The sequence below is a fragment of the Aedes aegypti genome, chromosome 3 (genome assembly GCF_002204515.2).
Source record: "Aedes aegypti strain LVP_AGWG chromosome 3, AaegL5.0 Primary Assembly, whole genome shotgun sequence".
Classification (NCBI taxonomy): domain Eukaryota; kingdom Metazoa; phylum Arthropoda; class Insecta; order Diptera; family Culicidae; genus Aedes; species Aedes aegypti.
In genome coordinates, this window is record NC_035109.1 from 345,412,856 (window position 1) to 345,467,378 (window position 54,523).

Here is a 54,523-nt window from a genome sequence, read left to right on the forward strand (position 1 = left end):
GATTTTCAGTTGTTGCTTTCGCTCTCTGGTTCCGTTCGCTACTCGCACACTGCTGTGGCTTTCACGCACACTTCTTTGCTGCTCCGCTGCTTGATCCGTTCGTTATGCCGTTCGATTTGTGAATGAGCTGGGAGCAGAACAACCAGTGGTTTTATTTGCTCGAGCTCCGTTCACCGATGGCGAGTGGTGGGGTTCTCGCTTGGTTGTTTCGTCACTCCGTTCGCTACTCGCACGCGATTGGTTATTGCTTTCGCGCTATTTTCGTTGATGATGTGATTCTTCGCTGAGAAATAAAAACTGAAACTCTTTTGATTTTTCATGCAAAATGACCAACTTTGATAAACTATATCTCAGTTATTTATGGACAGATTTTAATGAAATTTGACAGAATATCAGACATAACTTAAATTTTAACATATGTTTTTGAGTGATTTTTCCAATCACACGTTGAAAAGCAGTAACGGTTTGACTAAAGTGATTTTTTTGACGATTTTTTATGATTGACATAACTAAACATATTGAAGGAATAGCTTCATGGTAGCTTCAGAAAAGTTGTAGATTTTGACGAGATGAATAAGTTTGCTGAAGACAGTTTTTGTGTAAGGCTATCAGATTTTAAGATAAAAAGTTTTGAATTTTTCGTCGAAAATTACAGTTTAGTCAAACCGTTATTACTTATAAACTTGTGATTGGAAAAATTTTCAAAAATATATGTTAAAATTCGAGTAACATCTGATGTTCTGTGAATGTTTCATTCGAAAATATTTCCATAAATAACTGAGATCTAACTTACCATAGTTGGTCATTTTATATGGAAAATCGAAAAAGTTGCAAATGCATGCGAATAAGTTGGGGCCTTCCTTAGCCGAGTGGTTAGAGTCCGCGGCTACAAAGCAAAGCCATGCTGAAGGTGTCTGGGTTCGATTCCCGGTCGGTCCAGGATCTTTTCGTAATGGAAATTTTCTTGACTTCCCTGGGCATAGAGTATAATCGTACCTGCCACACGATATACGAATGCAAAAATGGAAACTTTGGCAACAAAAGCTCTCACTTAATAACTGTGGAAGTGTCATAAGAACACTAAGCTGAGAAGCAGGCTCTGTCCCAGTGAGGACGTTAATGCCAAGAAGAAGAAGAATAAGAAGATGTGAATAAGTTCTCTGTTTATTCGACAAACAAGCTTAATATTGGGTACACAACAGCAACAGAGTAGCGTACACAGGGATTTAGTTGAAATCTGGAAACGTAGCTCAATCTTGAAATCTTGAGCGATTTCACAAACCAGATTCTGGATTAACAGCTCAGCAGGCTCCTAGCAGCGAGGTACTTCTCGCTAAGCAATTTCGGAGGAGCTCTTACCAGCTCGAAAGCGGAAATGGAATGAAACTGAATCCAACGAAGGCAGCATGTTTTATAACATTGGAATAGCAGATGATGCTCCTCCCTTTTGTGCTCTTCGCTTTCTGATCGACCAATCTGGGAAATGGGTATGTGCCAATAATGTGTTTTGCTTGGAATTACTTGAAAATTGCGGAGAATACTAATACGTGAGAAATTGGTCGAACATGAATTGTTGGAATGATTGGCATTCCCTAAATATTCAATACGAGCTATTGATAATTAATAGTTTTCTTTATTATGACGGTAAATTTCTGATCCATGGGTGCCAAAATTATTACAATTGTTCAATGAGAATGTCTTTTCAAAAGCATTCTAAATATGTCGCAATTTTGTCACATGGGATAATTTTCCTAATCAAAGTGTTCCCATAAAATATGGAACACAAAAGGCGCTGTTGGAAAAGCCACTCTATTTTGCAATCGTTGTGAAATGTTGAGCACTCACCCGACGGCACTGCAGCAGCGTCCGCGAGTACAATCCCAAATGGTTGAGTCATAAATTATTCACGACAAATGAAATTTTGTATGAGGCCGTGAAATTGATTTAGGAATACTAAAAGTTATAAATAAAGTCGGAAATATTTCTCTTTTAACTCTTTTCCACAAATTTGATGGCTCTGAAAAGAACCGATGGCTTTGTTAATTTCGATGTTGTTACGGATAAATAACACTGCTCGGACCAGCAAAACTCAGGGTATTTGCTCCTAACGGGATTGCTTCTTGACCACCAATGATGATTTCATCACGAGTCGAAATTTTGAAGCGCGGGTCAACAGCTCCTTGGCCGATGAAATTTGCGGCGGCGATGACGATGGCTGGGTGAACGCAAACAAGCGGTGAACCACAAAGCGAGAAAGACTCGCCCGACTGTGTTCACAGTTCGACCGCAATTTCTCCTGTGGACTGCTTCTCTTCTTCTTCTATGCGGCGGCAGCGGCGATGGCTTTAGCTTCGGACGGCATCTTCTCTCGCTCGCTCGACAGTTTGATTTGAGCGAAGCAAGACAAACGGGGGCGTCCTTCACTATCGATGTCTGTGCCTGAGAAGCACGCCCGGTCAGAACAAGCCGATCTGTCGCCTGCTGAGATGCGAGCCAATCGGAGAGTGAAAAGCAAATGACGTCAAATTTTCTCTAGTCACCCCTATTTATAGATTTGCTTGAAATCAACGTTCTCTTTTAAAACAGTTATTAAACTATTTGGACAGGTATGTGGGATTCAGTAAGTAAACGACATGAAGCTTTGATGTCTTGGCTTTCGATTGAGATGCTAATCAAGAAATTTCGTTAAGCCAGCGAAAAGTTATAAACGTTTAAAATATTTCATGCCAACGTAACGCTCTTGGTTTTGAAATTCCAATTTCACTCCTGTATAGAGAAGAGAGACGTACTTCTACGTCAAAAAAAAGTCTTATAATTACTAAAATTTATGCATTAATGACTATTTTCTATCTGCCTCTCCTTCTTTCTGTTGTGAATTTTTACACTAACTGTTATTTCGACCGGGTCGAAGCTTAGCGATGCTTCAACCCAGGCGAATTGACAAATAGGATTATAATTCTCTGCAGAATGAAAGAGAGGCGGATGGAAAATAATCATAAATTTCTAAAATTCAATAATTCTGTGACTACTCGTGTTTCTCAGTGTATATGATGCACAATGGTTTAGTTTTTCAAAAAGCTGGCAAAATTCCAATTTCAAAAATTAGTTTTATGTTCAAAAACAAAGTGAAACAGCCATCTATAATGTCAGATAGTTAAGATTTGTGATCCTTTATAAAAGAGATACGCGGAAGCTGACATTTCTGTCAAAGTGTGAGCCAATCGAGCAGCGAGAGCTGTCGAAGCGTTAGCCAGACGAACCTGCGTTGTGTTTGTTTTAAACTTCTCTTGAGGAGTTATGTGATCCGCTTGAAATTGTTTCGGTGAATGTTTTTTTTTTCATAGAGCAAAATATATGAAATATTTACCTTTTTTGAATGTTTGTCATTGGAATATTTATTTGGTGATTTTTTTCTGCTGGTTTTTTAGTTTGGAAATGTACCTCAAAGATCTATAACGAAACAAAATACACTTTTTAGCAATGAGAAAGTCATGTCAGTGTTACAATATTATTCTCGACGCCGAGCAAACTCAGCACTGCAACACTGGTCTGTTGCCAACTCATTCTATTTTACTTCCGCTTATCTCTCATATAAAGGATCACTAGTTACGACAATTTATAAAGGAAAAATATTTTTCAACATGCTTGGACGCAAAACAGCTGCACATGCCTAAGAACCTAAATTTTTGCTTCAAAATCCGACTAATTCATGTTCACGCTTCAGACGCTATCCAGATCTACATTCCCTATTGGAGGACAGAACAGGTAGGACGGCGCAGACAATACCTGACTCTGCTGCCTCCTCTACAAATGCTGGACGAACCGATCTTAAATCAGAATCGACAGCCGGTATTGGATCCGAATTGCACGCCTCCGAAAACAGTACTGAAAAGTGCTACTTTTCAGCACTGAAAAGAGTGCTGAAAAGTAGCACTTCGCAGCTCTGATTTTTTGGTAGGAAAATCATGCCGTTAAGTTGTTCATCTTCTCGATGAAAAGTGGATTGATTTGCAACGGAATTGTAATGAAACCTTTTTGCAACTCCGTTACATATCAGCCTACTTCTTACTAACAGAATGGACCACATATAGGCCTACTTTTCCTACAACATAAAACAATGCTGAAAAGTGCTACTTTTCAGCACTGAAAACGGTGCTAAAAAGTAGCACTTTTTAGTTTTGTTTTCGGAATTGCCAAAATAATATCTGAGTGCGTCCATACACCATTCGTCAGATTACTTTGAGTTTCTCAATGACTTAATCTACTCAAACTAGCTTCTGATTCATAATCCTCCGAAAGATTAGTAATTAGGTTTGTAGATCTGAAGGCATGTACTCAAAAAAGTTCTGGTATAACCTTAAACGGTCGTTGAATTCAAAATTGGATGAAATATACTTTAATGAGCCTGTTTGAGTGTAAATGTTGTTCATAAACCTTCTAGATCTTCTGTGCTTAAATGTTGTAGCCAGGATTCTACGGAGTTCATGGCTGAACTAGCGGACTGAACTGAACATCAAGACAAATTAGCATATAGCTGACATAGTTTAGTCTTGTATGTAGAATATTTCATATTATTTCACATAATATCATACAAACTTAATTTCGAGAGCAAAAGTTCCATTTACGAACAGAAATTCCATTAACGTAATGAGTCCATATGGGTTAAGGAGTTTTTTTCCTGGAAATTATTCAGATATTCTTATATTTTTAATTGTGCATTCTTGTAGGATTTTTCGAAGCATTAATTGATGAATTCTCGCGAAAAAAATCTGATTTTCATGTAAAATTTTGTGCAGGAATCATCCAGTGTTTCCAAAGGCAATATCATTGGATATATCTTCATAAGTTTTTGACGTTAACTACGTCTTACGGCAATATACTGGGTGTCAATTGAAAATCTAAAATTTTGCGACCGTCACGAAATTATGAAAGATTTTGAACGCTAATAACTCAGTCATTTATCTATAGATTTTAAAAATTTTCCCATCAATCGGTCGGAAATGTATACAGCAATTTTCTCGAATGGAGAAAACTATTGAATATCGACAATAAACTATTGAAAATTTGGAAAATGTCGCCCCCTTTCTTACGCAACCAATCACGTGCAAGCAGTTTTCCACGCTTCTTTTGCGTTCCGCTTCGCACTATAAAAGCAGACCGATTCCTGCTTCTTCGCTCATTCTTCTTTTTGCCGTCAGACTGTGAACATGGTCAGCGAGCAAGTCTCGAGTGCCTTTCGCATTCTCAGCTCAGTTTTCAATGGAACGCGAATGGAACAACAACACGCCGCCACGACTGAAGCCGCTTGTTGAAGCGCACATCGTCATCGCCACCGCAAACCTCATCGGGCGAGGATGATTGCTACCAGTGCGCCGTCAAAATGTGTCCGTGTTACGCAAATTCAACAATTCAATCGGCACTTTTCAGAGCCAACAAATGTGTTTTAAAGAGTTGATTGTGTAATATTCTTTAATTTGTTCGAGATGGCTGAAGAAAATCGACCAAAGCCGCCGAAATGTGTCCGTGTTACGCAAATTCAACAATTCAATCGGCTCTTTCCGGAGCCAACAAATGTGTTTTAAAGAGTTAATTGTGTAATATTCCCTAATGTGTTTACCACATACTTGCTATAATTTCTTAATTCATCTCATAGCAGCATACAATAATTGATTTATTACGAATAATTGACAATACGGCAATTTGTGGATGTTTCCGAGGACGCTGCTGCAGTGCCGTCGGGATGCAATAATAGCATAATGCTAATCTTGTAATTCCCTTACCCAGACATCAGTTTCATATAGCCTATTTCCCAGATAAGAAAACGAAGAATTTGAAAGGAGGAGCATCATCTGCTATTCTAAGGGTATAAAGCATCCCTTCTTCATTGAATTCGGTTTCATTCTGTTTTCGCTTTCGAGCTGGTAAGAGCTCCTTCAAACCTGCTCAGCTCCTCGCTACCAGAGGCAAGCTGTTTGTACGAGATGGCTGAAGAAAATCGACCAAAGCCGCTTGTTGAAGCGCACATCGCCATCCGCACCGCAAATCTCATCGGGCGAGGAGGATTGCTACCAGTGTTCCGTCAAAGTGTGTCCGTGTTACGCAAATTCAACAATTCAATCGGCCCTTTTCAGAGCCAACAAATGTGTTTTAAAGAGTTGATTGTGTAATATTCCTTAATTTGTTCGAGATGGCTGAAGAAAATCGACTAAAGCCGCCGAAATGTGTCCGTGTTACGCAAATTCAACAATTCAATCGGCTCTTTCCGGAGCCAACAAATGTGTTTTAAAGAGTTAATTGTGTAATATTCCCTAATGTGTTTACCACATACTTGCTATAATTTCTTAATTCATCTCATAGCAGCATACAATAATTGATTTATTACGAATAATTGACAATACGGCAATTTGAGGATGTTTCCGAAGACGCTGCTGCAGTGCCGTCGGGATGCAATAACAGCATAATGCTAATCTTGTAATTCCCTTACCCAGACATCAGTTTCATATCGCCTATTTCCCAGATAAGAAAACGAAGAATTTGAAAGGAGGAGCATCACCTGCTATTCTAAGGGTATAAAGCATCCCTTCTTCGTTGAATTCGGTTTCATTCTGTTTTCGCTTTCGAGCTGGTAAGAGCTCCTCCAAACCTGCTCAGCTCCTCGCTACCAGAGGCAAGCTGTTTGTACGAGATGGCTGAAGAAAATCGACCAAAGCCGCTTGTTGAAGCGCACATCGCCATCCGCACCGCAAATCTCATCGGGCGAGGAGGATTGCAACCAGTGCGCCGTCAAAGTGTGTCCGATCAGCAAGCGGCGGCAAGTTTGTACGAGATGGCTGAAGAAAATCGACCAAAGCCGCTTGTTGAAGCGCACATCGCCATCCGCACCGCAAATCTCATCGGGCGAGGAGGATTGCTACCAGTGCGCCGTCAAAGTGTGTCCGTATAACGCAAATTCAACAATTCAATCGGCCCTTTTCAGAGCCAACAAATGTGTTATAAAGAGTTGATTGTGTAATATTCCTTAATTTGTTCGAGATGGCTGAAGAAAATCGACTAAAGCCGCCGAAATGTGTCCGTGTTACGCAAATTCAACAATTCAATCGGCCCTTTCTAGAGCCAACAAATGTGTTTTAAAGAGTTGATTTGTAATATTCCTTAATTTGTTCGAGATGGCTGTAGAAAATCGACCAAAGCCGCTTGTTGAAGCGCACATCGTCATCAGCACCGAAAATCTCACCGGGCGAGGAGGATTGCAACCATTGCGCCGTCAAAATGTGTCCGTGTTACGCAAATTCAACAATTCAATCGGCACTTTCCGGAGCCAACAAATGTGTTTTAAAGAGTTGATTGTGTAATATTCCCTAATGTGTTTACCACATACTTGCTATAATTTCTCAATTCATCGCATAGCAGCATACAATAATTAATTTATTACGAATAATTGACAATCCGGCAATTTGAGGATGTTTCCGAGGACGCTGCTGCTGTGCCGTTGTAATGCAATATATTGACGTTAACTACGTCTTACGGCAATATACTGGGTGTCAATTGAAAATCTATAATGTTGCGACCGTTACGATATTATGTTAGAGTTTGAACTAAAGGAAGGCGGAAACTATGACAATCGACTAAAATTCAAATGCAGAAAATCACTTGGCGTAGTTAACGTCATGCGGTCGTGTCTTGTACACAACCCCCCCTGATTTTTTTTTCATTCGAAGACTTCTAGAAATATTTCAAAGGATTCTTGCGGAGATTTGAAATCTTTTGAAGGTTTACATCCGAATATTTGACAACCTGTGATCAAATTGAGCTGTTTGCTTAGGGAAGTAAGGATTTTTCTGTTAATCTAGTTGAAAATGGAAATTCAAACCATTAACATTTTGCTATCTGAAGCGCCTGTTCTCAAATAACGACTGCAAACCGGCCTCAAAAACAAACTAGGCGTTCTGCAAACTGCTCAACTGATCGTGACATAGTCATATTGCCAGTTGTTGCGTCGTGTGATGATAAGAAACGCGATACACATGTGCAAAAGTGACCACCACGGCAGGACTTTCAATTCAATTCCGTTGGCGGCAGTGAGCTGGTTAGTACCGGCCGGTTTCCGTCCCATTCGAGTTCTGGACGCCGTCGAGAGTAGTCAGTCGTCCGTCCCAGTTGTCGATTGTCCGTCCCAAACGAGTCTCCGAGTCCGGGCGGCCGGCGCGTTGGCTAAATTAATCGATTACGCGAAGTTATATTCCGCCACCATAAAATAAATTACTTTAAATTGTCCGCGAAGCGTGGCCTGGCGGCAAAAGAGAGCAAAAGTGATCTTCCGCGTGTGAAAAGAAGCCCAGGAAAACGGGGAACTCAGAACAAAACGTAAACAAGTTTGTACAAACAAAAAGTTTGTCGTCCGCCGTCCACTCGGGCCGAATATCTACATATGCCTAGTGGTAGAACGGCGTGCCACTTCACAGTTTTTCATAAGAACCAAATTCGTGATAGAAAAAGTTTTGATAAATGATGTCTTCAGAGAATTTTTTCGGAATGTAACAATCGGGAACTAATGAACTCAAACTTTTTGGTATCTTCCTTCACAAGACAGACGTCCTTAGCGTAAGAAGAACCTCCTCAAATCATGCATTTAGCATCCATGCTTTGTACCACTTTTGGTACCGACGGCACTAATTGGGGTTCTGGAAATTTCCTCCAGTTTTCTGGAAAAATCCCCGTGTCACACGGATATCGAACAAAAGTCTTGCTTTTCCTTAAGCATTAATATTGTTTAGATTACTTTTGGCAAATTTAACTAAATAATATTCTCGAGAAAGCCCTTGTTTGAGAAGAAATTTGCGATCTTTAATGGTGTGTTCTTGAAAACAAGTAATTTTGTTTTTAGTATGATTCCATTTATCGATATCGAGTCATGGAACATCGACTCATTGAGGTTTAATTGAAATCAATTTTAGATGATCAATTTATTAATGTCTTCTGAAGAAAAGCGTTTTCGATTGATTTGAACAACTATATCGAGTTAGAGAACCATGGTAAAAGTTGATTTTCATGGTTACCTCGATGGTATCTTGGATCGCAGTTGCACTGGTTTTGTGTTCTGTAACTCGATACTTCCCTAACTCGATGGCCCTCTCAATAAAAAGTTGATTGTAGAACATAATTGAAATCTTAAAAATTTACAAACAAAAATATAATCGTTCACAAATAATAACCCATATATCTTAAACTCCAAAAGATAGAGCTAAAGAAGGGTTGTTCAGCAAATTATCATGCTTTAAAATTATCTAGGTACAACTTTGTCGAATTTTCATTTTTGTAAAATAATGCAAATCTATCTCGCTGTTAGGAAAATTCATCAAAAAAATAATGCATTCCTAAGAGCAGTTCCAAAAAACTTCCTTGAAGATATCATACCTGTGAAAACAACTTTTCGGGGGTAAAATATTTTCGACCACGAACTTATGGCTCAGGAAGCACTGTGACTTATATAATGGGCGTCTAACAGAGTGATAAATCGAGCGAGGAAGCGAGTGCATAATTGAGTTCAGAACTGCTCGAATCTCCTAATTGAATTGAGTCGTTGGATCGAACTTACCGAACGGGGACCCACTTCTGAAGTTTTCGAGGCTAATTGGGCAGTGATTAAGTGCGTTGACAACGGCGCTGAATTGGAGGATATCGATCGCCCACTTCACGAGATTGCCTTCACGTCAACGGTTAAGGTCAGCAGAAGACGCGTCGTGTGAGAAGCACACGACTCAATTTTCGGATGCTCAACTGCTGATTCACGCTTTGTTGTTCCGTAGTTAGTAAATTTTATAACCGAACAAATAGAAGATTAGCAGCGTCGTTTGCCCAATTGCAAATATTTACCGCAGTAAAAGGTAGTATTTAAAATTTTCCAGAACGACATTTGATGATAGCTAAAATATAAGTGCGATCATTTCAGTCTTGAGCAGTTAGTGATCGTGAAAATAAAGTTCCATTCAGGTCGACGCGAATGTGGAACAGTACTAAAACGCAACACAAATCGCGACGAGTAGTAAATAAATGGGTGTTTAGAAGTAGTGAATAATTGAAATTAAGCGTAAGCATCAATTGAATGAAAACTAATGGTGTTATTGAACTGAACCGATCAATTGATAAAAACTAATCATATTGTTTTTGTACTCAATCAGTTTCAAGCTACATGAAATATAATCAAATTATATAGTGGAAGATATTTAAGCCATTTCATAATTTAATTCATAATTCAAAAAATACTGGTTGTGTGATCCCGTTACCCATCTTTGGTAAATATTATCGCTACAAGTACAAAAATAAATTTGAAAATAAGAGAATGAATTTTGACATAACATTTTGATAATGGCCAATCAAAAAAAGGAGGCTCAACAATCAGGAAATGGCTCGATTTCTGTAAATTAATACATCGTCGAATGGTTTTACTCCAGGAATAGTATTGCACATCCAATTTATAGCATTTGCAACATTTTAAGTTTTACTTAGTTTGCAAGCTGTCCATCAAATACTTCTTTCATATATGATGAAAAGTAACACACGAATCCATGAAAAATGAATGTATTTTGAGACACTGGTGAAAAAATTACTAAGATATCATATAATAAATCAAGCTGTCCGAAACTGGGGGATGAGAGGTGCGTGACCAAAATTGTATTTTTCCTCATTTACCGTTAAGTCACCAGTCACCGTGCGGCCTCCATTCACCGTGCACACATACAAAATCGTACAGAATATTCATACAATTTTTACAAATTATTCTTTTGTCGGCAAAATAAGATAAAACTGATGAAATGAAGTAGTTTTTGTCACAAAGCATTCTGAAAAACCTAGTATATGTAGTTAAAATCATGTAAATTCTGTTTGATAATGAGATTTTTCAACACTCTTAGTAGAAACCCCAAAAATTCACATTTTTCAATTTAACGATAGAGTATGAAATTTTTCAAAATTTCAACAAGTTTCCACTGTGGATACTATTAGTAAGATGTATTTCATCGTATAAGCAAAGAGATTATGCAAATTAGATTATTTTATTGTGATTCAGTCTAAACCCAAATGCACGGTGAATGGATCCTTCTTATTATATATGGTTCCTATTACCGTGCATTAGTGTAAAAGGCATGAAATTATTCGGTAATATTAGATTTATTGTTATGTCGTCATTAAACTACTTCATATTTAGTTTTTGAGTGAATATGGAATGTTTTGGACAATACAGTGAAACTCCCTATAACGATTTTAATGAAAAATAATTATTTAGTCAATTTTTAAACTTTTTATGGTTTTTATTGTAAATGAAGATTTGAATACTCTTAAACATGAGTGCGCACACTACTAGCCACACAGTTGCTCCAACAACGTTTCTTCATGATACAAAATTAAATCATGACGAAAACTATACGCACGGTGAATGGTGCACTAGTGTGCACGGTAAATGGTGACATAGAACGGTACGAGGCGACCATAACATGACATTTTCAAACATAATTTTTGAGTAATTTTGTGTTATGCATCACTAGTTTCAGATTTTTCCTTGAATTATTATATAATTGCACGCTACATAGTGGTATTCTAGTACGCTTCAAAATATTTGAAAATGTTATATAATTTTTTGAAGTGCAAATTTTTCTTAAATGCACGGTGAATGGTAGCTTGACGGTAATTTAATTATGTTACAAAACACATTCTTACTTTCAAACTATGATTATATACGATCATGCTTGCGTGATCCAAACTATTTTGCCATATTCAAAACAAGTATTAATTAGCCACAAGTTGAAGACGATACGTTCAGTTTTAATAGGACAAGATCCGCAATTGATTTCGGAATTTTCAAAAACAGTATTTTCGTTCAAAATCAAGAAAATTTACAGGAAAATGTGTTTACAGTATTCTGTTTACAAATAAAATTATTCATAGAAATGACACTCCGTGTTCAAATGATATAGTAGTCAAGCATATTTGCAGTAAGTTTGAGAAAACTTTATCAAAAGACTACATAACTGGACAACTTTGAAGTTTTGGACCTGTCTTCAATACCCGAGCAGAAGAAAATAACTACTGCGAATACCAAACTGAACTCCAATACTTACAACCTGAATGGGGTATGAATGAGCCCTGTATAAGAGGTAAATTACCTCAAATAATACCATTTGCATATACTACAAATACCAAGCTTATAATTAGATCAGGTATTGTAATAGCTAAATAATACAAGATGGATTTTCATATAAAAGTGAAATTTTTCAATAGTAGTTCAATACCTCCAGCAGACCTCAATAGCTATCGAATATCAAAATGAAGTATTTTTAATAGTTTTAAACATTTTTTTCCAATACCAGAATAATACCAAAATAAGGTATTGACAACTGAACAATACCTAATTATGGTATGATACCAAAATATGATATGCAAAAGTTATTGCAAGCCATTTTTTCCTCCTCGGGTATTTGTTTTTTAATCGTCTAAAATAATGTTCACAATTCGCATTTCATCATTATGAAATAAATTAACCGAACAGATTTGTATTAAACTTGAATATTTAATTATAGAAAAGCAGTGCTTCGTTACAGTATAAGCAAATGTGTTCGTTTTCGAAAAAAATGTTTCATTTTCGGCGTTTTGCTGAGAAGTGATTCGTTATGGCCCTAATATGCGTATTGGTGAACCTAAACAATTTTAAAGTGTTTCCTTGTTGCTCAAGCGATGGATTATCATTTTTGCTACTATTCCAAATGGGTAAATTTGTTTCCCAATTTATTCGTGACAGCGAGGGGGATACTTTTATATATTTGTTCAAATAATAGTTGATTACTTTTGATCCTATTGTCGAAAATAACCTTATTTCATATTTTTTTTAAACATGTAAATGCAACAGTCCTTATATTTGGTTTCGTTTTACATCATTTGCATAAGTCCAGAAATACGGAGTCATTGAACAAATTCTCACCTCATTCATATTTTTTTCAAAATTTCTTCAAGAAACCAAGTAATTCAACACATCTCATAAACATATTTTTCAGATATATTTTGGAATCCTCTTCTTATTCCAATGTTTGTGGGAAATTCTCAATTGCTATCGAGAATCAAGATTTTTCCATAAATTACAAAACATTTCAAATATTTAAGTCTATTAAAATACTCATCTCATTCATACATTCATATGGATACCATTCACGAGATACTTAACTAATTCATTTTTTTTTCTCTTTTTACAATCCTCATCTTATTAAACTATTTGACAAAAGTACTGAATTGGTATCGAGTATTGAGAAATATCCAAAGTTTTCATAAATTACTAAACAATTCCGAAGTCATTTGAAAGATTTTCATCTCAGTTATAAATACAGATGCGTAAGTTCTTAAAAAAAACTTATATTGTTCAAATACTACGATGTCTTATTAAAAGTTGAATTAAAACATACTTATCTCATTCATGCATTCTTCATAATTTCTTTCAAAACATTTCTTTTATGCAAATACCACTGACGAGATACTCCTACTTTTAAGATTTTTTTTTATATCCTAATATCATTCAAATATATGTCAGAAATTCTTAATTGCCATCAAGTATTCGAAATAATTCAAAGAACTCCACAAAACAGTCAAGTATTTCGAAGTATTTTTTCTCTGCTCATTCATATATTTCTCAGAATTTCTTCAAGAAACCTATCTATAATTTTTATATCATTTACAGATTCCCATCTCATTTATATATTTTTCAGAAATATTTGGAATCCTCATCTCATTGAAAAAAAATGTCAATAATTCTCGAATGCTATCAAGAATTCGGAACTAAATTATTCGAGTATTCCGGAGTCATTCATACTCATCTTAATCATACATTTAGCGGAATTCCTTTAAAAAAGCATTTATATCACTCAAATGTCGTTCAGGAGATACCGTTTTGATTCATATTACGGACAGCTTCAAATTCCGGACACTCTACTTTGTATGGGAAACATTTCACACGAAATGTTTCAATTTTTGCCTTTCAAAAGTTCTCAATTTTGAGGATCGTTTTAGTAAGCTTTTTCCACAAATATCTTCGAAAATTTATAATGCCCAACTACCTTAGATGTCTCTTTAGTGGTTTGACCATTTCAATTGATGATTTGACTGTTCTATTAATGATTATCAAAAGCTGTCCGGAATTCGATTCAAAGTGTCCGGAATATGAGGCAAAAGTGAGGAAGCGTCCGGAATAAGAATCATGAAAAGGCCACACATTTTGATTTATTTAAAATTATTCAAGTTGCGGAAGCGTATTCTTTACCCACCATTCGAAAGATAAGGGCTTCCTACGCTCGATAGCGCTAATGAATCATACAGAATGATTTATTTTGTATGCTTCATGCTGGGTTATACTTCACTGAGTCCTTAAGTGTCCGTAATATGAATCAAAACGGTACTCATCTTATGCAAATATTATTAAGAAATTTTCTGATGCTTGTCTGATTGAAAATTAAATTGAGAAAATACTTTTTCCATTCTCTTCAGAATTTCTTTTAAAACACTTCTTTGTATGCAAATATAACTCTCGAGATGCGTATCTCCTATTATTCAGAAATTTTCTTATAGCCCAATCTCATTCAGAAATTTGTCAGAATTTTCGAAATGCCCAGGTATTCGAAAATTTTCGAATGCTTCCAAAGAGCCTTCAAATATTCGAGAGTCTTCTAGTCAGAGCTCTGTTTGTTTTTACCACGAAGTATTTCACACACTTTATCAAAGACTTTTTTAACAATCACCATTTTATATTGCAAACTTTTTCAGTGTCTGCCAGTAATTGGAATATTGAACAAATTCCCAATAATCGCATTTAAATTGTCTGTCCAAAGTTCTCAGCCACAAAGAATTAGAAAAATTTTCAATGAATTTCAAGCATCCCACGTAGAAAGCCTTGAGATATAAATATTCACTTGCAATTTCCAATGCCATTTGTTATTTGAACATACAGTCGCCTCTCCATATCTCGATATCGAAGAGACCATCGAGATAGGGAGAGATCGAGACAAAGAACATTAATTTAATGAACACTAATTATTATTAAAAATCACTCCGTTACTAGGAAAACAATAAACAAATAAACTGCATTTAGAGTTTCCAAATTGTTCTGAATTGCTTAAATCTGGTCTAGTAACCTTTGATATTGGTCATATCGACATACGGAGAGTAAATTGGGAACGAAAAATCAACAGGAGCACATCGAGATATGGAGATATCGAGATAAGGAGGATATCGAGATATGGAGAGTGAAATCATATGCAGAATGAAGGAACCGAAGCAATCATCGACATAGGAAGAGATATCGAGATGTAGAACATCGAGATGTGGAGAGTCGACTGTATTTAATTTAGGATCAGTTGCATCGTGTACTAAGTACGTTCAGCACAAACACGCTCGCTTGATACATACGAGCATGTTGGTCGCCAGGACCAAGCTAAGAATCGACTGTTCTGAAATTAAAAATGACTTAGGGTGCCGGTGCCATTAGTGGACTACCTAAGCTATAAAGAATCATAACGAAAAGCCTTAACAGAGATCTTTTGGCGTCAACAGAAAGATTTCAACCTCTACTATATGGGCAAACATAAAAAGAGTGATAAAACTATTTTTTTACATAAAATCTTTCGAGCTAATATTGGTACACGTGTTCCAGTAGTTGCGCTAGTGCTCCAGTAGTAGACGTTCGAGAATGATACAAGGAATTTAAAACAAAATGGTAAATTTTTACATAGGTTTTACATGTTTCCCTCGGAACAGCATTTAATATCTTTCGAATGAAGCATAAAGATCATCTCTGGGAATTTTTCTTCATTCTTATACATCAATTTTAAAACTGCTTCCATCCGTTGATCCACTACTGGAACACGACGGCAACTATTGGTGCAAGGGAGCAAATTTGTTGCGTAAACCTAATTATTTATACGACTTTTTGATAAAATAAAAAGCTGAAATTTGGCAAATCGACTAAACTAGAGGTGATCTATTCACCAAAATTAGCACATGTCGCTTTTATTCAAAAATGTATGTTTTATTCCATAGTCCAATCTACTGGTACATCACAACCATTGGTACCGGCACCCTATGATATATTATTTACTAATTTAGAAATCTCTCAATTGTTACCATTCTGGTACGTTTACCCTATAATGCCAATCCAGAGCTAGTGAGTAATAAACTAGGAGATAAGAGAGGTATGCCATACTAGAGTTCGGCATGAATTTGTAGAACAATATGTGTATAACAGTTTACTTTTTGAATTATATACTATAGGTAAGCCACTCCCAATCAATCAACCGCCAAATTGAATGTCAGGAATTATTGTTAGCACACTATACATACTACACAAACAACTTGACAATATATATCACGGGATGACAGAAGGATAAGGTGGGCATTGGAAGTTTGGAATGGATCAAGGAGAAGGGTGGTGGATAAGTGGGTGGCTCAGAAGAGGGGGGGAGGGGCTTAGAGGTTAGCTAAGGGGTCTGAAGGATAAGATAGTTCTTTCCAACTTGAACCACCAAAGTGTAAAGAACTATTCAGTTAAAATTCAGTTAGTCACTAAAGTGCCTTATATAGATAAATTGTGATATTTATCGTGGAGGATAATCGTTCGTTAAAAAGAATTCGGTGATAAATTACCAGCGAAGTCAGGTATGGAAGATATTCAAACGCCATTAGTCAGACCCAGCCCTAAGACCTCCCATTCGTGCCACAATAGGACCCATTGTTGCTTCTTAGCTTGAGCCCAGGGAAAATCCAAGCCGGATTTCCAGGCACTCCGCCGTAGGCCCTCCCCGGGTCCATCTACAAGTAGGAGGCACGCCAACCGGCGGCCATCTTGTTGGGGGACACCACGCCACCCGTTCATCCTCGAGAGCCCACCCATCCGCATCGCCCGAGTACCCCGTAAGCTGGCCAGCAACTCACACTACACCATACACGCCACACAGTAAGTGTAATAAAAACCTAATTAAAGTGGTAAAGTGGTGTTGTTTTACTTTGGGCACTGATCAGTACCACAGCGAAGAGCCGACCCTGGGAAAAGAGGTGGTTGTTACCCGCCCCAGACGACTTCCGTGGCCGTGACCAGAAGTCAGGGGTACCCCGGTGACAAGGCCCATCTGGCCGAGTCATCCTAGATTCGAGATTGTTTTATAACAATTGGCGCCCAACTTAAAGAAAGCTTACTGATCAGAGCTCAAAGTAGGAGTGGATTTAAGTAGATTGGAGTAGGCTTTAGTTTTATGCATATTGATTACGTAAATGTGCTCGGATTGGAGAAAGGGGAAGCGAATTAGAATTGTGTAGTGCGAAACACATTCTCTGCAGAAGATATTGCGAGATCTGTGCTTTTACTAGTGCGCGTACGTCGATAAGAGCGAATACATTTAACGAAAGCAGTGCTAAATAGGAGCGCGCGAACAAATTTTAGGTTATTTTTCAATTTTTTTTCTTGATCAATGGGTCTTGACTCGTGAAATATCATTTAACTGCAAGAGGATTCGAACAGTATCTATTTTTCAGAGCACACAATTTTTATTGGTATTGTGATTGTGAGAGAAATATCATGGATTTGCAAGCGGAATACAGGCAGATGAACGTGTCTCATCTCGCAGAAGATGAAGTCGAACACGAGCTCTTAATTCGGAACATGTTGTTCCATTTCGATGATCATGATAGTGTAAAACGTAGGAAGCTTAAGGATAGGATGAAGGAAGAGAGGAATGTGGGAATAAACCCCACTGCTTTTGCCAGAACTTGGAGGTCTGCAAAAGAAGAGATCGAAACCATCAGATCTCACGTCAAAGTTATCGGTGGGATAATTGAGAACCCAAGAACCGATGCTAGGCAGAAAGAGAAAATGAGAACCCGTTTCGTACATTACCGCGTGAGAATAGGTCCGTTAGCGAGAGCCACAGATGCTCGTCGATATTCAGCAGAGATTACCGAAATCGAAAACCAAATGGATCAGATCATAGCTACTCACCTATCGAAGCCTTTGAACCCACAGAGTAATCCAACTAAACCCAAACCAATAAGAGAGAAAATTACACAGGCTTTAGATGAGGTACGCACCGAGATCGCAACCTTAAATGATACGGTTGCGACTCTCGACAGCGGTGATGAGGGGGATGAAATAGATGAGGCAGTTGGAGGAACAAACTCTAGCTTAGTTGATCAGAAAAGGAAAGAGATGGAAGCATCAAAGAAAAGAACCGAGGAAATTTTGGAAAAGCTAAATGAATATGAACAAGGAAAGGAAATCAATATGGCTCAATTGTTGCCAGCTTTCAGAAATTTTGTCATTCAGACTTCAGAACAGCAGAAATCAATGCGTGAGCAGGAAATCAGAATGGCCGAGGAAAGAAAGAAGGAAATGGAATCACAAATGAAGAGAAAACAAAATTTGGAAAAATTATTAACAGATTTGAATGAAAGTTTGAGAGTACAGCCTATGAATGTTACTTCTGCAACTGCAGATAAACATGATAGTCAGGGATCAGATGATTCTGACGATTCGCGACAAATTACGCATTCTCAATCGAAATCGTCGAAAGCGAGAACTGAAACTAGAAGCTCACCGAAAAATACTATTAACTCGACTGATAGTTCCAGCGAGGAAATTGAACAAGCTGGGAAACGAGAATTGAAAGGAAATTATGTAGGAAAAGAAAAACGGAAACATAATAGGAAAACTGAAATCAGAAACAAGAAGAAGAAAAATACTAGATCCGATTCGTCTGAGGAAACTCTCTCGCTAGATTCGTCAGAGAGCTCAGAGAGCTCAGATTTTTCACGTTCGAGTGCGGATAGTTCATCCGACTCGACAGAGGAAGAGAGGAAAAGGAGGAAAAGGCATCAGAAGAAAAAGAAGCATAGGAAGAGTAGGAATACCATGAAGAGAATTCCTGTAGCGGAATGGAAAATCAGGTATGACGGTAAAGATGATGGAAGAAAAATAGCAGAATTTTTGAAAGAGGTTAAAATGCGTTGCCGGTCGGAAGATGTTTCGGATCGTGAACTATTTCGTTCTGCCATACATTTATTTTCGGGTCGTGCCAAGGATTGGTACATAGACGGGGTTGAGAATGGTGATTTCCGAAATTGGTCGGAACTCAAGAAGGAGTTGAAGAGAGAATTTCTTCCTCCTGACATTGATTTTCAGTTAGAAGTTCAGGCAACTAACCGCCGCCAGCTTCGAGGGGAAAAGTTTTCAGACTTTTTCCATGAGATTCAAAAAATTTTCCATTCGATGACTAAACAGTTATCTGAAAAGAGAAAGTTCAAAATTATCTGGCGCAATATGCGTCACGATTATAAGAACGCCTTAACAGGAGCTGGAATTAAAAGTTTGAGTAAATTGCGAAGGTATGGTAGAAAAGTTGATGAAAACTTTAGTTTTCTACAAAAGCAGCCAGAGGCTTTGAATCGACAACGTAGTAGCCAAGTAAGTGAAATTACCTCAAATCCAACTAAAAGTAAAACTGGCAGCTCTGGTAATAACACACGAGTTTTTACCAACAACCGAAACCAGCCAAAGTCGAAAGATTCAGGGGAGGGGAAAAGGGATCGAAAGGAAATCGAGAGGAAAGATCAGGGTATGAGAGAGGAGAGAAGCAAACCATCTGTGGAGAAGCCCACAACTGATAAGGCTTTAGCGGTGCCCACTAGATATCAGAGGCCACCGATAGGGACCTGTTATAATTGCCGCAATCACGGACATCACTATTCTGAATGTTCCGAGAAAAGAGGTATGTTCTGTCGGGTGTGTGGATTTCCTGATGTTTTCACAAGCGCCTGTCCGGCTTGCCCAAAAAACCCGGAGGAATCAGCTTGAGGAGGCAAGCTGATGTGAACATCAAAAATCCTCCCAATCCCAATCTGATTGGTTCTCAACTGAGTTCCTGTGGCTTCGAGCCACTCTTCACATCTGATTACGATTCTCAGCCCAGTATCGAAGAAATTTTTGTACATATTCAGGGGGATGGTAGACCTTTTGCTAAGGTTAACGTTCTGGGTGTTGAAGTTCTAGGATTGCTAGACAGTGGTGCCCAGCGATCGGTGCTGGGAATCGGATCAGATAAACTAATCAAGTCTTTAAAATTGAAAATACATCCAACCCCCACTTCAGTCAAAACAGCAGAAGGGAAAAATGTACCGGTTAGAGGTCTCGTATATTTACCGATCACTTTTCGTAACCAAACCCGAATCATACCCACACTAGTCGCTCCAGAACTACGACGAAGACTCATTTTGGGCTTCGAGGATTTCTGGAGAATGTTTAATATTCAACCCACTCTACAGACAGGGGACGGGTTCGTGAGAATTGACGAGTTTGAGAGTGTTGAAATGAATCCCTTGGGAGAACCAGTATCGGATCTCACCGATGAGCAGAGTGCCCAACTTGAGAACGTTAAACAACTTTTCAAGGCAGCAATCGATGGTGAGACCCTTGGTGTAACTCCGTTGATCTCACATAAAATTGAGATAAAAGAGGAATTCCAACAATCTCCGCCAATTCGGATTAACCCCTACCCCACCTCTCCAGAGATGCAGAGGAAAATTAATCGCGAAATTGACAATCTCTTAACTCAGAAAGTTATTGAAAAGAGTCACAGTGACTGGTCTCTCAGCACTGTTCCTGTTGTGAAACCTTCAGGGGACGTGAGATTATGTTTAGACGCTCGGCGTCTCAATGAGCGTACTCGAAGGGACGCCTATCCTCTCCCCCACCAAGACCGTATACTGAGTCGACTAGGGGCGAGCAAGTACATGACCACGATAGATTTAACTAAAGCGTTTCTTCAAATCCCACTCGACGTTGACTCAAGAAAGTATACGGCCTTTTCTGTGGTGGGTAGAGGACTGTTTCAGTTCACCAGATTGCCTTTTGGCCTCGTCAATAGCCCAGCTAGTTTGTCTCGGTTAATGGACGAGGTGTTAGGCTATGGTGAACTGGAACCAAATGTGTTCGTTTACCTCGACGATATCGTCGTGGTAAGCGACACATTTGAGGCCCACCTTCAGAGTCTCCGCGAAGTGGCAAAGCGACTCAAATCCGCAAACTTGTCAATTAATCTACAAAAATCGAAGTTTTGCGTAACTGAGTTACCCTATCTCGGTTATTTATTAACTTCTGAGGGTATTCGTCCAAATCCCGAGAGAGTGGATGCCATTCTAAACTACGAGCGACCCAACTCAATTCGTGCCCTGCGCCGCTTTTTGGGCATGGCAAATTATTACAGGCGCTTCATTCCCGCCTTTAGCGAAATTAGTGCTCCTCTCTCAAATCTGCTCAGGAAGAAACCGAAAGGAATAGTGTGGAACGATGAGGCCGAAACAGCTTTCGTTCGCCTTAAGGAGAGCCTGATATCGGCCCCGATATTGAGTAATCCAAACTTTGAGTTACCCTTTCAGATACAAACCGATGCCAGCGATAATGCTATAGCCGCCGTGCTAACACAAGTGCACGATGACGGCGAGAAGATTATCGCATATTTTTCACAAAAATTAACCCCCGCACAGCAGTCTTATGCTGCAACCGAAAAAGAAGGATTAGCGGTTATTTCAGCTATCGCTAAGTTTCGCCCCTACATTGAAGGGATGCATTTTGTGGTAATGACCGATGCTTCAGCCCTTACGCACATCATGAATGGAAAGTGGAAAACTTCGTCTCGTTTAAGCAGATGGAGCATTGACCTCCAGGGATACGATTTTGAGATCCGACATCGGCGAGGTAGGGACAATATTATCCCGGATGCGCTCTCTCGAGCTGTTGAAGAGCTCGAAGCATCAGAAGATGATTGGTATCAGGATCTGGTAACCAAAGTTGAGAAATCTCCGGAGGCAAATTTGGACTACCGTGTGGAGGCAGGAAAATTGTACAAGTTCGTACCGACAAAGACAGAAGTCTTTGATTACCGGTACGAATGGAAGTTATGTGTGCCAGAAGGTCTTCGAAAAGAAGTCCTTCAGAAGGAACATGATAACGCGTTTCATATAGGCTACGAGAAATTGCTGGATAAGGTGCGACAGCGGTATTTCTGGCCCAATATGGCCGCTTCTATAAAGAAATACGTTCAGAGCTGCCACCAGTGTAAAGAGGTCAAGCCAACAAACGTTTCTCAGCACCCAGAAATGGGCAAACAACGTTTGACGACTAAACCGTTTCAAATACTTTCCATGGATTTTATCCAATCGTTGCCACGCAGTAAATCAGGTAACACACACCTCCTCGTTCTAATGGACCTGTTTTCCAAGTGGACGATGTTGTTTCCCGTTAAGAAAATTGCCTCCGATATTGTAATCCGTCTGGTAGAACAGCACTGGTTTAGAAGGTACTCTGTGCCAGAGATATTAATTACTGACAATGCCAGCTGCTTCCTCAGCAAGGAATTCAAAGCCTTTCTCGATCGATATCACGTTCAACACTGGGCTAATGCACGCCACCACAGTCAGGCGAACCCAGTCGAGAGGCTAAATCGCAGTATTACCTCGTGTATTCGTACGTATGTGAAGACGAATCAGCGTTTGTGGGATACTCGGATCTCAGAGATCGAGTATACCATCAATAACACACGTCACTCGTCGACGGGGTTCACTCCATACCGAGTGCTCTACGGTCACGAGATTGTGGCAGACGGTGATGAACACAGGCTCGACGTGGATACAAAGGAGATCTCTGAGGGGGACAGAATTGAGCAGAAGCTCAATATTGATAAGGTCATATTCGATACGGTGCAGAAAAATCTCATAAGAGCTCACGAGAAGAGTGCTCATAATTATAATTTGCGTTTCAAGAAGCCTGCACCTGTCTACCTAGTCGGCCAGAAGGTTTTCCGTCGAAATTTTTCCCAATCCTCAGCAGCAGATGCCTACAACGCTAAATTGGGACCTACATACATTCCCTGTACGATTGTAGCCCGCCGTGGCACAAGCTCGTACGAGCTCATAGACAGTTCGGGAAAAAATATTGGAATCTTCTCTGCGGCCGATCTCCGACCAGGAGGCCCGGAGAATGGCAGTTCCTGAATTTATAATCAATTAAATTGAAAATTCCATTAATTCACTATTTTAGCTAATTTAGATTCCCCAGATGGAAATCGTTGGGATAGTTTTAAGATGCACCATACACTTCGTCAATTCCGAGCAATAAATTAGAGACTTGAGAGTGAGATAGAGTTCAAGATCAGATCATTTGGTATTCGATTGTATGGTAGGATTTCATAACAATAATTTCCATATTTATATAGTTCCTCTTTAGTCATTTTGCTGTTAAGTTAGATGATCACGCTCAACGATATCGTAGTTTGCACAATAGGAGGATCACCGGTCAATGTCGTCAAAAATGTAAAATGCCACCACTCCATTGGGCTACGAAAAATATCTAGCGCTAATATTTTTCCTACGGTTGTCCAGTAGCAATGGTCAAAAATCCAACATAGTCGAAATTCCAAAATAGCTCACAAACTTCCATATCTACACAAACTCGTCCAACCACAATCACCATGCCAATAAATCGCTTGAGATCAGCTTTATCTCGTGTAGCTCTTGCCAGTATATAAGTAGTGTTCGATAAAGGTTCATCCTCTCAACTTTGTTGAGATCTTGGGATGAGACTAATTGATCAAGAGAGTAAGGGTAAATACGTTTGTAAATGGTTACATGCCTATTGTCGGCAAAATTTCTATTAAGTACTCAAGACGTTGAAATATAAGCTCTTTCGGATTCCGATGCTTGCGAAAGGCAAACTCGACCCTGGGAGTATAGTTCTACAATAGTCTTCCGGAAATAAATTGATAGTAGTCATAAATATATTTCAAAATAAATTGATGAATCAATTTATTTTTACGGGGAGTGTGGGGTAGTGTTACCATTCTGGTACGTTTACCCTATAATTCCAATCCAGAGCTAGTGAGTAATAAACTAGGAGATAAGAGAGGTATGCCATACTAGAGTTCGGCATGAATTTGTAGAACAATATGTGTATAACAGTTTACTTTTTGAATTATATACTATAGGTAAGCCACTCCCAATCAATCAACCGCCAAATTGAATGTCAGGAATTATTGTTAGCACACTATACATACTACACAAACAACTTGACAATATATATCACGGGATGACAGAAGGATAAGGTGGGCATTGGAAGTTTGGAATGGATCAAGGAGAAGGGTGGTGGATAAGTGGGTGGCTCAGAAGAGGGGGGGAGGGGCTTAGAGGTTAGCTAAGGGGTCTGAAGGATAAGATAGTTCTTTCCAACTTGAACCACCAAAGTGTAAAGAACTATTCAGTTAAAATTCAGTTAGTCACTAAAGTGCCTTATATAGATAAATTGTGATATTTATCGTGGAGGATAATCGTTCGTTAAAAAGAATTCGGTGATAAATTACCAGCGAAGTCAGGTATGGAAGATATTCAAACGCCATTAGTCAGACCCAGCCCTAAGACCTCCCATTCGTGCCACAATAGGACCCATTGTTGCTTCTTAGCTTGAGCCCAGGGAAAATCCAAGCCGGATTTCCAGGCACTCCGCCGTAGGCCCTCCCCGGGTCCATCTACAAGTAGGAGGCACGCCAACCGGCGGCCATCTTGTTGGGGGACACCACGCCACCCGTTCATCCTCGAGAGCCCACCCATCCGCATCGCCCGAGTACCCCGTAAGCTGGCCAGCAACTCACACTACACCATACACGCCACACAGTAAGTGTAATAAAAACCTAATTAAAGTGATAAAGTGGTGTTGTTTTACTTTGGGCACTGATCAGTACCACAGCGAAGAGCCGACCCTGGGAAAAGAGGTGGTTGTTACCCGCCCCAGACGACTTCCGTGGCCGTGACCAGAAGTCAGGGGTACCCCGGTGACAAGGCCCATCTGGCCGAGTCATCCTAGATTCGAGATTGTTTTATAACACAATATAATTTATTCCACAGAATTAAGAAGATTTGCAGATTTGCTCAGAATGATTTGCAGAAAAATTTAAAATTGAACCAAGAATTCGAGTCTCAAAGTAATCAACATGTGATACCAATATCAATACGAGCAGATCACCCATCCTACATCATTAGCAAAATGACTCACACAGTAGCGTAGCTAGGGGGGTGCGGTGGGTGCGGTCCGCACCGGGCCCCAGATTTCCAGGGGCCCCAAAATCGTGGACAAAATTCTTCATAGCATTGGAAATTCCTCTACCACTGAACTAATATGTAAACCATGAATGCAAAATCCAATTTAAAAGATGCCTGAATTAATAATTTGTAGGGGCCCCTGATCAACTAGTATATGTGATATGGGTCCGTATATTTCTAACACAATTTCAATTTTGCAAAACAGTTAATTGAATCACATTGATTTTTGGGTACACAGTAAAATACTTTATTCAAGTAAACAAATCTGCATATTGGGGGCCCCAAAAATCGTATTCTTATTAAGTCCAATGTTCACTTATTGTTTTGTGTGGTGTCTAATACTTGGAATGGTTCCAACAAGAATTGAAGCATATGCGAGTTTAAGGACTTCTTTAAGAATTTATTGCTAAATTATCTAATAGTAGAACGAGAAAGCTGGAGGTTCAACAACAACAAAAAAAACGATAGTGTTAAGTAATGTAAGCACATATGCAACAATCCATGTCTAAGAAAGCTGTCTGAGATCTTCTAGTACACATTAAGAATACATACTTGAGGATAACCCAAAAAGGATACACAGTGTAACACAAATGACATTTTTGCGTGTCTCATAGATCAAATTACAGTCGACTCTCCACAACTCGATGTTCTATAACTCGATATATTCTATAACTCGAAGAATTTTGCGATCCCTTCAAATTCCTATACATCATGCTCTCCATACGTCGATATTTCTATAACTCTATGTCTCCATTAGTCGATGCCACGTGGGAGGAAAATTTACCTCCATAACTCGATATCCATCTTAAAACCCTTGTTATACAGGGAGACATGGACCATTTCTGGTTTGGCAGTGAATAAAAGACTTGCAAGTTGTAATAAAAGTTTAAAAACATAAAAATAAAAAAAATAGTAAAAATAAGGAATTTTTCAAACATTTTGAAAAAAGTGTTCAAAGATATATTTTTTCAAAATGCTATCAACAAAATGATATTGTTTGCTTGCAGAAGTGATCATAGAAGTATTGGAAATTTAGGCCTTTGATTTGAAAATTTTTGGTATTAGTATGTTCTATAAATTGATAATTCTATAAGTCAATGGTCCCTTGAATATCGAGTTATGGAGAGTCGACTGTATGTGTCTCTAGTAGATTTGGGGTTACTGTATCTGATGCCGTTCTCAGAAATGTTCCAGCACGTCACATTTTTTAGCTACAGGTCGTCAAAGTTGTATAAAACACTGTTTTCATTCATGTTCACCTGAAAATTAATGCATGATTTAACTATTTTTGTGATCTAATCCACCAAGCATGCAATATACATATGACTTTAACTTCCATGTCAGATATAATTTGGTTGAAATTACAAGATCAAATTTAGATTAAATCGATTTTTCCTGCATGCTTGTAGCCTCCATCCAAAATTCTTCGTTTCTCTTATATGACTAAATTCAACATTTTTCGAAACCATAAAAAAAAACTTTTGAGCATCGAAAGCATTATAAACTTTGTTGATAATAATTGTTATACAAATGAAGTTAGGATTCTGTGGCAAATGAAGTGCATAAATTATCATGCAAGTTGGCTGAAATTTTCAACTGTCAGATCTCAAAAACTAGACGTGCTATGATATTTATGAAAACAGATTCAGCAACCCTCAATTAAATAGATAGCTGTATTTTGATGCTTGAGACAAACAAGTGTTCCGCAGTGTTATTGGTCAAATAGTTGAAAGAAAATGTACAGAAACTAATCCACACTTTCAATTCTATTTTTGAATTGTAGATTTCTCGAAAACATTTTTATTCCAATTTAAGATTTCTTCTCGAAAAAATATATAAAAACTCATTAATTTGAATTATAAATACACCGACATAATTAAATCATGCCGCTATAAATCATGTTGACAGTAAACTAGAGTGGACAATGCAATCCTAACGCAAAGGATTTGTGAGACACCTTAGCGTTATTGGAGCAGCTAATTTAGCCCTAAAGTTTTTTTTTCAGTAGATTTTCCATGTCTTATTCAATGATGGGTTGTAATCACTGAACTATGAAATATGCTTCGGAATGTTACGAGACTTGCTGGATAGATTTTGAACTTTTTTTCATTCTCAGATAGCTTTCTATGTCTTTAACAATTTTACCAAAAACAAAGAAATCATCAATCATTTATTTTTTAATTCTTCTGAAATACCTTATTTGATTTATATACGAATTATTATTTTTGAGGATTACTTTAGAAAAAAACAACTTTTATGAATCTTTCCAGGAATTCCTCCTGAGAATCTTCAATTAACTTATACAGCAACAGTTCATATCATGCCGTCCAACCTCTTTGAATCGTGGGTCAAATCGCAGTAACAATTTTGTGAGGCGGTCCCTTTTAAAAATGCTCAAATAATTCGCATGAAATTAGACGAATGTCAGTAAATGAAGCAACTTTTTTTGTAGAAACAAAAAAAAACAGATAAATTCTGGCGAATTTTGAGGGAGTCCTTTCAGAAATCATATAATAATATTGCACAGTATCCTGCTCTTTACGAGCGCTAACGGCTGTCGCAAACAGGCTCGCTTTCAGGTAGGGATCAGTCCATTTTATACTGAACCAAGCCAAACACCAAATCAACTGATCCCTACCAGAAAGTGAGCAACTTGGTGGCAGCGATTAACGCTCGTAAAAAGCTGGATATGTTGAAGAGTCTTCCTCAGAAATTTAGGACCCTGTAATAATAATACCGAAGATTTTATATGAATTATACAAGAATTCCTGCTTAGATCCTGCTTAGAATTCTGTGAGACTCAGGACCCGGAATTTTAAAAGAATTGTGCCTAGGATTCTTTCTGAATTATGCCTAATATTTGTTTCGGAAATCTATCTTGAAATCTTTGAAAATGTTGTCCAGGATTCCATTTTTAACATTGGCAATGAAAATTCTAGCTAGAAGTCTATGGAATCCTGTTGAAGATTCTGTAAGAATCCTACCCATGTTACCAGCGAAGATCGTATCCAGAACTCATGGCAAATCCTGTCCAAGATTTCGTGAAAATCGAGTCTATTTGTTATAATACTGCCAAAGTTTCTATGTTCATCACTCTCAAGAATTGTCAAAATTATTCTATTATTCAGAGAAGTTAGATTTGAAAATATAGCCTCATAGCAATATATTTTGTTAATTCTTCATTTATCGGTATTAGTAAATGGTAAAAATTGTTGTTGTTGTTCAACAGGCGTAATCTTATAAACTTGATTTTTTTTTTTAATTTTTTTTTGATCCTCAAATTTATTTTCTCTACCAAGATTAATTGCAAAATCATTTAAACTAGGAATAATAACTGAATTTCGCCGATGGGTTATCATGACAATATCAAATTCAGTATGGGGCCCAGATAGCCGTTGCGGTAAACGCGCAGCTATTCAGCAAGACCAAGCTGAGGGTCGTGGGTTCGAATGCCTCCGGTCTAGGATCTTTTCGGGTTGGAAATTTTCTCGACTCCCAGGGCGTAGAGTATCATCGTACCTGCCACACGATATACAAATGCAAAAATGTTCAATTGGCAAAGAAAGCTCTCAGTTAATAACTGTGGAAGTGCTCATAAGAACACTTAGCTGAGAAGCAGGCTTTGTCCCAGTTGGGACGTTACGCCAGAAAGAAGAAGAATCAAATTCAGTAATTTGAATGATAAACCAGTCATTCAAATAAATAAGTAGGATATTTTCAATCCAACACGAGTCTCATTATCTTACTATAAATTTAAATGATTTAATACATACACCTCTATTTAAGGGGCCCCCAAATCTGACTCCGCACCGGGCCCCGAAAACCCTAGCTACGCCACTGGACTCACAGTTAGATGAACATAGTTATTGTGTATTTCTTTCACTGCTGGACTGGGAATAAAGGAACGGGATTGCAACGAATCACGTTGATGTCTACAATGCACTTATTCTTTGGTCTGCGATGAATAACCCCGTTGAAGACACCGACTCGATTCGATAGAATCGCGCACTTTTATTAGCGTTCCCCCACTTGTAAAAACTTTTACGATAGTCCAGTGCTGAAAGAAATACGCAATGCACTGGTAAAGAAATAGTACAAAATTTATGTCCTGCAAAAATATTTAGTTTTTGGATGTAGGAAATATATTTAAATGCTATATCGGAATCCCACTCCATATATGTGTATCGAATTATAAGGATTGTATAGATGTCAGGTAGCATCTATATCACATGATACGAAATGAAATTATCATTTTGAACTTTCACCATAAAATTGTACATATCTACGAAAAAAATATCTATCATCATAACTCACCAACCACCAGAAAGTTTCCCATTAGCTGCAACGTGGATTACTCCTAGAATTCATTTTGCCCTGGGATGAACTAAGACTGGTTCATCGATCGTTTCATGACTTTGGTTGGCCAATTTTATGGTAATTATGATTTTTAAATCGCGTTTAAAAGACATTCCCGTATTCCTGCGTAATTTTATAGGAAATATGTTTTTACAGGAATAATCCTTGAGGAAATATCTACGATGGATGTTTTCCAATTTTCAAAATATGCGCCCAAACAGCTTCTATCACATGAAATAGCAAGCAATGTCTTATATTTTCGGCATTTCATTTACCACTCAAAAGACATTCCAGCTAAGTCTAATAACTTTATAAACATTATTTCTTCACAAGAAATGATCTCCTATCAATTTCGAAGAGACAAATGAGATTAGAATTTTGAAAAAAAGTAGTCATATTTGTTAAAATTGCAATCAAAGTTGTCCGCGCGCATCTCAGACGCGCCACTGACTTGGGCCTTAAGTGTGTATAAGAGAAACGAAAAGTTTTATATGGAGACTGCAAGCTTGTTGAAAAAATGGATTTTATCTGAATTTTGTCGTTCATTTTCAACCAAATTATATCTGAAATGAAAGTTGAAGTCTTGTTTTGCATGATTGGTGGATTAGATCACAAAAAAGTTTGATAAATCATAGTTTAAATTTTATGTAAACATCGATTAAACCAGTGATTTATAGAACGACCTGTAGCTAAAAATTGTGACGTGCAGGGACATTTCTGAAAACTGCATCAGATTCAGCGACCCCAAATCTACTTAAGACATAAATTAATTCTTGAGACACGCAATAATGCGATTTATTTTTGTTACGCGATGTAATGAGAACACTAGTACTTACACATGGAAGACGCTACTGATCCTGAATAGCGACTGTTGGTACAGCTGTTCTTCCAACAATTGAGCGTAGTGTAGTGAGTGGCAAGCACGAAGATTTTCTATGCCCTGGGAAGTTGGGAAAATATTCAACATCCTCAACCGGTGGGATTCAAACCTACAACCTTCAGCATGGTCTTTCTAAATAGCTGCTCGTTTAATGCTACGGCTATTCGGGCTCAGTGGTTATAATTGGGTTTACCGAATATCCAAATCATCGTTTAAGTGAGAGCAAATTTGAATAAGATAATCATCATCACCATGAGGTCAAGAACAACACAGATTTGCAATCGTTTGGCGTAGGAAGACTATACCTACTTGATCGCAACGGAATGGGTCTCAAACTCTAAAACTCCCTAGTTATCGAAAACTGATTGAGTTTCGGAAACAAAAATGGAGTGAGGGCGGATGTCAAATCTGTAAACAAGCATTTGCTTTGAGCACAGAGTACCTATTTAACGTCCTAGCAAAAACAGATCGAAAAGATCGTGATGATGCAGCCTCAACAAAGAAGCCAGTAATGAAAAAAGCAAGTCGACCCTAAATAATGATTTCCACGTCGACCATATCTGCCCCTGATAAAAACCTTAGGAGAACAAATTAAATTCATCAACATACATACCCATGCATATCTGATATTTATCTCAAATATCGCGTATACCTTGAATTGGTTTCATCTGAATAAACAGCCTCAATGAGTTGCAATTACAAACAGACATGAAATCTTCATTACGGCTACAAGATGATACCGAAATGTTTTGTCTGATAGCACCGCCGACGGCTCCGGCGAGGCAAGCTAAGATAAAAGTGGTCAGCATTTGAGTGCCGGTGTTTTATCTCTACAACCAAAAGTACCTACGTCAACGTGAATGATATCGCAAACTTTTCTCCCACAGATTTTCATCAAGCTCTGCGCTGAACCATGTTGTACCACTTGATCAGCGTTTTGCTGATAAGTGCTCTCCTGTTGCTCGCAATTCCATCAACGAACAGTGAACCCGACAATGGCCAGCGACCCCATATCGTCATCATCATGGCCGACGACATGGGCTGGAACGATGTCGGATTCCACGGGTCCAACCAAATCCCGACGCCCAACATCGACGCACTGGCTTACGACGGAATAATCCTTAATCGACACTACACCGCACCGATGTGCACTCCCTCGAGGGCATCGCTGATGACCGGAAAGAATCCGATCAACATTGGAATGCAACACTATGTCATAGTTTCCGACGAACCATGGGGCCTTGGCCTGGACCAGAAAATCATGCCGGAGTACTTTAAGGAAGCCGGCTATCGGACACATCTGGTGGGCAAATGGCATCTCGGATTCTCGGCAAAGCAGTACACACCGACAATGAGGGGGTTCGACACGCACGTCGGATATCTGGGACCATACGTAGACTACTGGGACTATACCTTGAAATTCTCTCCGCCGAAGAGCTTCCAGGGTTATGATATGCGTAATAATCTGAACGTAGACTACGATTCCAACGGAACCTACGCAACGGACCACTTCACTAAGGCGGCATCGTCCATCATCGAAAGACACGACACGAAAGATCCGTTGTTCCTTGTGGTGAACCATCTTGCTCCACATGCGGCGAATGACGACGATCCACTACAAGCTCCCGAAGAAGACATTAGGAAGTTTGATTACATCTCAGATGAGAGGAGAAGAATCTATGCGGGTAAGGCCTCGCAGATGGTTTCAGGTCTTCAGATATTTTAAGCCTAATTCTCATTCTAGCAATGGTTTCCAAACTGGACGACAGCGTTGGACAAATCTTCAACAGTTTAAGATCCAAAAATATGCTAGACAACTCGATCATCCTTTTCATGTCAGACAACGGAGCACCAACGGCAGCGCTACATGCGAACACCGGATCGAACTATCCACTAAGAGGGGTAAAGTATCATATATAACGCTGAACGGCCTTGTTTAACCAACTTTCCCCTTTATCAGATCAAAAGCGTTCCGTGGGAAGCGGCAACTCGTTGCGTAGCTGCCATCTGGAGTCCACTTCTGCAAGAGAGGCAAAGGGTTTCGAACCAGTTCATCCACATCTCCGATTGGCTACCGACCCTGGCCTCGGCCGCAGGCATAGACATCCCGTTCTCCAAGGACCACTCGGAAATTGACGGCCAGGACCAGTGGGAAGCCTTATCGTACGATACGGGCAATCCCCGCCGCGTAGTCCTGAACATGATCGACGAAATCTACGGCTACAGTAGCTACATGGAAAACGGCTTCAAGTTCGTCAACGGCACGTACTCCAACGGATCTTACGATGGGTGGTACGGACAGCCTAACACCTCAGATCAAACACTTAGCGATGATCAGTACATCGACTTGGTCCTGCAAACCGAAATAACCCGATGGGCTGGGGAAACCATTTCTCGGGATACGATCAAGTATCTACGGAAGCACGCCCGCGTCAACTGCAATCATCAGCCAGAAGCTAACAAATGCAATCCGCTAAAGCGACCATGCTTATTCGATATCATCAACGATCCATGCGAGTTGAACGACCTGTCCCACAAGTTTCCCATGAAGTTTCGGGAACTTCGCTCAACAGTTCAAACCTATCGTCGGCTAGCCACCAAGCCTCGCAACAAACCAGCAGATCCAGCGGCAAACCCGGCAAACTTCGGTGGTGTTTGGACTTGGTGGAGGCCGGACCAAACTCGCGAAGAACTCATTAAGCTCGCTGAATCCGAGCTTGACGATCGACAGGCCTATCTACCAATTCCACCACCTCACTCAAGTCTACCGGAGGACGTCCGATTGCCAGTAATTATCACAATTGTTGTTGTTGGGGTCCTCTTTGTTTCCGGGGCCCTGCTCTATATGTCCAATAAAAATCTACTGCGACTCTGCTCTAGGTCCAAGGGAACAACAACGGATTCGACGGTACAAGCTACCGATTTGTCCCAATCGGAGAGCGCTAGCAGTGATGGTAAGCTTTCGGACGTGTTCGCTCAGTCTCCGCTTCCGTCGTCATCGCTGACGGCTAGCCCCAAGGTATATCAAATCAGTAATAGCCGACTGGATAGGTATTGAAATGACTGGTGGGGGTTTGAATTGTGATTGCACCGTATCGGTACTAACCTTTCAACTCTTTGGGGCGAAGTTTACATTAGGTCGTAGAAGTTTGAAAAACTAACCAATGGTATGGCTACTCTGTAGATATTCGCTGTGAGTGACGCACGACTAACTATTTGCGGGCAATATTTGTACATATTATTAACGATTGCACAAAGCTTTAGCTAGGATTTTAAGGGAACTCTGCACAATCGGAATTAAATATCAAAATAACGTCATTTCATATTCATCCATCACCTTCATTCTTTGCAGGGCCAAAGGAATGATTTTAGGAATTTAAGATCTCGCTGTGAACATCCAAGTGTACTTAATGAAGCAAAAACAATTGTCATTGACATGAAGCCTTTGTTGATTGAAAGAATTGTCCCTGCTCTAGTTCCAGCTAAAACTGTGTTCAGCCATCTCTGTTCAAGAAATTGGAGATTTCAAGCTCTAGCCCACGAACTTCCCTTTTCCGCCAGGGGATTCGAATGAATCCCGCCATGGGTTCGAATGAATTTCGTCAAGGGATACGAATGCATCCCGTCAGGGGATTTGAATGAATCCCGCCAGTGGATTCGAATGAATCGCGCCAGGGGATTCGAATGATTCTCGCCAGGGGATTCGAATGATTCTCGCCAGGGGATTCGAATGATTTTAGTGTATAAGAGCCTATTGTTACTAAAACATACAATGAACATTTGAAAATATGCATAAAAGTTGAAAAAATAACATTTTTTTAAAAGGCCCCATCTCATTTTCCGCTAACCAGGATATTCATCGCAAATGCGGCCTTTTCTCAAAAAGGCCTGATTTCTATATCTGACGGAAACCGAGTTGAGGCCTATTAAACAAACATCAAAATTGCAATGTAGATTGCGAAAAATGTTCCAAATAGGGTCCTAAAGCCCTGTCCCAATTTTAGTGCCAAACGCTTAAGTTTAGCTCAAAAACATATGTTTACTCAATTTTCTAATGTTTTCCGTTAGTTGAAGACCAAAAAACATTTTTTAAGTTTATTTTTAAATTTTGTCACACCCCTTGGTTTAAACTCAAATTTTGGGTGTATTTTGTTTTCCGTGTGCCTTCCGAAATGTCAGACAGGAACAACCCCGGTGTTAAAAAGTTGAACCTCTGTGGTATTTTTGTCGACTAAGCGAACGTCAAACATGATCTCAAGTGTCAAGCTTCATTTATGGATCCAATTTTTAAATTAAAGTTTGAATATGATATATCCGTTATTTGAGCGGGAAAAAATGCTAAAGTAGTTGCAGTAACATGCTCTTTCGTGTTATCAAATGAAAACAAGATTTCATTAAACATTTTTGGACCCTATTCACTAAGTAGATGCAGGTTATACTACGGAGCGACTGCTCCTTGTATTATTTTACACAGAGTTTGTCTAAACGGCGAACATTATCAAGTTTTCCGTCGGGTTCCGGTAGACTGAAGTATTTTGTATCATACTACCAAATAATACCGGTGTCAGCCTGTCTGTACTTCACAACTTATCAACAAAAACATCGATTTGGTTTCAATTGCATGAAAAATAACGTTAAATTGCAATATTATTTCAATTGAATCAATATTTCCGTACATTTTCTCGACAACATACTTGCGTAACACATACATTATGTTCATGGATGACGAAGGATTCAATCAATCACATTTTTCATCGACCGCACGAATCTTCTCTTGCTGTAGGGATCTCCATGTACCTTACTTCACCACTTAATACTCTTCTACATTTTCTTATTTCATCATCAATTTTCAATGATATTCAAAAGACCACATCTGAAGATGGTGAAAAAACAAGCCACAACTAGAAGGCCTCAACACATTTTAGAGTAAACAAAGGCGTCAACTCACAGGCCTCATCAGCGTTGGCCGGCGTCTATGGGCACAAATCAAAAGGGCTCAAAAGCTTTTGGTGAAATAGAAGCCTCATTTTCTTCAACTCGTTTTTTAGTACAATTTTTACCTAAAATGATAGTAATGAATATTCATTGCTATAAATCAACTTTTTCAGCGATTTTCTGCACAATTAAAAATACACAATGCTTAAATTTATGATATAAAATTGATTTATTGTATGACAAAACAAGATTGCATTTTTCTTATTGTTTACTTTTTGGAGATGAGGCCTTTTCAATTGTTAGTCTTGAATTTTGGATGGATTTGCGGAAGAAATCATGAGGGATTTTTGTATGAAACCCGGAATGATTTCTGGAAAAATCTTCAAAAGATATTCAGAAGATTCCCTGATCTTTTGAAAGAAATCCATCCCTTTGGAAAGCAACCATAGAAACATTTTCGACAAAATTCCAGGGAAATTTCATGGAAAAAAATAGTCCGGAATGATGTCCATAAAAATCCGAGAGGAATTTCCGAGATAATCCAAAAGCTGGAAGATTTTCGGAAGAACCACAGAGCGATTAGAGAGATGACCTTAATAGTTTCAGAAGGATTTTTGAACGAAACTAAGAGGATTTTTTGAGAGATTTCTGGAAGAACTCAGAATGGTTTTTCGGAAGAATCTCACAAGAATTCTTGGAAGATTCTCTGAAAGATTTTCCGTAGTATCAAAAAGAAATGGCAAGAGGAATTCAAGAAGCATATTCGGACGGAACAACCCGAGATAGGTTTATGAATGAACTATACATGGATTTTCCGAAGAATCTCAGGAGGATTTTCAGAAGAATCTCAGAGAACTGTGGAATTTCTTGAAGAATCATCTTTTATTTCATGTCTGAGCACACATATCTAAAAAACAGCTTTTCTTAAAGCAAAGATTGTTTCTTGGGAATTGTCCCTCTGTCACTGTTTCGTTCCGTATACTATAGTTGAACTATAGTTAATCGCGTTCAAATGAACACAGAATGACAATTTCATTTGTTGATACCCTGATATACATAATTGCAGAAGGTTGTTTCTGGATTGAAGCTATTTTTCATTAACATTTCAGTTGCTTAGATCAGCACTCCGTACTTGTAGTAGATAATGGTTTATATTTGATTGGGGACAAATTAAAATGGTAATCGTAATAAAACATGTGGTCAATTTTAGCGTGTGTAACATTGAATCGAAACATGCTATAATAAAACGAATAAACTCAACACATCCAGCAGAGAGCTTTGACATGTAGTTGTGTTCGGGTCGAGTGGGATACTTTCGGCATAGGCTAGGAGAAGTGGATGAACAAGGATGAATCTGTCATTCAAATACTTGTCAATTTTCATACAAAATCTACTTTTTCTCAGCGATAAGTTCATCCCTCATTCATGCTAGGTGAACCACTTCCCCTAGCCTATGATTAGTAGAGCGAGAGAAAGGAGGAGAGATTATCTAGACGTTCGCCTTCGGATGATTGGCAACGACGCGGTGTGTGTATCGGAAATGAACGTGGAAGGAGAGAACATAAACTGCGGCTCTCGTCGGAGAGACCAATGGAAAAAAAAATGAAGCTAGAAACGAACTCAAGCTGTACCGCTCAGGGATGGGAAATGTACTGTAGCAAACATTTACCACCTCGACATTCACATTTTTCTACACGACCATCACAATCCAAAGCAAACCATGACCGTTCAAAACAAAAAAATGTCACGGCTCTTCAAAACTGTAATCTTCTTCTTCACAACGTTTTTTCAAACCCGAATGCGAAATGACTCGAGCACATTGGTGACCCGATTTTTCCGGTTTTCAGGGTTTTGCATTTTTTTGAAATTGAACTTGTCAATATGTATTGCAACGGAATGATTGTGCTCTTGCTATTAGCGTCAATAGATTTCAATTAGTTGAAAACACAAGCGAATTATTAGCGATTGAATCATTTAACATTTTTTCAATCATTCACCTCAAGATGGCTGCCTGAAAACGATCATAGTGGAGAGACAAAAACATTCAAGCAGTGTGTGAACCGTTGGCAGCGCAACGCCTGATGGTATTGATGCTGCTGCTGCTTTGTGTTTTGGTTGACTGGCAGAATCGATGAACTGTGATAAATAGTGGTCATAGTTCCCAAACCTGGTACCGCTACTCGGTACCGAGCATCGTGAGAGGTTTAAAGACTTCGCAATGTCGTCGTTTTGTACCTCGGCTCGTAGCGCGCTTAGCGTAGGCGTGGCTACTGGTGACTCGGATCATTCTGTTGGTGAATGTTTGCTCGATAGCACGTGTTTCGTTAGAAGTGTCGCGTTTCTAACAGCGATGTAATAGTTTAATGTTCGGGTCAGGAAAACTGTTTCGGCGAATTTAAGATAAATTATATATCGTCACGACAGTAGTTACTTACTTATTTGGCTTTACATCAATGATCTTGATAAAACCTCGCCAACAACATTTCACCAATTCACTCGGTTCATGGCCGCTTCTCTCCATCCTCGACTGCGACCCACGCTCTCCAGGTCCTGGTGCAACTGGTCAATCCACCTAGCTCGCTGCGCCCCACGTCTTCTTGTTTCGACCGGATTCATAGCGAACACCATCTTTACAGGGTCCGGCATTCTTGCAACATGCCCTGCCCAGCGTATCCTTCCAGCTTTAGCTACCTTCACGATACTGGGTTCGCCGTAGAGTTTGTGTGGTACCAATATCCCTAATATAGAAACCTTGGTAATTTGCCACAAAACCCGATCATCTATTTCGGTCGGCAGCCCGATTACCGCCAAGTACTCGGTGTAGTATAGCGGTATCTTCGAATTGTTTACGGAATCTCGTAACTATTATTCGCTTTGATAGCAGCCCCGGTTTATTCCTGTATGATTACCTCTAAACGTTCGCACCATCGAACCTGTCCAGCACACCTCATGCAGCGCTACGATGCCGAAACCACGGATCTTCAGTACATCGGAGAGTATGCGTGTGCTTCCGATGAAGTTGAGAGATTTGCAGTTCCAAGTACCGATTTTACAATCGCTAGTCCATTTCCGTCGCTGTGGTCTTTGCCGATTGTTCCTCGTTAACGTTCCTGTGCTGATGTGTTTTTATGAGTTTTTATGGTTGGCTTGCAGGGCCTGACGCCAACCCCCTAGATTTCCGGAGGACCATTCCCCCTAAATATTTGGAGGGTCATAGTGCGCAGTTTAGCTTAGAGTCCTTCTCTGGCACTTGGACGATGATCAGCCGCCCCTGACATGGGGTTGGTTCATATATTTCATAACGCATAAATTGGCCATTTTGGACACCCACCCACCCCCTCGTGACGCTTTTTGTATTGATACTCTACAATTTTTGTATGAGCCGTAACAACGTTAGGACACCCCCCCACCCCCTAAAGCGTTATGAAATTTGTGAATGAGACCATGGGGAACAGACGCTGTTGTGAGCCGCTCCTATCATGGAGAAAAGACGCTTTGATAAGCTACACCCTTAGAAGAGAGGAGGCCCCTTCCCTGTCAGCATACGACCAAAGTTCCCACCGGGGTTGGTTATCCGATCTTCCCCAAGGTTACTCGTACCCCGGCCAGTATACTATATATATAGCAATCCTTCATAAGAGAGATTCGCGGAAGCTGACATTTCTGTCAAAGCGTGAGCCAAACGAACATGCGTTATGTTTGTTTCGAACTTTTTCTTGAGGGGTAATGTAAGCAGCTTGAAGTTATTTCGGTAAAATAAAAAATATTTTCTTTTTTTTTATTTATTTAATGCGATATTTTATTTTTGATTTATTTTTGCTGTTTATTAGTTTTGATATGTAGTTCAAAGATCTATAATGAAACAAAATACACAAAATTTTAGCAATGAGAAGGTCATGTCCAAGTTACAATATTATTCTCGATGCTGAGCAAACACGGTCTGTTGCCAAATCATTCTGTTTTACTTCCGCCAATCTCTTATAAAGGATCCCAAGGCCAGTGCTGATTACAATAGTCCATTTTACAAAACGGCAACACTCATGATATTGCTGTTACTTCCACTCGTTACGACACCGCCTGCTGTCAAATTTTCATTAAAAATATGAGCGATCAGCTGTTCAAAAACGTCTCGTAAACTGGACTAGGGAAGGTGTACCGGTATTCACCATGTACCACACTGAAAATAATCCACACGTTCGATCCACATTCTTTTCAACGTGGATCTGTCGTGTCAAATGGCAAGGTGAAATAACGTGTAAAACTTGTAATTCTGTTAAGGTTTGGCTTTGGTTCGATAGCAAAGGCTTTTACATACAATTTCAACGTGTTTTACGATTGCGATATCAATCACTAGTAGAACTAGTTTGCCTAACATGACAAGGACTAACATTTACTATCCACGCGTGACATGTTTGGCAACATGTTATATTTTGAGAAACCGTGCGCCCGTAATGCCTGGTATCAGAGAACCAAGAAATCGCTAGCAAAATCTGCAGCAAACTTTTCGAAAATTTGAAAATTAACGTGTTTTACATTTGAATTCGGATTGCCGATAGCGACTGGTTTTACACCATCGATTGATGTGTTTTACAATTAGTGAAAATTCTCGTGTGAAACACATTGATCGAGCTTGTAGAATGTTTTCAGTGCAGTTATTCGCCACCCCAGATTTTATACCATTTTACTACATACACGCAAAAAAATTGTGCGGTAAAAACTACCATTTTAGGGGGTTAACTTAAGCGCTCGCACCGGCAATTTTCAGCAGACCAGAAATGCGCTCGATTTTACCATGTCTTTAGTTGGAATCAAATTGTTGTAAATTATTTCCGTCAAATGTACCAGTAATGCGGTGGGGTGTACCGTAAACATAGTAAATTGGTCTGAATTTCCATGGTAGTTTTAAGAATGGGCGTAGTCAGCTAAAATAGTTATTTTTACCACAGATTTTGTTCCCGTGTATATGATTGCCAACTGTTTAGTGTTCGCTAAATTGCTTTAAGATGATACGGAAACATTCTTGGAAACCGCAAAATTTTCTCAGAAAATAATAATAAAAAAATCATTTTCCTTAAAATGTTTGCTCTTCTTCTTCTTCTTTCTGGCGTTACGTCCCAACTGGGACAAAGCCTGCTTCTCAGATTAGTGTTCTTATGAGCACTTCCACAGTTATTAAAACTGAGAGCTTTCTTTGCCGATTGACCATTTTTGCATGTGTATATCGTGTGGCAGGTACGATGATACTCTATGCCCTGGGAATCGAGAAAATTTCCTTTACGAAAAGATCCTCGATCAGCGGGATTCGAACCTACGACCCTCAGCATGGTCATGCTGAATAGCTGCGCGTTTACCGCTACGGCTATCTGGGTCCCTAAAAAATTTTTGCTCCTTTGCACCTATTTTTCGCCACCTGTTCCTGATTCGCCACCCTACATAAGAAATCAACGTAAGTGGCGAATTTAGGAACCGAAATTAATATCGTGGCGAATACTGGTGCAAGTGGTCCAGTAGTCGCCACCTGGGAGGGAGAAACCAATACTAAATTTCTGTACGTCATAGTGAGCCGAGATTCCGCTGTCACGAACTGTCGCTGTGAGCCCAGATCTCAAACATTGGACTAACATGGAAAAAGCGCGCAACTGATTAAAACACATTTTCGCATTTCATCAAAAGTGACAAAAATTGAATGAAAATCAATTCATGCACAAAATGTAAGTAATGTCACGTGAGCATCTTCCAACTGATTGAATATAAAGCATTGAAAAACGCATCGTTTTACTTTTTCCAATGAAAATTATTATTTATTGCATAGAAAACTGTGGCCCTTTTTCCATGTTTGTCAGGAAAGATCGAAAGTACACAACAAAAGGAAACGCTCTTGGTTTTATAGGGTGTAAGACCCTACACAGCGGTTTTCCCCAAGCCTGCCTTGATTGTTGTTGGCAAGCTGGAGTTATCTTGCAGTTCAAACAAACGTTGTTCTATATTTCGTGTGTAGTATCGGTGCCTCCCTCCCAGGTCGCCACCACCATTTTTAATACAAAAACAAAGTTTCTGATTAGTTTTTATATTTTCCCTGCTGAGCATGGATTGAAAGCTTTCGTTTGATGTATTGACAGTAACCAAAGGTCTTTTGATTCATAAATAAACAATATTTTTCCTTAGGGTGGCCAAAACTGGTACACTTACCCTATAAAAAATCGTTGAAAATTTTTTTCGACTTTCCTAGCCTAACACCTCCGATAACTCGTGAGTGAAATATTTCCAATATTTCACACCTCTCCCTCGCCACTCCTGGAGCCTCCTGAGTCCTTATCCGTAGCCTAAACGTCAAAATTAGCAAAACAAAAACGAGGTTTTTCTTACACAACTTTTAGTTAAGTGAATAGTTTTCAAAGAATCATACTTAAATCACTAAAATACCACCGCCGGTAAGATGGCTTCGATCCGGTTATTCACCGCCAGCCCGAGCAATCGAGTTTTCATGGGATACCTACGGTTTCCCCGTTTCTACGCGTCCCAAGCCACCAAAGGAACAGCTGAAGAGCCCTCTGCCGAATCCGATCTGCCGGTAACCTTTGTGGAAGATGAAGATCTACAAGCAGCCCGAGAGGCACGGATCGAGCAGCTTCGGAATAAATCTCGCCTGTTGCCACAGCATCGGAACATGCTCCACAACCAGCTACCTTACGAGCAGTCCCAATCGTGGATTCACGAAACCGTCAAGTACAAACGCATGATGTTGGGTCGATATGGACTGGAAGGAAGCAAGGTCGATCCACGTAAGTTTCCCTTAAGAGCCAGTTTGCGCGAAGGTTAACCTCCTTTGCAAGGGCTGGTAGCAGGTCTCAATGTAGGGACTTGGAACTCTATTTCAATGCAAATCTGTAAAGTCCTTTTTTTATAATGGAGGGTCTAGGAAGTTTCTTTTTCAACCAAAACTTTGGAAAGTCACTATCTATTCTAGAGGCTGTAAAGAAACCTTCATGGACTCTTAATTATTCTACATGAAATCCTTTTTAGACTCCCTGAGAAAAAGCTAAAGGAATTCTAGTGATAAATCCAAAGCCAGAGATTTCTTCTGAAATACTTTTGAGAGCTCCCCTAGAGATTTCTCACATACTCATCCACAAATTCCTCCAATGATTTTTTTAAAGGAATATTCAAAGGAATTTATCTAAATTTTTCCAGGAAATTCAACGAAACTATATCCTGATTATTAATGTCCTTTATTAGAGCATTTTCTGAACCTAGATTGTTGTTTGTTAAAACAGGGAAAAACCTGGAAATATCAGAGAATTTCATTTTTATAAACGATTTGATTTTTGTAAATTTAATTTGATCATTAATCGCTCAATTAATCATTGATTTAATTCTGCTAATACATGATTATCACAGGTGTTTGCTTTCCCACAAAACAAGAAAGGCTCGAAAAAACCGAATACGAACGCGTGGCTTACCGAAACACCCTCCAGGAGATGATGGCCGAGAACAAGAAATCGAAGGAAGAGAAGGTCGCTCGGATCCGGGCTCGTGAAGACGACGTAGCCAAAAAGATGGAAAAACTGGACAAATGGGTGGCTGATTTGAATGCCAGAATCGCCAAGAAGGAAGCCGAAGCCCGCGCAGCCAAGGAACGAAAGGATCGTTTGGTGGAGGAAGTGCGACGCCACTTTGGATTCCGGATTGACCCACGGGACGAACGATTCCAGGAGATGTTGGCCCAGAAGGAGAAGGCAGATCGCAAGAAGGTCAAGGAAGCCAAGAGGAAGGAGAAGGAGGTCAAGATGATGGAGAAGCTGAAGAAGCGGACGGCCGATCTGGAAGATGGTGAAGGCAAAGCTTCGACAGAAGACGCTGAGGAAGTCGAGAAAAAGTAAGAAGAGTATTGTTCAATGTCAAGTGTAGCGAATCATGTTTTATTAGATGGGAAGAGAATTGCTACTAATAAATTAAAATATGATAAAGCGCGTTGATTTTTTATTTGGCTTTAACGCTGTCCTCCCGCGGCTTCTGGATTAGTGGCTCCAGAAATAAGAACCAGAATTGCAACTGGAACGATGTACATCCACTGAAATGCAAAGATAATGTTTAACCAGAATTGAACATTGAATCGTCACCTGACACTTACATATTTTGCAAAGAAACCTCGATTATCTTTGGTTTCACCACGCTCCCGAGCTTCCCGCTCGCGTTCCATCTTCTGAATGAAGCTAGCAGTGTCCGGAATCGGAGCGCTTTCCATCGGTTTCACATAAACGTCGGTGTTGAAATCGTCCAGTGCCTCAAAATCCCGAGCGGTCAAGTCGCGGCAGTTATCCGTATTGCCGTTGTTCACCGACTGCGTGACCGCAGTAACCGATCCAGCGTGATCCAACGATACCCACAGCACATCTGCCAGCTGGGATTTGGCCAGCGCACACTAAAAACGTGAAAAATGTAGAATTACCACTCCTACAAAGTTAAATGACCATTAGCCTGGGACAGTTATATGGAACATATGAATTCTCGCTGCAGTTTATTTTTCTAATTCTATTATGGACCCATAACAACTGTGCAAAATTTCAACTGGATCGGTAAAGCTATAATTAAGCGCTACCGGTTCAAAATTTGTATGGGTTTTACTATCGGAAAACTTATTTTTACAAAGAAAAATCGCCAAAGTCATCCTTTGACCTCTGGACAAAAAAAAATCTGATTGCAGACCCCAATGAAATTTTGCGATCAGTTGACTAGATTGTTTTTTAGTTCAAATTATTGATAATTGTTACTGGAATATGTATGTGTAATTTTATACACACTTTACACCAAATCCGTCAAAAGAATTGTTTCAAAAGGCCTTCCGCTGATTGTGGGCAGTGATGCCATTGCAGGTATCATTTGAGAGCCTCCAGTCTGATGGAATATGTAAGTAGTACAGATCTTGGATTACTTAACATAGGCAATCGCCCAACCTTCATGGTATCTGCTAGAGAATAAGTGTTAGACATAACGCTCTGCTCGAATAGAATCAGTCACGAGTTGACGAATTGGCATGTATCAGATGAGGAATCATTATCTGACCATCGCTACATCTTTGAACATTCGAATGTAACTGTGCAGACTTTGCGTTATAGGAATCCCCGCTCAACAAACTGGGAACTGCGACCAAATTTCATGGATATGTTATGTCCCATACTAATGACCTTCAAGAACACCTACCGCCTTGGACGAAGTCAAAAACTTGGACCGGGTTCCATCGGCTTCCAGAACGTGAGCCTCCAACCTGTACAGTCGATTCTCTTCCGCCAGCTTGCGGAGTTGGTTCCGCTCGTGAACCGTAAGTGGTTCCTGCGATACGGCCGATGCCCCGCTATTCAGACTGGTAATAGTAACATTTCCGCGGCTGGTAAACTTTTGCGGTTCGTGGACATCCAGCGCGTGGTACAACTCGATATTGAGCCATCCATCGTACTCAAGATGAGACTGGTGGGTAGAAGAAAACCTCTTATTTGTGGAAGATTACTTATCAACAATTGTTACCTACCGCCTGAATCACTAAGACTAGACTGCACAGTACTGTGAACAGTATTCTTTGAACCATTGTTGGATAATTTATTGAAAACTAATTGCTTTTTTAGGAGCAACTTCTTCAGAATAAAATTATTGATTAGAAAATTCAGCAAATCGGCTGATTTTGTTGACGTTTCGTGAGTGACATTTCAACTTTCGTTCATCTGTCAGATGAAATATTTCTCACTCACAAAGTGGAAGCAATGGCATGTTTCCTCTCGTATCGAGTATTGTTTCATTTACAATAATTGAATTTGGCTATTGTCGAATTCGTTTTTGAACCCAGGTTGGAACTGGCGCAACCCGTTCTGAATCACAGTTTCAACCCCAACCCGATTCAGGTTCGACCGGACTACAATTTGTTTGACGTTTGTTTGTTTATGTGTTGATCACCGACCCAGTTCCTAAAAACGAAAACGACATATGTTTGGACCTGGGAGGGAGAAACCAATACAAAATTTCTGTACGTCATGAGCCTATGCATGCTATAAAACGTTTGACTTTTACTGTGCGCCCTGTTTTCAAGTTGCCCGTGAGAGAGAGCGAGACAGCACCAACACACGGCGCACAGTAAAAGTCATGAGAACAAAAGAATTTATGGCACGTACAGAGGCTCATAGTGAGCCGGGATTCCGCTGTCACGAACTGTCACTGTGAGCCCAGATCTCAAACATTGGACTAACATGGAAAAAGCGCGTAACTGATTAAAACACATTTTCGCATTTCATCAAAAGTGACAAAAATCGAATGAAAATCAATTCATGCACACAATGTAAGTAATGTCACGTGAGCACCTTTCAATCGGATTGAATATAAAGCATTGAAAAACGCATCGTTTTACTTTTCCAATAAAAATGAATATTTAGTGCATAGAAAACTGTGGCCCTTTTTCCATGTTTGTCAGGAAAAAACGATAATACACAACAAAATAAAACTAGCGATTTTCCCCAAGCCTGCCTTGATTGTTGTTGGCAAGCTGGAGTTATCTTGCAGTTCAAACAAACATTGTTCTATATTTCGTGTGTATTATCGATGCCTCACTCCCAGGTTTGGACATTGAAAACCTATCAGAAAAGTTCCTTTCGTCATACGGTCTCCAACCCGTACCTTCGAATGTTATCAAATTTGTGAAAGCGTTGGAATAACCCGGTGTTGGAAATAAAATATTCTGTGAAACCGGCAACACGGGCTGACGATGCAAAAGCGGAATAGTATAAAATATCATTGTTGGTAGGAGGTCTATTTGAAGACAGCGCGAGATAAAATACCAAAATGTATGTATATAATAAGTTAGATTTAAAATATATTTAAGTAAAATAAATTGAATTTCAGCATTGAAGCTGCTATTGAGAATGCTGCTCTCAGTCTTTGGTTTATCGCGGCAAATGTGACTTCCTCCCCAACAAACTTCAATGATTTTGCGGAATCATTTGCAGTAGTAAGAGCACAATGGACCCGCGGCTTCAGCAAATAGAAGCAGAAGGCAACCTATGGCGGAAATATTGTGATGATGAAGAACGGCGCATCGATGAAGAATATGAGCGTCGGCTTGCTGAAATCGATGCAGAATTCGAGGAAGCTGCTAGGAAAATTCGACAGAAATTCTCCCAAAAGACGGATGCAGTGAAAAGGCAGTTTTGTGAAGTTAATTCATTCACAAAACCTTCCACACAACTCGCCTGTACTTCTGAACAACAAAGCAGTGCACCTATCCCTCATCGACGAACATCAGCACGTCATTCAAGTTCAATCGCGGCATCTGTAGAGGTGCACATTAACGATATAAGATCGTCACAGGTGGTACAATCAGCTGTTCCACAAAATGTGTTAACAGTGTCTAGTGGTCAGAATAAAGTTTGCCATCTCGAGAACACGGATCCTAAAACTGTAAATATGCCCAAACTATACATGGCAGGAAAGTATGCATTTGAAAGGCAGCCAACCATCCAATTTCTATTATGTGAAATAATTATCAAATGTGAAGTCTGTGGAACAGTGGCGTTAACAACAGATAGAGCAACAACAACGAAAACGTACATCGAGATCTTCGATCCCGGGGGAGCGTTTGTTTTTTTTCTCTCAGCTCAGTTCGATAGCTACACGCGTTGCGACGATTGTTTTTTGCCATTCTGAGTGATCAATCATATCGTTCAATTGTTGTCATTCCATGTGAATGTGGCAATCAAATGGTCAGACCTGTTACCTGTTTCACGGGTGGGAGAATGTTGGAAATAAAATATTCTGTGAAACCGGCAACACGGGCTGACGATGCAAAAGCGGAATAGTATAAAATATCATTGTTGGTAGGAGGTCTATTTGAAGACAGCGCGAGATAAAATACCAAAATGTATGTATATAATAAGTTAGATTTAAAATATATTTAAGTAAAATAAATTGAATTTCAGCATTGAAGCTGCTATTGAGAATGCTGCTCTCAGTCTTTGGTTTATCGCGGCAAATGTGACTTCCTCCCCAACACCCGGAATTGTTTCTGGAGAAGGATTGGGAAGAGTGTATGATCAAGTCCTATATGTTCAGTTTGTACGTGGACTAAGGGCTTGTTCTACCCGTAATGCGGGTAAGGACTGTTCATTTTATAAAGTGGACACTTTGTTTATGCTATATCTTTTTTATTTATTGATAAAATCGTAATCGGTTCTCTGTGTATCGTTGACCTATTATTCTAAAATGCTATGAAAATATAAAATCTTTGAAAATGCTTTTGGTTGAAGAGCTAAATAGTTTTTCAAAAAACTCTTAAAAAAAGCTGTCCGTCAAAGTTTAACATTATTTTTCGCAAAACAAAAATCCTTATTTTTATGAACAAATTGTATGTTTGTATCCTTTACTATTCTACTAAAGGTAAAGCTTTAAAAATATCAATTATTGTCGCACCGCCACCAAACCGGATCGCGCCAGTGAGACTCGCGACGCGCCTCAACTCGCGCGATTTTGAAATCAGTTTTTTAGTGTGGCGCTGCATTCTTACGATTTTTATGAACACAGCGCACTATTCACATATTAGCTGCGACGCACGGAGCCCGAGAAAACAATAATTATAAATAAATGTTGGTCTTGATTTCTACCGGATACATAATATATTCCACCATTCTATGACATTAGGTAACTTTAGTGATTTACCCATTTATGGCCAAATTTGCTGATACACCATCCTTTCACTCCCAGCAAACGAGAAAAGTAAAAAGCGTGTTCAAAACTAGTTTGGATTACTAAAGAAACTATATTAGTATAAACGAAAGCTAAATCGTGAGATTAAACTACAGTCTTAAGCACAGACAAACAGACGTAACACTTAGAACAAATCCTGATCAAAATCATAGTCACGATGACATGTACGCCCAATGCTAAAATCGGTGTGTTTGGCCGATGGACCAACAGATGGCGGTAGTGTGTAAACGTCAAACGCGAACAAAAACGATGCGAGCGCTGCGGGTGGTGGATTGGCCACCTACCATATATTTGAATCGGCCGTTAAAAAGGTGGTCGATAGACATCGATGAGAGTGTGACGTCTGTTTGTCTGTGGTCTTAAGTATACATTTTACTGTTTATGGTAGTTTTACTAAAAAGTCTCATACTTTTAAAATCATGTACGCATATTTATCGATCTACAGCAAATTGTAAACAGTTTTCTCCGAATTTTTCAATTGGTAATCTCAGAATAACATATTATGAAAATAATATGTGGAAAATATAATCGATTTTATTACAGCAGTGTTGCCAATTTTGATGATAGTCAATGTACTTTGATAGGTCTTCTAAGAATAAAACAATTGTGTTTCTGTTGTGCTTTGAATGTGACGTGGGGACTTATTAAGTAACTCTATGAAGGCGTAAGTTATTTTTCATATTAATACTATATTAGGACTTCCGTCAGGACGTACTTTTACACAACAAATTCTACTCATATCAATTCCCATCAAATTTAAAACAAAAAATCTTAAAAAATATACGGGAAAATTGATTTTATATTATCTGTAAAATTGTTGCTCCAAAAATAACTTGATTTTTTCCATCAGGCTTCTGATTGATGATGCTTTCGAAGAACAAGCCTTTTTTGAAAATAGAAAATATAAATTATCGAATTTTTCAGCCAATTTCTTACAATCATTGATTTTGATAACCTCAAAAAATCGACCGATCTAATCGTTGTTCCATATTCGTGTGAAATTTAATTATTTTGGAGAATTTTTATTATCATAACATTGTACAATACTAGTCGAACGATGTGCAAAAAACCGATTGAAATTTCATTGATTAATAAGAAAGATACAGCATGCACAAGGTGTCCACTTTATAAAATAAACAGTCCTTAGATCACCTTTTCGTGGTGCGTTACGGGGTAACCCAAGTAACATTAGTAGCTGAACAACAGTTTATTTAACTGATATAAGCTTAAGAGTGATTTGTTCAGCTCTTGTTCAGCAAAAATGTTTGTTGGGAAGATCTACCATTTGAACCCTAGTCTCATCTTGTTTGTCGGGCTAGGGTAATATGTTCTGGTAATTCAAGGATTCGCGGTACAAAGTCCTTGCTACTGGCAACAGTTTCTGAAAATTAATCTATTTTACCTAGCAGATGGTTAAAAAGACAATTTACACCGTCTTCAGCACATAGGCTGCACAGACTGAACGATCACTAACATTAGGCAACGGACAACACGAAACACCCAGTAGCCCAGCGATGAATTTTTCGTTTGACGAAAAGTTTTCACCGACTGGAGCGGGAATCGAACCCACACCCCGTGGCACAATACGCCTAGACGACTGACGCCACTAACCGCAAGGCCACGAAGCCCGGAGTTGGTCAGTCCCGAGACTACACTTGAAGTTCGGATAAAAATCATGAGTATTAACTCAACAAGGACTGTAAGTACTGGTAATTCAAGGACTCACGTGAATTCTGATTATTAAACAAATTTTATAGCTTGATTCGGTTTTGCTGCTAGCATAAAGCCCCTTTTTTCTAGTATTTTTCTGGGACTAAACTAAAAGCGAAACAAGGATGGGACTAGAGTTCCGTTGCATGGCCAAATATCAGTAGTACCGATTTGGTTTCTCAGAAATTTAATCGATTATGTTTGCTAAGGGGCGCGCCTTCGCTGAGATGTAAATTTCTATGAAGGGTGTAAATAGCGAGATCTTTTCATCATAGTCGATTTGTATCAATATCTGAGGAATCAAAACAAGAACTGTACAGAAATCGATGATTTATTACCTATCAATGGAAATGGAGTAATGCGACATGCACTATACACTAAGGATACGGGTAATGCCACAATAGATCTTAATACTGGTCGCAGTGGCGCATCCGAACAGAGAGAAAAAAAAAATTTCATAACGCTGAAAGGGTTGGGTGGGTATCCTCACGATGTTACGGCTCATACAGATTTTGTAGAATATCCATATAAAAAGCGCAACAAGGGGGTGGGTGGGTGTCAAGGATGGTAATTTTCGGCGTTATGAAAAATATGAATGAACCCTAATTTGTAGCATTTTATTGTAAATATTGTCGAGACATTTGAGACAGTTGAAAGAGACCAAAAATAAATCATAAGTTCAAACAGCACAAGCTCAGAGGTGACTACGATGATTTTGATGGAAAATTTTCTGATAAATGGACCTGGATTTTCCAGGGATCAATTTTTTTCTTGCAATGCGTAATAATGAGAGCACCAGTACTTACACATTGAGGATGCTACTGATCCCGAGTAGCGTCTGTTAGTTCCCTGTATAAATACAGCTGTTCTTGCAATAACGGAAAAGCATCTGCAGGCGGTCAATCATGCTCATGCTCATGGAACATGAGTGAAACATTAGTTTGTGTCATTTTACCTCACTACACCTTTTGAACATAATACAAACAACGCGTTGCGTTGGTTTGAATAAAAGTATCATTTACTATAAAGCTTCTGATATTTAGCTTCAGTAATTTCAAGTAATGAAAATAATGTCAGATTTAATATTGGGTCTTTCACGAGTGATTAGATTTCTGTGATTATTTTTACATCCCTCCAAGCATGATTTGGCTGTGAAATTTTCCCCCGATAAGACTCAACCAAAGACAAAATAAAGACGTAGGACTTCCATATAAAATGACTTTATTTTTGGGATCATGAAGTACTAGAATAGCAAACACAATACCTACATTTGTATCTGCCTTGCAAAGCTGAAATCTAATTCATCTCGCTACCCGCAAAATTCAAATCCGCGTTGCCATGTGATAATAAATAAACAATTGTTGATTCGCCGTCTGTTGCATCGACAGTTGCAAAACTCGGGACAAATTCAGCATCCCATCCCATACAGTGGTTTTCCTATACCGTTTCCCGAAGACAACGACAAGTAAGTTATCGCATTTATAAACTTCTTTATACATTACTTTATCTTCCGTTTATTTTTAGATTGACCGTTTGGAAAGAATTCTGTTATAAACACGGCACGATAGTCAAAGGAAAGCTAGAGCATCGTCGAATTTGTTCTCGGCATTTTAATGCATCATGCTTCAAGGATCCGTTTGTAATTTTTATTATATTACTGTTTGTCGATATATAAGAAATACACCACAATGAAATTGTTATTCATTATTGTAGTTTCAATTAAATTTGAAAATTCATTATTGTAGTTTCAATGGATAAATAACTGGATAAATAACTGGATTAATCACATTGGAGGGTCGAAAACAATGAACATCTAGTAGAAAATGGGATGGCAGGTCTAATCCTTTTTACTTCGGCAGGGAGTTTGAAATCTCGCTTTTTGCATACAACATTAGCGTGGTGCTTCTGGTGATGGTCAACCGCGGGACGACCGGAAGGTTGAATTTTCACAAGGAAATGTCCCCATAGAAACCACCCTCCTGTTATCATGAGCAGTAACATCGCAAAGCTGATATAAAATTAGGTGTTATGTTCAAATGTCAAACTTGGGTACCGGGGACCAAATGTAGTACTAGAAGTGGTACCCGTTGTGAGCCCGAGTCCTATGTCTCTATTTGTCTCTGACTCAACGATTATCATAGTACGATTTATTGCGCACAAATCACACAATTGAGCACAGCAAGAACTTTTTAACTAGGTGAACTAACTGGCCAACTATCAAAAAGCTGAAACAACCACAGGACTGAAACGGCTGTCATCCACGAACAACTGGAGTGAAGCCAAAAATTTGGTGCTGAAAAAGGTGCTGATTTGACAGCTCGTCCAAAAATACCGTTTTAGGCACAAGACACACTAGTTTTGGAATGCGACATTCATATTTTACTTATCATTTTGGTAATAAGTGCGTAGTACATTATCTGATTTTCTGTAACTGCTAAATAATTTGACCACACTTAATTAGGCACAATAATAAACGATTGTCAATAGAATGTATTTTTCTCATAGTGTAGAACTAGCCCTCGTGCGTTAAAATACACTCAAATAAAGTTTAAAAAAAAAAAAAAATATTTTTCTCATACGACATTTGTCGCTTTCGCGCGGGGTTTGATGAGTGCAAAGCCAAAAATGTGTTTACTCGGAACTAGCGCCAAGAACTAGCGCTACCTTCAGGGGGTTTGAAACAACCTATTTTATGACATAGCTTGCTTGTATATGTTTGCACTGCGAAATTGTATGCGAGATTTTACTGTGATAATAAAAAAATCGGGGTGAGTCAAAATGGGTGCAGAAGTCGCAATTTTTTTAAAGATTTTCTTCTCGAATTTTGGGATTTATGAAGAAATTCTGGTATAGATTGGACTCGATTATCCGGAGTATTGATTTTTTTTGCACTCCGGATAATCGAATCCTCCGAATAATCGAATCACCGGAAAAAAATAAAATCTGTGATAAAAGAACCTATATTGCTATGTGCATTTGAAATGCAAATATCAAATGCGGGAACACCAAACGCGGTAAGATTTTTAACAAGGAAGGCAAAGTCAAAGATTAATTTTCTTTGCTAGGTTGGCGGTGATATGGATCATAGTTGCTAAGTATCCTTTGATAACTTTGTGTTACCGCGATTGAAGCACAGTTTGACTGGGTTTGCACGTTAAACGCAAACAGCAATATATTACGATTCTTTTGAAAATTCTCCGTTCTGCGGTAGCCGCTAAGTTTTACCGCAGCTGTCAAAGTTCTACCGCAGCCTTGAAAATCATTGTATCATTGAACGGAACCATCTAATCAAAGTATGCTGGTAAAGTCCCAAGCTTTGAACCGCGGCAGAAAACAACAGTCATTAGCGTGGTTTCCAAGGTATCATCGCAGCCGATCGATGATGCTTTGTGAAAATCAGTAACGTGACGGCTGCGGTAGCTTTCCGTAGAACGGAAAGTTATCTCTAAAATACCAATATTATAATTTTTCGTTGTTTTATTCATGTGATACAGTGACATAGCCAGAAGTTATTTCTAAGAACTAGGGGTCTAAAGGAGAAAACAAATTTTTTGACCAGCATACACAACAAAACCCTTTTTCAAACCCCCCCTTTCCTTACTACGTCCAAAACGGCGAAACTATTCATATTGTATATTGCAATACTAAATTATCTCATATTTATGCATAAAAACTAAAAAAATAAAAATATCAAAAAACATACTCCGGATAATCGAGTTGCTGGATAATCGAGTCTCCGGATAATCGAATCCAACCTGTATTCTGATAGACATTCTAGATTTGTTATAGTAATTCTCGAATAATTTAAGTTATTCCGTTACATTTTACTTCATCTTACATCACAATCTGGAATCTAAAAAATCTAGTAATTTCATAATTTTTAGTTGCCTTAATCTCAAGATCTCTCCATAGGATACAAATTTTTAACTAAAATTCCAAAATTCTCAGAAAAATCTTTGATGTCAAATCATTCTAAAATTCACTACAAATCGTGTCCATTTTCGATTACGCGATTGCGGGAATCCAGTAATATTCACACTTTCACACGATTTGTCGTGTGAAAAAGCGACAAATTTAGTATTCCCTTTATGCACTTCAACAGAAAAGTAATCGCCTATCTCGATGCGTGAGAAATTTCTTGCAAGAAATGCTCAAGAAAAGCATTTTTCTTTGATCGCAGTACGCAGTTGAAAAGGAATGTCATTTCAAATGCAGCTCACTGTACGAAATTTCTTGACCATTTCTTGAGCAGAAATTTTTACTTTTCTTGAGCGGAACAGCATACCTAGCTTTACTCGATATTCCGTATCTTGATATAGAGTTAGAGAACCATAGTAAAAGTTGGTATTCATGGCTAACTCGATGGTCCCTTAGATCGCAGTTGCACTGGTTTTGTGTTTTGAGGTTTATTCATAAATTTCATAACGCCAAAAACGACTACTTTCGACACCCACCCAACCCCTCGTAACGCTTTTTGTATGAACATTTTAAAAATTTTGTATGAATCGTAACAGCACGACGACACATACCCACCCCCTTCAGCGTTATGAAATTTGTGAATGAGCCTTAAGTCGATGGTCCCTTCAATATCGAGTAAAGCTAAGTATGCTGTTCCGCTCAAGAAAAGTAAAAATTTCTGCCCAAGAAATGGTCAAGAAATTTCGTACAGTGAGCTCCATTTGGATTGACATTTCTTTTCAACTGCGTACTGCGATCAAAGAAAAATGCTTTTCTTGAGCA

At 39.0% G+C, this 54,523-nt stretch overlaps 3 protein-coding genes and 1 long non-coding RNA gene across 9 annotated transcripts; 3 read left to right on the forward strand and 1 right to left on the reverse strand.

Annotated features, from left to right (window-relative positions):
* Nucleotides 1-8,086: 8,086 nt before the first annotated feature.
* LOC5566067 (arylsulfatase B) lies at nt 8,087-33,832 on the forward strand. 5 transcript variants are annotated; one of them, XR_002501263.1, is made up of 7 exons: nt 8,087-8,364; nt 9,506-9,722; nt 31,285-32,082; nt 32,142-32,299; nt 32,358-33,185; nt 33,278-33,416; nt 33,750-33,832. XR_002501263.1 is itself a non-coding variant. In XM_021849709.1 (6 exons), the coding sequence occupies exons 3-6, from the start codon at nt 31,311-31,313 to the stop codon at nt 33,341-33,343; spliced, it is 1,824 nt and encodes a 607-aa protein (XP_021705401.1). In that variant the 5' UTR covers nt 8,088-8,364; nt 9,506-9,722; nt 31,285-31,310; the 3' UTR covers nt 33,344-33,832. The 5 variants fall into 5 exon arrangements, 4 of the variants coding, with proteins under 4 accessions (XP_021705401.1, XP_021705400.1, XP_021705399.1 ...); XM_021849709.1 differs by having other exon boundaries at nt 8,088-8,364; nt 33,278-33,832; XM_021849708.1 differs by having other exon boundaries at nt 8,088-8,438; nt 32,358-33,832.
* Nucleotides 33,833-41,643: 7,811 nt separating this feature from the next.
* On the forward strand, nt 41,644-43,300 carry LOC5566065 (growth arrest and DNA damage-inducible proteins-interacting protein 1). The gene is made up of 2 exons (XM_001650360.2): nt 41,644-42,114; nt 42,731-43,300. The coding sequence occupies exons 1-2, from the start codon at nt 41,769-41,771 to the stop codon at nt 43,210-43,212; spliced, it is 828 nt and encodes a 275-aa protein (XP_001650410.2). The 5' UTR covers nt 41,644-41,768; the 3' UTR covers nt 43,213-43,300.
* Nucleotides 43,224-45,028, reverse strand: LOC5566060 (ER membrane protein complex subunit 10). Its single transcript, XM_001650361.2, has 4 exons — nt 44,859-45,028; nt 44,534-44,797; nt 43,464-43,754; nt 43,224-43,403 (listed from the first exon to the last, which is right to left on the reverse strand). The coding sequence occupies exons 1-4, from the start codon at nt 44,913-44,915 to the stop codon at nt 43,323-43,325; spliced, it is 693 nt and encodes a 230-aa protein (XP_001650411.1). The 5' UTR covers nt 44,916-45,028; the 3' UTR covers nt 43,224-43,322.
* Nucleotides 45,029-45,860: 832 nt separating this feature from the next.
* On the forward strand, nt 45,861-47,379 carry LOC110679346. Of its 2 annotated transcripts, XR_002502414.1 has the most exons (3): nt 45,895-46,158; nt 46,217-47,231; nt 47,290-47,379. It is a non-coding gene; the product is annotated as an uncharacterized LOC110679346 (long non-coding RNA). The 2 variants fall into 2 exon arrangements; XR_002502413.1 differs by having other exon boundaries at nt 45,861-46,158; nt 46,217-47,363.
* Nucleotides 47,380-54,523: the final 7,144 nt, after the last annotated feature.

Excerpts from the sequence above, each read along its gene's own strand:
- LOC5566065 (XM_001650360.2), top strand. The coding sequence starts at position 41,769 with ATGGCTTCGATCCGGTTATTCACCGCCAGCCCGAGCAATCGAGTTTTC. Across the intron at positions 42,115-42,730 it reads AGGAAGCAAGGTCGATCCAC|GTGTTTGCTTTCCCACAAAA; the intron begins GTAAGTTTCCCT and ends TGATTATCACAG.
- LOC5566060 (XM_001650361.2), bottom strand. The coding sequence starts at position 44,915 with ATGGTTCAAAGAATACTGTTCACAGTACTGTGCAGTCTAGTCTTAGTG. Across the intron at positions 43,755-44,533 it reads TTTTGACTTCGTCCAAGGCG|TGTGCGCTGGCCAAATCCCA; the intron begins GTAGGTGTTCTT and ends TCACGTTTTTAG. Across the intron at positions 43,404-43,463 it reads GAGGTTTCTTTGCAAAATAT|TGGATGTACATCGTTCCAGT; the intron begins GTAAGTGTCAGG and ends TTTGCATTTCAG.
- LOC5566067 (XM_021849708.1), top strand. The coding sequence starts at position 31,311 with ATGTTGTACCACTTGATCAGCGTTTTGCTGATAAGTGCTCTCCTGTTG. Across the intron at positions 32,083-32,141 it reads GAGGAGAAGAATCTATGCGG|CAATGGTTTCCAAACTGGAC; the intron begins GTAAGGCCTCGC and ends TTCTCATTCTAG. Across the intron at positions 32,300-32,357 it reads CGAACTATCCACTAAGAGGG|ATCAAAAGCGTTCCGTGGGA; the intron begins GTAAAGTATCAT and ends CCCCTTTATCAG.